The 72,089-nt window shown below is 31.8% G+C and overlaps 3 protein-coding genes across 3 annotated transcripts in view; 1 reads left to right on the forward strand and 2 right to left on the reverse strand.

The window, feature by feature from the left end:
- Positions 1 to 299: 299 nt before the first annotated feature.
- LOC134725849 (uncharacterized) lies at positions 300 to 9,588 on the reverse strand. The gene is made up of 5 exons (XM_063590080.1): positions 9,024 to 9,588; positions 7,178 to 7,339; positions 6,178 to 6,316; positions 4,567 to 4,818; positions 300 to 749 (listed from the first exon to the last, which is right to left on the reverse strand). The coding sequence occupies exons 1-5, from the start codon at positions 9,479 to 9,481 to the stop codon at positions 558 to 560; spliced, it is 1,203 nt and encodes a 400-aa protein (XP_063446150.1). The 5' UTR covers positions 9,482 to 9,588; the 3' UTR covers positions 300 to 557.
- Positions 9,589 to 23,434: 13,846 nt separating this feature from the next.
- On the reverse strand, positions 23,435 to 36,943 carry LOC134725867 (uncharacterized). Its single transcript, XM_063590104.1, has 4 exons — positions 36,382 to 36,943; positions 30,867 to 31,055; positions 29,484 to 29,606; positions 23,435 to 29,004 (listed from the first exon to the last, which is right to left on the reverse strand). Exons 1-4 carry the CDS (start codon positions 36,677 to 36,679, stop codon positions 28,832 to 28,834), a joined length of 783 nt encoding a protein of 260 aa, XP_063446174.1. The 5' UTR covers positions 36,680 to 36,943; the 3' UTR covers positions 23,435 to 28,831.
- Positions 36,944 to 43,833: 6,890 nt separating this feature from the next.
- Positions 43,834 to 72,089, forward strand: part of LOC134725858 (uncharacterized) — a 35,253-nt gene continuing 6,997 nt past the window's right edge. The window contains exons 1-3 of the mRNA XM_063590092.1: positions 43,834 to 43,951; positions 50,676 to 50,819; positions 59,378 to 59,484. Of these exons, the coding sequence (XP_063446162.1) occupies positions 43,940 to 43,951; positions 50,676 to 50,819; positions 59,378 to 59,484 (263 nt within the window). The 5' untranslated portion in view covers positions 43,834 to 43,939. The remainder of the gene's footprint in view (positions 43,952 to 50,675; positions 50,820 to 59,377; positions 59,485 to 72,089) is intronic.

The following is a 72,089-nucleotide window of genomic DNA, read 5'->3' on the forward strand; positions in this document are numbered from 1 at the left end:
CATTTTGGTAAATTCTCAATTCAATTCAGCATATATGCTCTATTTATTTGAACATATACCGAATTTTAAGCATAAACATAAATATAAATGTTTTCACAGAATCAACTTGAAGGTTATAAATATCTACATAATATTTCAATTTTCCCTAGTCAAGGCACACATGTACTGAGTGTAAGTCCAAATGTCAAACCTTATGATACAAATGTATGAAATGTCTTTCCTTGATTTTAAGGGGCATAACTATTGAATGGTATATTAGACAACTTCGGGTCATGTTTTTGCAAATTTCAAATATAAAATCAAGTTTCTTTTGTATTTTATACAGGTTATTCTGTTACAGAATAAACAAGTATGGTGTAAAAACAGTATGAACATTGCACTATGTGTAGTTTCTTTCTACACTGTCATAAACTAAAAAGTCAATCCTGGAATCACTTACAACAAAGTATGTGTATATAATCTAAAGCCAGAAATAAAGAATATAATAGACATCCTCATAAACAGGTCACTTAAAATATCTAGACCTTTAAAAATCATATGTCATCTTCTTAGACCACTTATTTGTTGATTTGACAAATATTATTTAAGCGTATAAATGCTTTTATCAGTATGTCTCTGTCCACTTTCCGTAAGAAATCTTTGGGTTCTGAATAATATATTGTAGCTTCTGTTTGTTGTCTGAAAGTTTTGGACTTTGTCTTTAATTCACTTAAATGGCTGCTAGTTATTTTCAACAGTGTAAATATAACCTAAAAATAGACATAAGTTTATTACAAAGAATTTAAAAGTTGGTTTGAGTAACTTATGTGTGTTAAACATAACAACACTACATTTATACATGTGCATAATTTAGTGTATGTTGTATAGAAGTATAATGGTTATCTAATCATCTGCAATCGTCATTAAAAATAAATAAAATTCCATTTCATCAGAATATAAAATCAAAGAGCTGAAAGCTCTGAAGAAAAATGACGCCACTGTCTCTAATATTGGGATAGTTTTTATGCAAGTCTTGATTTTCACATACATGTACCGTAATTAGTTTAACAATGCAACATGTATCGTGAGCATATAATTGATATTCGTATATGTGTGTATGTGTGAAGTGAAGGTGACAACTGGCTGGTTTTTTAAGACAAATGAATAGGTCAAGATAAGCTGAATTGTACAAATAAATACCGTAGAAAGGCTTGTATATTTCTCACTAGTACATAGTCTGAATCTGGGTCCCTTCGCTTCCATTCACGTTTGCGCCCACTCATTTTCACCCCTTTCACTTTCACACCCTACATGTTCGCACCCAATCTTAATTGGTTTTGTGTTTAATAACTCTGTAAGCAAGTGTTTTCTTATAAGTATAATTGTTGTCATTGTCTCAAAATAAAGTGAGACAGCAATAATTTTTTTTGTGTTGAATAAATCTTAATCATGTTTTGGATAAGGTATTGCTTAAAATAATAATAATCCTTTCTAAATAAAGTGGTATTTTGTCAACGTTTTATTTTGTGTTGAATAACTCTTAATCATGTTTTGGTTAGTGTATTGCTATAACTTGTTTCATTGACTTGTTTTCAAAATGAAGTGAGATTCTGACTATGTTTGTTTCTGCGTGTTGAATAAATTTTATCATGTTTTGGTTATATTAGTGGATTGCTATATTTTGGTTTCTATGTTTTATTGTTTCGTTGTTTCAGATCAATGGGACCAAGCTGTTAAAAACAATTATCTTTTGTGATTTTTCCTTTAAAATCTTCAATGTTTTACTCATAGCAAGCTATAAATACATTCAGTATTTACACCAAAGCAATTTAAAACAACAACCATGATTTTCCAATTATTCAACTTGAATTTGAATTAAAATTGGGCGCGAATGAGTAGAGTGTGAATGTGCGAACGTGTAGGGTGCGAAAATGTATTGGGCACAAACAGACCTGATACCACACAGTCTGAACTCCCTTCTCCCACAAAATATTAAGTAAATAATCTTTTTTTTACTGCTATCAAAGGTCTAATGAAACTCAGATAGTTTCAAACATTTGTCAAAGAATTCTAGTCAAACTGGCACCTAGTTAAATTGGCACCTGGACAAATCAGCACCTGGTTAAAATCGACACCTGATATAGTCAATTCGTCACCCATGTTAAATATATATTTTTAACAGTATTTTAAGCAATATGGTAAAAAATAAGAAAGGGGTTGCCAGAATTTTTTTCAGTATTTAAGCAAAAAGAGTTAAATACTAACTTTCACATTTTTGGGTGTTCATGTACATTTTGTATATATTTATTTTTCTCAACTAATGACTTTTTTGGTGTATTTTTAATGATATATATATATATATATATATATATATGAGTAGTCCAAATAATTATTACGTCTGGCAAGGCTTTTTAAATTTTATTCTGGAACACCTTCCTATGACCGAAAAGGCTATGTTAATTTTTTTTCTGGGACGCCTTCCTACGAACGTCGTAGGAAGGCGTCCCAGAAAAATAATAAAATAGCCTTGCCAGACGTCATAATTATTTGGACTTATACATGAGATATTGTGTATTTTTCTGCATTATTTTAACCAGTTGAACATTTTACAGGATTGTTGGTTTAATGCTGTTTAAACTTTACTGAAAAACAAACACCTTAAATTTGCTAATTATTTGGCATGCAAGTTTGATTTATTGAAAGGGACTCATAGTTTTCCATTTTATTTTAATAATTGACTTGTTTTTACAATTACACAAATTGTCTAATTGTTAAAACAACAGCTTTGGTAAGGGCTTCGTTGTTTACCTTTACACACTACATATTCACTTTCGTTTCGTGGTTTACCAAAATACACAACAACATATTCACTATGTACTTGGTAACAGTAATTAATTAATTGAATAGAAAATATTATAACAAATATTATTGGATGCCGAATTGACGTCGAATAGGTGCTGATTTGACTAGATGCCAATTTAACCAGGTGCCGACTTGACTTGCACGTTTCAATTCCTCTGCGATCGTTTGCAGTATTTTCTTGAGAAAACCTATTTTCCATCATCAAAGAGAACAAGGATTTGTATAGAAATACAAATCCTTGAAGAGAAGAAGAAACTGCTTTAAAATGATTCTGGAACGCTTCATGATTGTTAAAATAAGTTTAATTCACTCAAAAACAATTTTAAAACTTGCGATTAAACAGGAAGTTTCCAAAGCACGTGTAAAAGAAGAAATTAACCGGTGAGAGTGGAAATCCGTATATGACAGATATCCCTATAGTACGACTTTGAAAGTAAAACAGTTCAATCCTTTTCTAAAACAATCTTTAATATACCTATCACATTAATGTTTGAAGGGTCTTAAGCTTATTCAAACCATATATTAAGTCGGTATGAAACACCAAAACGGAATGAACAATAACCGATTACGTTTTGTAGTTTACAAATTCTAAAACTGGTTCCCGTCAAACTACAACACTTTGTTCGAGTGTAGTGTAATACAAGCAAAAACCAGTGTAAACTGGGTCCTGGCTGATTTAATACTACACAATGATGCATAATGATAACACAAGCAGATTCCAGTTTGTATGGAAAATAGGAAATACGAAACCAAGCGCGGTAGGCAGAGAAATGTAATGAAGTTCAGGTCGGCAGTTATGGAACAATGACTGCGTCATTTTCCAAAAAAACAATTGATAATTTCCTTTTTTAAATATCAAAATGAAAAATTTGCATTTAAACACACTGTCAGCTGTTTAGGGTAACTGAAGTGAAATAGCTCGAGAGAATTTTTTTTACGTAACTGGAAGCAGTTAAAGGTTTCAATGAACAAGTAAAACTTTAATACTGTAATATATATATTACTGTTAACCAACTTATTTTCGCGGATACATTTTGTACTTTATTTCGCGTTTTGTTCTTTCTGATCCATTTCGTGGCAATTTAATTTCCCAATTCTAAAATTGTCTCAATGAATATAGATAAGGAAAAAACAAAGTTTTACATACTCGGGCCGATTTATATTTGCTTTATTTTTCTACTCGCAAAAGTTAGTTGGTTTACAGTATTAAATTTTTTCTTTCTTCTAAAATTCAAATATAATCTAAGTATAGCATAAAAACTAATTTATACTCTTTAAATGTACTAAAAATTACCGTAAGAAAACCAAATAGCAAATACATGTATGTATTTTGATTGATTGACATAATAATATCTAGCAGAAGAAATATAATATATTTGGTAATTAACCTGTTAATAGATACCATAATCTGCAGTGACCTCATTGGCAAGCATACCGCATCTTATTGACATGCTGTGTCATACGGTTATTTAGGATATTTGGCTGAAGTTATGATTTACAGATTATTAATAGCTATTAAATTTGAGAGGAAGTTCCTGAGCTACAATCTTATGGAAGTGCAATAGCCCTTAGATGAGATGTAGCTTAGTAACTTACACCGATTATTAATGGTTTTTCAAACTAAGAGTATCACTATTTCGTCTATGCAATTTCAAAGACAAGGCTCATAGACTTATGCTGTCATATATTCTCTTTAAAAATAAAAAAATAAAAAACTAGCCATACCTCTGTTCCAATGCATATAATCCCTGGTAGGTACTTCAATATTCTCCCTTTGCTTAAAATACTGCCATAACTGTGTTCATTAATTAGCAGTTCACCACCATGTCGTCCCAGGATATTTCCATGAACTTTTTCAAATATAGTTGATTCATGACTAACTTCAGATTGACTGTCATTTGAATGTTGTACATCTTTTGTTGGTGCTGTATTTGTCCATTTCTCTTGACTTAACTTTATCTGCTTCTCCTTTTGCACCTATGAAAGAAAGTGCATGCACATAGCTTTACCTTCAGACATGATAAAATTTTGACATGATAAAATTTTGAATATAGTTTCAAAGGGAATTCTTTGTCATTTTTGACAAATACTGTAAATTCAGAAATTATTGTGTGCATTTATTATTGTTATTTTGTCAAATTAGACTAAAATGAAATTTTTATTTTTGTGATATTGAGAAAATCCTGTTTAATTCCATAATGTGTGTTGGAATTATTGCGATATAACCCTGTCGCATTTATCGCAATAATAATAACATCACAATAATAATAACATCGCAATAATTATGGAATTTGCAGTACTCAAAATGTGTCAAAAGTATTTAATCATTTTTAATGTAGCAATTTTGTGTCACCTTTGGGTATTTATAATAAGTTAACATGTTAATGAATGCACGCTATTACTGATTGTTACGACCTTGAAAGTATTGCGAGATGAAACCTTGGTACTGTGAACATGGTGAAGATTTAAAGACTTTTAGAAAAATGGCACTGGTATTAAAAGATGTCAGGGGATACTTATGACAACCGTTTTATGTATAGCATAAACTACATGTGGAATTAACAGGCAATTTATAGTCAATGGTTTCTTAATAATTTTCCAAATAAACATGCAGATACTACTATCTGGATATCTTTCACAGCCAGTAAATCTTACTCTTATAAATACAGAATACAAAGATTTTTTTCTGGAGGAAAATATAATTACAGACAACACGGTCCCAGGATTAGGTGCCTACTTAATACAGATCTAGATTAATCCTGTCCCGAGTCAGGAATCTGAGGTTCAGTAGTTGTTGTTTGTTGATCAGTGTGGTTCATAAGTGTTTCTGGTTTCTTGTTTTTATATAGATTAGACTGTTGGTTTTCCCTTTTGAATGGTTTCACACTAGTCATTTTTAGGGCCCTTTATAGCCAAGGCTTCATGTTGAAGACCATACTTTGATCTATAATGGTTTACTTTTACAAATTGTGACTTGGATAGAGAGTTGTCTCATTGGCACTCATACAACATCTTCTTATATCTAACCCAGACACATCATGTATGTATGTGTCTGTCCCAAGTCAAGAGCCTGTAATTCAGTGGTTGTTGTTCGATGCTATGTTACTTATTTGTTTTCCATTCATTCATTTTTACATAAATAAGCTTGTTAGTTTTCTTGTATGAACTTTTTTACATTTGTCATTTTGGGGCCTTTCATAGCTGACTAGAGGGTATAGGCTTTGCTCATTTCTTCTTTTCATTTGGTCTCTTGTGAAGGCCTGTCTCATTGGCTATCATACCACATCTTCTTTTCATATTAAACTGTAACTATTTGGTATGGAATAAGGCATTAACCTGTGCAACTGACACTAAACATGCTGCTTCTTCTGCAAATGGAATAAGTCTATTCTTCCATGGAATAAGAACCACATGTGGTGATGAAGTCACTGGTACATTTCGAATTATCTTTTTACTTTTAAAAGCTGATCCTGGTCTATAAAAAAAAGAAATATTCTGATATAGAAATAATTGACATAGACGGATCCAGAGGGGGGGGGGGGGGGGGGGGGGGAATTTGGTTGATTATATAGGGAATCACTGGAAAGCATAAATGGAGCGGGCTGCCCCCCCTCCCCACCTTTTAAGTCAGTCAGCGGGTCCCCCCGCCCCCCTTAAGAAAAGTTCTTGATCCGCAACAATAAAGTATAGCTTGCATCAATTATTTTGATTCGTATAAGTGTAGTGCATTTGTGTAGGCTCTTCCATGAAACTCCCTTTTTAGATCACCAGGCCAAATAGGAAAAGAGCATATAAAAATAGAACAAGCAAAGCTTTAATAAAAGAATTTAAACAAAATTTGAATGGAGTCTGAATTAACGCCATGCTTTATTATGTTATAAGCAAAGCTTAAATGTAGCCCCTTTCATCCTTTGGTAATATATTATATACATTGTATATATTTTCATGTATCTATATCTATATATACTACATATAAGGATTGAATAAATTGTAAATGAATGTGAAAAAAAAGAAAATACAATTGCTTTTAGCACATTCATGGTAAAAAAAAATATAGATCTGTTTCCCGCCTCAATACCTAGTACATGTACCATAAATTTTTATGCCTTCATGTATTTAAACACTTTTTATGAATATTTTTTGTTTAAATACCATTTAACATGTAAGAATTCAGACTTTTTTTTTATGAAGCACTGGTAATGACCAAACAAAATGCCAAAAAAGCCATCTCTCCACCACAGAACAAATGATGCAGAAGATTTGCAACTTTTATATGTTGTTTTAGTTTAGGGTGTTATTGATCATGTTGATCATGAGGTCTCTATGCATTACTTACACAGGCAAAATATGACACATGTTTGAAAATGCTTCCAAAATATTCACAAACATATCTACAGGAACTTCATTTTCTGCCAAACCATTGAGAAATGCAACCTGGCAAGATATCATCAGCTGTACTTTAACAAGGAAGTCCTCAGCTCTTTGTACGGAAGTACTGCTGCAAAATAAACAAAAGGTTTCAATCACTTTGTGAAATTTTAAAGTTTTCCTAGAAAAAAATTGTTGTCATTTGTTAAGTTTCTTTTATTACCTATTCTGACATACATGTAGGACTCCGACTTCTTTTAAACCAATGTTACTATGCATATTACTGTGTGTTTGTTTTTCTACATTTGCTAGAGGTATAGGGGAGCGTTGAGATATCAAAATACATGTTCAACCCAGCCGCATTTTTGAGCCTGTCCCGACTCCCAAGTCAGGAGCTTCTGGCTTTTCTTAGTTTTGTATGATTTTTAATTATAGTTCATTTATCTATTTCTGAGATTAGAATGACATCCATTATCGTTGAACTAGAACACATTTTTGTTTAGGAGCCAGCTGAAGCACGTGTCTGGGTGTGGCAGGGGCGGATCCAGCCATTTTAAAAAGGGGGGTTCCCAACCCAGGATGAGGGGGTTCCAACCATATGTCCCCATTCAAATGCATTGATATGCCAAAAAATGGGGGGCTCCAACCCCCTTGACCCCCCCCCCTGGATCCGCCAATGTGTGGGATTTTCTCACTGTATTAAAGACCCATTGGTGGCCATGGGCTGTTTTCTGCTCTTTGGTCAGGTTATTGACTCTTTGACACAATCCCCATTTCCTTTCTCAATTTTATCAAAAACATCACTGATGTATTATTGGCTTGCAAGGTCAATCATTTAACTCATTTGAATCTGTATAACAGGAACTTCAATTTCACCCTTAACTCCTTAACTATGTTAACTGGGATAGGTTGCACATGAGCAAAATAACTTTAGGTATTACATTTTACATGCACATAAACAGGAAAAAAATGTCAATATTGAAAATTAAAACAACGCAGCCAATTAGTGGGAAGAACCCTTTCATTGACTCATTCTGCTAGTAAAAAATATTTTAATACAGATAAAACAATCATTTACATATTTTTTAAATCTATAATGACTTGAAATCAATGATGTAGAAAAATTGTCATAAATTTGTATGTACAGTTATATGTATTTGATTGCATGTGTTTTTACATATAAAAATATGTGCAAGATCATTTGTCTTGTTTGTATTTTTGTAAAAACACAAAAAAGACAAAAACAAGTTTGATTCTTTCTATCAATAGCAAATTCAGGAAAAGGATTAGCACAGGCCCAGTATAGCCAATGCTCATAAATTTTGGTTGGGCCCCTCAAACTTATATGAAAATGCCCATAGAGCTTATCTTAATTTTCATATTGTGGCAGGTTGGTCCCCTAGTCAGAAAAGGTTAGTCTTATTCCCTGCAAAAAGACTGCAAATGATAGCAGACAAGTTTTATTGTTTTGAAAGGCATCTACATGTATCTATATCTTTCTTTACATGTATATGATTAATATTCATTGGCGGATCCAGAGGGGGATTCTGTAGGGTTGGAACCACTGTTAGGCACTTGTTTCTATCAATAGGAAGGTTGATTATCCATATAAATAGAAATGGATAGGTGACCTTCCTATGGATAGAAACAAGTGCCTGTGGTTGGAACCCCCTTTATTTTTGGACGATCAATGCATTTGAATGGGGACATATGGTTGGACCCCCCCCCCTTTTCTATCCTGGGTTGGCAACCCCCTTTTTAAAAATGGCTGGATCCGCCCCTGTAATTGTAAAAGTATGTGAATAATAATAAACCTTAAATTTTCAATATCATTCTCCAGATCTGGAAAAAATATGTCTCCATCAGCATTTTGAACAATATCTGCTTCATCTTCCATAACTTCAGCTATAGAAGAATTAAATGTTATATGTTCCTGCAATCTTTCCATATCAAACTTTTGATCGTCGGTCAATGGTCCAAAAATATCAATGTCTTCATAAATCATGTTCAATATGTCCATAGGTGATGGATGGTAGACTTCATTATAAGATATGCCCAACGATTTCAAAAAATCAACATCCCAATCAGAGGTGGAGGGTGACAGTGAATGCATTGTTTTGTTCGAAGAGTCTGATTCACTCGATCTTGCTGAACGTACACGTCTTTTAGTCCTACGTTTACGTTTTGATGCGCTCTCTAGTTGTGTTAGGAAGTAAGACGAGTCTGACTCACTTATTGAAACTGATATGTCTGAGCTAGCTTCAGCTTGCATGTTGAGCAGAAAATGTAAGTAGAGAAAAAGACAAATTTACAATAAAATGACAAACGATCTAGCGAACATCGTGTATAAAAAAAAATAGTATAAAGAAAGAAGGGGAAATTAGGGAAGGGGAAAGGAACAATGAAAACGTTGACATATTTATCGTTCAATTTAGTGCTCCTACTAAAGGAGGGAGATACGGAACATACATACAATACCAAAGATAAAAATCCTTGCTGTAACCATGGCTGTAACTAACCGTCCTATACATTTCTAGGAATATGATTGCATGGTTAAAAGCGACCTCGTGGCCTGAGACCGTGTATATATTGTATATTAGGTTAGTAGGGAAGCACAATTAACGGACTCGTGTTCACGGGTTGTGGAAGTGCTCATTCGTGCCTGAAAATTATTATTACATGTATATGTTTTTTAAAGAGGGGGTACGATCGCACCCGACGCACCCAGTCCCCCCCCCCCCCCCCCCCCCCCCCGCACCCCTTTTCCGACGGCCTTGGACTGACAGTCACTGACTCAAGTTGTCTCCAAAAAAAACCTATATATGCCTTTACCTGTCATACCAAGGATTTTTATAGTAGCTTACTATACAAATCATTGGTCATACCTAAAATATAACGCAAGTACCTTTAAGTTGAAGTTTAACTCGCATTTTGAAAAAAAAATCACTCTGTAGCGATAATTCCTTCATATCATTTCGATTTCTCGGTTGTCAACCCCTTTAAAACTTGTTATGCCATAAATCTAAAAAAAAAAAAATCTACACAATGATGTATAACACGCCTACCTTGTTGTCGGAATCATTCGTAGCAGTCCTACCCAAGTATATCCGCTTGGACCGTAATTATTTTGTCTACCTTAAAAAAAAATGTATGCTAATACAATTAGATTGTATCAGTATATATCTTTATTCTGACAAACCTTCGTAAATACAATGGTATAAAGAAGTTACATGTAATAAATAACACAGTTATAAATTAGAGAAAACATAATATGTACACATTTACAAATACATGTATAAGTTGAGTTTAGCCAGGAGAACACACACATGAATCAATATGCCTTATAAATGTACATAGCTTTTTTAAATATGATTGTTTTTTTCATATTCATTATTTCCTTAAATTTAATTATATTTGGATAATCAATATACTTTTTAGCGATATACTTTTGTCTTTCTATAGCCATAAATTTACACTTCATTACATAGTGGAATTCATCTCCAAGATCTTTTAAGTCACATAGTTCGCATATTCTTTTATCTCTCTGAATTTTTTTCCATCTTCCACTTTCTATAGGTAATCTGTGGTTAATGAGTCTAAATTGACACAAAGTATAAATATCACGGGGTTCCAAAATGTCTAAATACTTTTCGAATCCGAAAAGTTCCTTAAAAAGGCGATAATTTAATGTTTTTGAGCTCGTTTGAATATCTGAGTACCATGTTTGTTTAAATTGATCTTGGAGAGATGTTCTTACAACAGTCTTTAACCAAATTTCATTTACACAAGTTTGAGATTACCATACATTAGATAAACCAGTTTCATTAAGGATAAATTCTATACATTTCATCCATGCAATAAAATTTAACATTATTTCCATGATATAAACTAAACATTAATTCAGCCATTAATACAGTATCGTCTGCGTAAAGAATTTCAAACAGTTTAACATATATATCTAGTTCGTCTTCTAGGGCATCTGATATAGTTTTTAAGCCTATCAAATTCCCTTTACAAAAGAAATCTTCCAAATCGTTCAAAAAAAGCGAAAAAAGAAAAGGGGATAAATTCTCCCCTTGGCGTAGACCAATGTTACTTGGAAAATAATCAGATTTTTCACCATTGTATGACAGGCATGATTTTATATCAGCGTACATGTTATGAATAATCTTATACATATAACCATTAATATTATTTACTAACATCTTATACCATAAAGCATCTCTAGTCACTGTGTCAAATGCTTTCTCAAAATCGACAAAAGCACAGAACATTTTTTTCTTTTTTAATTTCAAAATTTCAAAAAAGAGTGTAATGTAAAGATACAATCACAAGTTGAGTAACCATTTCGAAATCCACACTGATTTTCATTGAGTAGTAAAACTTCATCAGAGAATTTTGCAAGTCTATTACTTAAAATAGCTGTAAATAATTTACCCATACAACTTACAATAGTAATGGGTCTATAGTTTTTAGGATCAAACTTATTGCCTTTGTTTTTATAAAATGGCTTGATCGTTCCAATCACCCAAGATACTGGTACTATTCCAGTTCTAAAAATCAGGTTAAACAATGCAGCATAAACATCAATAAAAAAATCACCAGAAGTCTTAATATATTCGTTAATAATCATATCATCACCACAAGCTTTGTTATTTTTTAAATTCTTAATACATTTTAATATTTCTTCTTTCGTAATTGGACTATTCAAATTATCATTCAGTTCACTCATCAAATTTGTATCATTTGTTGGCAAGTCAATTGGATCTGAGTTACCTGAGTTTAGCTCTTTGAAAAAGTTGAGTAAATCCTCAAAATCAATATTCGGTTGTTTTGAATGTTCGCGTTGGTTCAAAATTTTCCAATACTCTTTGGTGTTTTGAGATCTAAGATTTTTTAATTTTCGAGCCATATCTTTTTTATGTTTTTTAATAGCCTTGTCCATGACCTTTTTATATCTTTTCTCAGATTCTTTGACTTTATTAGATAATAAAGGCGAAGGCCTCGCCTTAAGCTTGCGCTTAAATTTCCTATAATTCTGTCTCTCAAATTTACACTCAATGTTAAACCAAGGTTTATCTCCCTTGATTTTGTATGCTCGTTTTTTCGGCTTGTCTGATCTTGTTCCTAAAGTTTCCCTTGCGGATTCTATAAGAATTAATCCGATCTCATCCACAAAAGAGTTTATCATGTCATCATTAATACTTTCCAAATTAACATTTACTTAATCATGTAATAAACTGTCTAGTTTTTCAAAATTTAAATTCTCTCTAAATTCAGGTTTTCTTTTCGTGATCCAATTTATTAACTTTTTTATTTGGTTGGCTAGTAAAATTATTCTGTTCAATGCTTTCTTTTACAGATTGATTACAATTCAAACATATAAACAATGGACAATGTACATCTGAATACAAATGCGAAAATTCTAAAACGTCCAAACTAATAATGTTTTTAATAAAATTAACATTACATAAGCAGTAGTCTACTACACTTGCATTTCTACAGGTAAATTTTCCAGCTATATCAGTAGCTAGTCTTCCATTCATAATAAATAAACTGTTACATTTACATAACTCAAGTAATTGATTACCGTAACGGTTTTTTCCTTTGTCCATACTATTACGATCTATAGGTATATTAAAAAGGTTAAGGTTACATACATCATTAACAGATACACATTCTAACTCATCACTTTTGTCATTTTCGTCAATAAAAATATAATCTTTCTCACTGGCCGTGCGGGCGTTAAAATCCCCGACCATAAATATATTGTCATATTTGGATGAGAGTTCTAGGTACTTGCTTTCAATTTCACCGAAAGCATCAGGTGACGAATAATCAGTGTATTCTGGTGGTATGTACACAACACCGAGAATAACAACCCCATCTTTGAATAATCTTGAAATCTTACACCACAGAACAAATTTACTATTTGTCTCAATTACTTGAATACAGTCAGAAATATTTTCCCTAAACCCGAGTACAATACCACCGGATTTCACTCTAGATATCTTACGTCTATTTTTTGCTTTTATCTTATATCCCGGTATACAAATTTCATCCATATCGTCAGTTTTGGACTCAACAAAGCATAAAATTTCATGTTTTTGTAATAAAGTTTCGAATTCTGGGTATTGTAACTTATGTTTTAATCCACAACAATTAATGTAAATGAGATTTATGTTTTGAATATTTGTAGCTTTTGCCTGAGACTGATATAAAGATTCACTGCTAGGAGCATTTTGATTCTCATCATCTAAAATATTTGCATTTTCAATCTCAACATTTACATCAAATATCATATTAATCTGATCATATATTTCATCAGTACATGTATTACCCCCTACAGGTATATTACTAGGTGTTATATCTATTGTATTATAATCATTAGTACATAAGTTTATAACATTATATTGTTGCCCACTAAATATATTACAATCAGTCACACCATTTATTAGATTACTGTTTTCAATATGAACATCATTGGCACTTATATTTACATTGTCAATTTCTCTACATTTAACACCAGATTCATGACTTGAGTTCAGAGTGTTTAGGTGGTGCACTCCTTGGCGCTCCTACCATCTTGAAGGGGTTGAGCTCGTGCGAGGCCGTTTTGTGGATCTGCGATCTCCTTGTGAGTTTGGCGTCGAGTGTTCGTTTCCAGGTGTGGCATCGTTACGTTCTTCTGGGTGTACTTGGCGATCAAATGTGTCGATGTCATCATGTATCTCGTACAGTTCATTGTCGATATAGAGTCGGTCGCGAACAAGTTTCACATTTCTTCTATTGTACTTTGCTTCCTTCATGATTGGATACAATTTTTTCCTTCTGTCTTCTATTTCTTTCGGAAACTGCTGTTTGATACCATACCTAGTATTGTGTAACCTGTAAGCATTTTCTAGTACATACTGCAAATCGGCTTGATATAGAAATCGTGTGACGATTGGGTTCATACCACGCTGACTTCGTCCAAAACGATGGACATTACCAAATTCAATTTGGTAATCAATACCAATTTCAGTATGGAGGAAACCTCGGAGAAGTTCTTCAGTGTTTTCATCTCTTATCCCATAAAGACCAGTAAAGATGAGATTGTTCTTCATAGACCGACAAGATAAGTCAAGCACTCTTTCCTTGAGATTCTCTAGTTCATCTTGGCAGTTACATTCAGTGGAAGTTCTACCTTGTGACTTTATTTCAGAAATGTCTTTGGAAACCTTATTTATGCTTGATTTGGTTTTGTCAATTTCACTGGAATTCTTGTCATTGAGGCTCTTGTTTTTATCACATTGAGATTTTAGATTATCGAATAAATTTCCTACTCCTTGTATGTTGTTTTCAAGTTCGGTTATTTTGCCTTGGCATGTTTGTAAGCCTTTTTCGTTTGTAATAACTCTACTTGTCAGAGATGTAATAATATTTTTTATTTCTCCAAATTTGTCAATGCCTTTTTCGACCGACTGTAATCTTTTATCAATGCTTGATACTAGGTTTATAAAAGTGTTTAAAAGTAGGGGTACGCTTTGGTTCTCCCCATTTTCTTCTACAATCTTTCTACTCTCCTCCAAGAGCTGACGTGTTTCACTAAGTGACATTATGTATATGGGTTTTAGAATTATAGATGAACGTATGGTCAAGTGGTCAACAAGGTCCAAAGTCCAAAGTCCAATTTCGATGACCGATTGTAACACCTCCATTACGTTAAGGGGACATCACTCCTTCAGTCTTCAGAAATATGTTATTTTTATTTCAATTCTGTGTAGTTTAAAATCTGTTTAGTTCCAGACTGACTTTCTTTAAGTTCTTATAAGCTTGTGGATTCTAATAACATTCGCCATCGTCTTTTTCTCAGAATTACTTCCATAACCTAGAATTAAGAGTCGCTTTTATAAAATTCAAAGAAAGAATAGACTGTGTAAACTGTGTCTCTTGAAAGAAAATAAAACACTCTCGGTTTGAACCGTTACTAAAAGAGATGCGATAGAAACCAAAATGACTCTCAAACTCATTCAATCGAAAACAACCCGACGCCGGCAAAGGAATGGCAAACAACACTAAACAAAAACGATTGAAGGACAAACAACGGTTTACAAATCACGATAGAGGAAAGACTGAGCAGTTCGAATCCTAATTCTAAATAGTGTCCGTAAAGTATTCGGAGAGATGATTTGAACTTCACCACTTGAAACTTCTGGTTTAATAGCTTCCTAATAAACAGCAACCCTCTAAAAAGGTTATATGGATTCGAAATGCAAGATCTAGAATATCATAGCAACTGCGAAATATATACTCCACATGCAGGTGCTGTTGGAAAGTTGCTAAAAAGAAATGGAAAGTTCACGATTTGGAAGCTGACAATCTTTGTCAATTTCTATAGATGCAAGTCTAAAATATGAAACACATTTAACTGTATCTGTTGTATACTTTATTTCAATTTCGATGTAAAATCAACAAAAATCTTCTTTAAAATCTGTTGGAAAATGTTTAATCTACCGAACATGTCTCAGAAAAGGAGAAGAAGTGCTAAAATCTACTACCATTGAACATGTAAAAATCATTTACTCCTTTTTTAACTGTGATTAGAACTCGATATATTCTCAATAATTGAAATGCTATTTCTTTGTTATATTTTGATTGTATTCTTTGTCACTAATAACCGTTTGTGTATACTAGCAAAAATAAAGTATCATTATCATCTTGCTTTGAGTTGGAATGTTCCTCGTATTAGATCTAACTTTTTGTTGAGATGTCTTTGTCTGTTGTTGTTTTTTTTGTTTTTTTTCTTATCATTACAAGTGTTTGGTGTACATGAAATTTGTAAATCAGGCCGTTGCTTTATAGATCCTAAACTTCGATTTTTCCTTTTTCTTTGCAGACGTTTGTCAAAACGTTGTTTTGGTTGTCTCTGCTTGGTCGTATTTTCACCCAAAAATGTATTGCGCGAATATTTTGCATGACTATAGTTTGTGTTAAATTTAGTAATTCACTGTTTTGGTGTTGCTTTGTATAATCTGTCGACCCTTTCACATGCACTTAATGAAACATGTAGTGGATTGTAGGATTTTCTCCTCTAACAAATCCAACATACTCCAAACAAGAAGTTGTAAGTCTTGATAACTATAATTTCATCTCGATTCATATTAGTCGACACATTAGTCAGCGTTTCGTGGTCAGACTCATTTGGTCAGACTGCAAGTTGTAGAAAGTTCTTGAAAGCTTATCATAGCGTATATAATAACTTATCATTAAACCCCAACGTATGCACCATCTCTATATGTATTCGGTCAAACCCTAAAACTTATAATCTTTGATTTGTAGTAAATATGGGAAACTTTTACCACAAATTTTCAGCTCGGTTCAGAAATGAAACTCGACTTGCTAAATTTTTTTCCAGATGGGAGTGACACTACTACATATTATTTTCAAAACTTCAAAATAAAAGGATTTCCTACCTCAGAAATAGAATAACCTTTATTGTACATTTGCGTCCTTCGACATCATAACAATTGTTTCGCTATTTTGCCTTTTGATCTTTTTTTTATTCGATCGTCATTGATTAGTCTTTTGTTGACGAAACGCTCTTTTTACGGGGCGCCGAATGGGACTCGTGTGGTTTTGTACAAAATTCAATTCTGTCATAACAAAATCATTTTTGTCTTACAAAACTTTGTGCTACAGACTTGTTTTGTGAGAACTTCAATTTTGTGATGACAAAATTCATTTGTGTAGACAAAATTCATTTTTGTAGACAAAATTCATATTTGTCATGACAAAAGTCAATTTTGTCTAAAAGGTATGCAAATTGCATACAAAATTGACTTTTGTTACCTGATATGGAAATTAAATCACAAAAGTCAATTGTGTGAGGTAAGATTCAATTTTGTGAGACAAAATTAACTTTTGTGAGACAAAATTGACTTTTGTGAGACAAAATTCAATTTTGCGAGACAAAATTCAATTTTGTCAATTTTGTTGAGACAAAAGTCAATTTGTTAATTTTGTTGAGACAAAAGTCAATTTTGTCAATTTTGTTGAGACAAAAGTCAATTTTGTTAATTTTGTTGAGACAAAAGTCAATTTTGTAAATTTTGTTGAGACAAAAATCAATTTTGTCAATTTTGTTGAGACAAAAATCAATTTTGTCAATTTTGTTGAGACAAAAGTCAATTTTGTTAATTTTGTTGAGACAAAAGTCAATTTTGTCAATTTTGTTGAGACAAAAGTCAATTTTGTCAATTTTGTTGAGACAAAAGTCAATTTTGTCAATTTTGTTGAGACAAAAGTCAATTTTGTGACGACAAAATTCATTTTTGTGACGACAAAATTCAATTTTGTAACAACAAAATTGACTTTTGTGAGACAAAATTGACAAAATTGACTTTTGTGAGACAAAATTGACTTTTGTTGAGACAAAAATCAATTTTGTCTCACAAAAGTCAATTTTGTCAATTTTGTTGAGACAAAAGTCAATTTTGTCAATTTTGTCTCACAAAAGTCGATTTTGTCTCACAAAAGTCGATTTTGTCTCACAAAAGTGGATTTTGTGTAACAAAAGTCGATTTTGTATGCAAATTAGTTCACAGAAACCAAACTAAACTAATTTGAATACAAAATTGACTTTTGTCTCCCAATTTTCAAATTAGGTAACAAAAGTCAAGTCTGTGTAACAAAAATGAATTTTGTCATGACAAAAGTGACTTTTGTCCGCTGATAGATAATTTTGTATGACAAAATTTTAAATTTGTAGTATGATACAAATTTTGTTAAACTGAACTCATTTTTGTTAAACAAAAGTCACTTTTGTCCGTACAAAATTGAATTTTGAGTACAAAACCACAAGAGTCCCATTCGGCGCCCCGTACTTTTGGCGTATACGATTCTAATCCTGGTATCTTCATGACGAATTTATAGTTCTTTAAACTAAGAAAATTCACACATCTTATCTTATAAACTTAACGAATACAGAACGAATAAATAAGCAACAAGTCGAGCACGGAGACGGGAAAGTACGCGATAAAAGGGTAATTTCACCTCGCTGATCCCATAACTAACAACAGAGACAGTAAAATAAAATATAAGAAACTAAGCATGAAAAAAGTTCAACGTATATAAAAAACGAATAAGGAATTAATAAATAATAGAGTATCAGTCGAGTGCGGAAACGGGAACGCATGCGTCAACAGGATATGTTAGCCTCCTTGAACCAATAACTAATGTTCAGCAGTCAAGAAAACAGAAGAAAGCATTTAAACGGATCGATAGCAAACAAGTAATAGCGAATTATAACGGATAAGTAGCGAATAAGTAACAGGGTACATTTATGAGTCAAGTTCAGCACAGAGACTGATATATAGGTGCATGGCACCAACGTAAACAAACATCGAAGAACTTAATTAACATTACCAAAATCGTTATTGTATTGTTGAATGTTCGATGTGCGTTTACGTTTACATGAACAAAATCATCGTTGAATGTTCGATGAGCGTTTTCGTTTACATGACTGAAATCATTGTTGAATGTTTGATGTGCGTTTACGTTTACATGATCAAAATCATCGTTGAATGTTCGAATAATCTGAAATATTTAACCAAAATTGATTTTTCGGATCGTAAAAAATCACGTACCGCTTTTTGAAGATCGTGAAAAGGATCGTGAAAGATCAGATGCTACGAAGACGTTCAAATTATTCTTCAATTGAGAAAAATGAGAAGTTGGCCAAGATCCTCAATAAATTTAAGCATTTCAAAGTATTAATATTACAAAGAAATAGCTACGACAATAAGAAAAAACAGTGGTAAAAAAAAACGCCGAAAAAAGCAATCCTGTGAAGGTGAGCCAATGACACAGATTGAAGATGCAGATAACATTGCAGAAACAACACACAAATCTTGTGAAGATGATGCGGAAATGAATTAGATTGTGAAGTTATTGCCAATTGCAATTAAAGAATAACAAAGTTTGGATTTCTACAGTATCTTTTGATGTTGTTCATTCTAATAGCAAATAAGAAATTTGACTTTTCAAATATTTGCTTTTTATTGTTTTGTGACATTTTGAAGTTTTAGAGTACACCACAACAATATCAATGCGATATTCCCAAGTAGTTCTGGTACATTCGCAAAATTCTTTTTCGTGGACGTTTCCAAAGGTTTATGTCAGGATATAAAAGCACTGGCCAATCATGTCATACAATCAAAGGAATTTATGATCCCGACAACGCTCTTATCAGTTTTGCCGTTTCCAGGCATATTCATATCTAGACTTTTTAAACACTGATCTGAATCTACCCGATATTAAAGGACCCGGTAAATTTGATTTCAACGAATCGATCCAATTCTTTTGAACTCACATTTGATGGAAAGAAATTGGCACCAGGTTTGCCAACTGATTCTGGTGACGTCGATTTTCTTGGATACGAAGAAATACCACTGAAAATTAAACAGGAGCAATTTCAAACCATGTATAAACTGATAATGGATTTATATGATCGTCTAAAACATTTCGAAGACTCAGTTCTAAGCCAACTAGATAAGAATGAAATTATTACAAGCTTAAGATATGTATCTTTCAATCTCAATCTTGCGACTAAAGGCATGGAGGTATGTCCAAGACACAATGTACTTACGATATCAATCAACGATATCGTATCGATATCAATTTTAATTTAATCACTATACCCTATTCATCTACATCTTCAGTTACCATGGGTTGAGTTCAATATCGTAGCAGCTATGTAGTGATGCGTAGATTTTGACAATTGAACGTGTAGCTATATGCTACATAGATATTGATATCAGCTTCGTAGCTGCTACACTATTGAACTCAACCAGGTTCTTCTCTATGTGTGGATATCGACGATATAGACGATATAGACTAGATATCGACATTCCAATTCCCCTCGTCATTTGTTGCTTTGAATCATGTTTGTTAAATGTCTTTAACTAATGTCGATATCGATGATGTCGATCGATATCGACATTTAAATATTCCCTCGTAATGTGAGAAATTACTTTTGTACTTTCAGTACGTTTCAAACAACCCTTTGATTATGTTGTCGATGTCGTCCATATCCACGATATCGATTCGATATCAACATTTAAATTTCCCTTGTAATGTGCAGCATCCTTTATTTACTTTGCATAGATTTAAGTTGTTTTCATCGTAAAGTAGAGTATCAACGATATTGACATCTGGATATGTCTTATTTTGTCATGGATGTTTAAAATAAACATCTATATCGATTCGATATCGTGTCGGCATTGGTGTACGAGATGTTTGTAGAGATCTGTATGGCATGAACCATTGACAATCTTAAGCGTATTTGAGACTTCTAATAAAACCCTTAAAGGCCTTAATATTACAGACGTTCAAAAAATATACTATCATAAGTAAAGCAGACGAGACATTTCAGCTTTTGCGCTCTGGTATTCTCTGGTGCGTAGTATATAGTTATCTCATTGGAAATCAATCCACATCTGCTACGTTGTATATAAAGTTACATAGAACTTAAGAAAGTACTGTTGCACAAAATGTTGGTTACCGTTCAATCTCAAATTGTTCATGAAAGATGCTGTTTTTGTTATAAGTTTTTGGTTGATGGTTAACATTTTGGTTTAGGTAGCACTCCACAGTTAGGTGTGTAGTTTCGCATTTTGGCCCCTGTGGATTTTTCAAATATGAGAGCTAGTGTGCAATAAAATTCATTTTTGGATAGCTGAGTATTAAAATAGCCTTTGTATTAGGTTTATATGAACATCAAGGTTATGTAATGTATGTAATATAGGCTGTTTTCTGTATGACAGTCCGTATTTGCATGTCCATACCATACATTGGTCCGGCAATTATTGCAATGTTTTTTTCCAACTTTTTATCGCACGAACTTTGTGATTGGATTTTACGAAAAATGAGGCGAAAGACACCCAATTTTTATTTGATCATAAGGAAGATTTAAGAAAACAGTTTCTAAAAAAGTATCACTCAAAGGCATTGAAATTCTAGTTTGATCCAAATTTTGGGGGGATATATGACATGTTCACCCCCCTTTTTGCAATATTCTATGGTAAATAAATGCAGAATGTTGCCATGGATACACATGAAAGGAATTAACTTTCATCCTTTTAACTTTTGAAAATTGAATCTATGGAAGATACTGATTACATACATATGCACATGTACAACACAACTGTGGAGTGCTACCTTAAAGTTGCATACCCATTATGGGCTAAACAGTGGCGGTAATTTACTAGAGCGATTCTCAGGGCTGATTTTTCACACTGATTTACACACGTTTCTAGTTGGGTTTTTTTTAACCTTCGAGGTAAAGTGTTGAATTTTAAAAAAAATAGCTTTAATGTTAATTCTTATCAAAATAGTATCAAAATAGTAACAGGATTCAACTAGTTGCAGGTATATCAAATGGTTAAAGAAATATGGATTTCTGATTAGTATTAAGTCTGGTCACGCATTATCTTTCACGATCAAAATAATGCGTTGCCTGATCTTTGACGATCAAGTTTGATGAAAATTCAACAAAATTCAAAGTTTTCATAAACTAATTAACGCTTTTTAAGAGAAGAGCATACTTTTATTTTACTGTACTATCAGATACACCAAAGATTGAATTTCAAATATATCATGATTTATTTAAATATGACCATTATAGGTACAAATAGTGTGTTTTATTAAATTAATTCCATAGCCATGCATTGCGCCTAACCCTTATGTGTTTTTTCATAAAGAATTTTCTTTATCTTATTGCACAGTAATGTTGAGGAAGTTGAACCATTTTGACAGACATATTTTTTGTTTGGATTTTTTCCGCGTTTTGAAAATTAAGCGATTTTTTCACAGATTCTGAACTAGAATTTACATTAAATGTCTTTCACGATCCGGTACCAGAGCTGTCACGATCGTCTCGCAATACTTGACCACCGTTAGATATTCTTTCACGATCATTTCTCTCGTTAAGCCGAATGACACCCGTGCAATACAAACGGTGACCAGCTAATTTCATGTAGACAGTACCGGTTGAATTTAAACGATTTATTGTAATATGTGATGAGCGTTTTCGTTTACATGACCAAAATAATTGTTGAATGATTTAATCATTCAACAATTATTTTGGTCATGCCCTTTCAGACAAGTAGCACCCTTCTGCCCTGGGATTCAAGCTGGAACACTGACATTGATTGATGAGCGTTTTCGTTAACATGACCAAAATAATTGTAGTGCCAAATCTTTTTACTCTTTTATATAAAATACAAACGGTGACCAGATTATTTCATGTAACGGTTGTATTTTAAACAATCTATGGAATATGTGATTGTCATCAAGTATTTCGTAAATCATAATATTGCCTCAATAGTCTTTAAAAATCGTAAATACTTTTGTTTCATTGGACTCCTCAAAAATATTATCAGCTCAGTAGTCTGTACTTCAGTGCTTATGTGATTTATAACAAACCATTCTCAAATTAATGGTCTGTTTATGAATTTAAAAATCATCAAGAAACTAAGGTTATAACTTCGGATCTTATAACTGCCCGACAAAGTTGACCTTAGATTTGTGTACTTATATTTTCGGTCCTTTTTGACAAATTTCTCTTCTTCTGTCTTCTATAGAAGGCTTTAAAATATTAGGCTTTGAATGTACTGATCATCGATGGGGGTAAATCCAGAAAATCGGTTCGGATTCATGAAATTTATATTTTTTTAAATTACAAAACTGGGTTGATAACGTCCACTCCGCTGCTGGTGAACTATGATCATGCAGTCCCCGACATGATTTAGGAAGCAACCATCTTAATTCAAGGGGGATATGTTTGGGCTTTTTTTTTTTTTTTTTTATCTTAGTCAAATTGGGGATCAGAATGATACCCCCTTTGAAGTTAAATTGTCGTTCCTTTACAAAATTTCTTAAAGTGCACATTTCCTTTTTTCAAGAGGAGATTCCATCAAAGACAAAAATCACAATAACTTGACTGAACAAAATGGGGCTCTATATCCAGGAGGGTCCACCAAGACCATTCTATGTCTAATGTACATTTAGACAGGAGGACTAATCAAGATGATAAATGAAGACACAGAGTAACTCGATCAAAGCATAAGCGTGGCCAATCATTTGCCATATTGTTGAGAGAAAGTGATGTTTTTTCAGTTAGAGGTCGATATTAGATCTCAGAATTAGAATGTGTTACTAATTTTCAAAAAAAACATCAAAACCATTAAGCTTACAACTTCAATCATTTTATTAATATTTGTATATTAAATTCAAAAAATACAAATTGAGCTGAACATAACATAAATCAATTATACACATATATATATAAGATACACAGTTGCACACTAATTATCAATGGTTTAATGATGATAATCTTATTGCACAGTTGCTTGCTATATTACGTAACAGCTATGATTTCTATTTATAAAGTTGTTTAAACATAATAATTTTAGAATATTAGATTTCAATATGTTACTGGTCTATTTAAAAAATTAGACAGACAGCAACAGATGTTTGACAAAAAAAACCCAGCTGTTATTCAATTGACTTTTTATAAATTAAAATCTAATCTAAGCAACCTGTACAATTGGCAGTTTCAAATTAGGTACTAATTCAATGTTCTTATAAGTTCAGGATCACAATAGGGGGTTGAATAATTGGTGTCAAAATTTTATAGATAATAAATAATTCTAAAACTACCCCTTTTGTACTGTCTTTGATATTTTTTGTACAATGGTGCAACAGACTCTGGATGATTAAAATGTTACCCTGTTTTAATATATATGCAAAAATTGAAAAATTTACCCTATTTCACTATTTGTTTAAATCTTACAAAAATAGCCCCATGTTTAATTCGTTTAACCAAAAATACAATATAAAACAAGCCAGGAGATATAATATACCCTTTCTTGTTTCACCGTTGAGAAATCACAAAAAGTAAAACGCCTCTGATATATTTACATTCTTGTGATTCTCCATGTTTTAAAACATACATCAATCAAATATAAATCTTGCTTTTTAATTACATATCAAAAGAAACCATGGTAATAAAATATTTGTATTTTTATTGCATACCTGCCAACTGTCACTATTTGCGGGGGATTTCCCCCATGGAGGCTCCCAAATTGAAATTTTGAAAGAGCAATTTTGTCCACAATTTTAAACAAAACAGTTAATTTTACAATGACTCTAGGCTTATAAAAGCGTGAAGAAGCCAAAAAAATAACATTAAAATGTATTTGAAGGCATCCTTGAAGGGTTTTTTTAGGACTATGACAGCCATCTTGCACGCAAAACCCACATGGGCATTTTGAAAAGTTTGCAGGTATGTTATTGCTTGATGACACATTTCTCCTATCCTAAATATCAGATTCCTACATGGAGCACCACTTACTTTATTATTAACAATGTCATCATTGTAAAAATCGCATATCAAGAATTTCAATTTCATGGTAAGAATTTTTAAGTGAAACATTACAAATGTATCGCTGGTATGATAACAAAAACAAGATATGAAAAAATTTCCATTAATATGATTATTGCTGGATAAAAATTTCATTCTTCTAAATTCTTTCTGAAATGTATGAATAAAAATGAATCAGCTACACAAAAAGTGCATTTAAATTTTTAAAAAAATAGTTTGGAAATTGTGAGATAATAGATCTGATTGATCATGCATTTTAGCCTTCTAAAGATGCTGACTTAATCTTGGTAAAACTGTTTTAAATTCTATTTACAATAATTTTTTTTGTTTTTCATATTCAAACAATGTTTTCATCTCTTGAAAAATGGCATTAAAATGAAACTTCATTATAATAACTTGAACTTTCATTTTAATATCAAGTCCGGGAAATCTTGTTTTGCCACGAAAAAGTTAAAAAAAAAAAAAATTCCACACACATTCAAAGCAGAGCACTATGATGCATCTCATAAACAGATGATTGGCAGTGTACACAAATATTTGACAATTTTTTTACAAGTGTACCCTGGATTTATATCATTTAATAAATATTACAACAACACTACAACACAGAAGGCACCATATCTAAATATTCTCCTAACGTTATTGTCAAAGGATATCACTGTCGTCCAACATTATTACATGTTTCTCTATTTACAGATAATGTAGACGCATCCATATATTTTCATGAAATTTATTTTAACAACTGCAATATAAGATTTTGTTCTAATTTGTTTTCTTTTTAATTAAGTCCAAATACACACTAAAAGTTTAAAATATCCCTAGCTATATATGCATGGCCACAAGAAGGGCTGTAATTGCTGTCAGAATATACTAGGTTAAGGAGATATATGACTAAACTAATACACAAACATTCAAATACTTAATATGGGATTAAGTTCCCCTAGGTTACTGATAAGATGAATGATAAGTTATAATGTTAATAAAATTAATATGAATTAGGATTTGAACTTCAAATTTTGAAGACAATGAAAAAATTTAATCATAAATACATTCCAGCAAAGAAAACTATAAATAAAAACTGGGCATTCAGAAAAAGAGAAATTGAAAGTTACAATAGCAAGTATTGCGACTTTTGTTTTAATTAAGCTAATAAATAAATACTGCAACACAAATTGTAAAACAATATAAAAAATCACTATTTTTATTTTGGGTTGTCTCTCTTGGATCACGCTAATAAAGAATAATAACGAAAAATGCATGTACCATACACTCATTCATTTACAGAAAATTAAATTTTACATACGTACATAAGACCATATGCATTAAAAACAACCATGGAAAAATTTCCAATCAGTTTTGGGTTGCTTTATAGGCACTGCAGTTTAAAATATCTATTTATTCTAAAATAATACTAAAAATTTACATTATTGATTATTGGGCACTATTCACAATTCAATTAAAAGAATTCCTTGCTTTCAGTGTAAAACTTATGAATTATATGTCTCAGTGCCAAATTTTCTATACTTCAATCTAAAAATTTGATGCAAAGCATGCATGCCTGAAGTAAAACAGAAATTACTTTTTTGAACAAGACTTAGATATTGGAGCTTGTACTGTGACCACATTTATCTCAGACATTTATAAGCATCTTATACGTAGATTCAGTTGGAATTATGTTCATTTGCATTGTAAAGATTTTTGTCTGTGTCAAAATCAGTATCTGAAAAATTATCATGGAACAGGTTGTTTTTTCTCTTCCACTTATCTTTCAAATTAATATGTGGTTGTAAATGCATAAAAAATCGGCAGTATTTTCTACTTGATTGTAACCAATTCCAGTGTTTAATTTGGATTCATGGTGGACCAATAAACTAATAAATTTTACTGAAAGCAAAGCAATTTGTCTAGTCCTGAGTGTGCCATATATAAACTAGTTATTTACAAACTAAAATCATCATGGAATGCAAATGAAAAAGGGAATCATAAATGATAAAAATGAAAAACATTCAAATAAATTATCAGCATGCAAGAACTAACTGAATAAAATTAATTCCTTCAGATTCAAATCTATGGGGCATACCTACCAACCCCGATAGTCATTCTCACAAAAAAATTTAAGCATTAGATTTTTGCAGAAAAGGGGGAGGGTTATAATTTTGTATTCAACTTTCACTGTTGACAATATTGTTAGTCTAGCATTTTACTTTTTCTCACTTGAAATCCTGAATCCACCCCTGCATTTATATATTTTTCTATCTATAAACAGACGGGATGGAAGACTAATCAATCTAAAAACATCTTTTAATTACCGGTATTCATCTACTCATGATCATGTAGGATGGGGAAATCTAATTACCAGTAACCAAAATAAAATCGTCTGGAACACATACATAATAATACTTACATACTTTAAGTATACATAAATACACTTATTACCACAGAAGTTGGTTATGTATCATACTATTAAAATGAGCCAATTGATGCAAAAATACTAAGTACCTGAAGGTCATAAATAAACAAAATAGATGTTTTACATCAAGAAACAATCTTTGCTGCAAATATTAGTAAATAAGAGTATTAATAAATGTAATTAAATATTGCATACTCTTGTACAACAGAGTCATTTAGCTGCGTATATATAAGATGTACTTGTATATCAGAAGTATGTTAGACAACGAATATTGGCACATTGTCACTGTCAAGTCTTGACTATTAACATAAATATTAGGAGTATATTATATCAAGGATACTAATAAAGTTAATTAGATTTCATAGGTTTATTAAGATACAGTCTGTATCAATTTTCACGGCTTAATCTTTCTCCAAAACAACTGAGGTAGGATTTTTTTAAATAATGCAATTGATACCAAAACGAAGAGAACACTATATATCAGTCTACAAAATATTTTCTAAAAATTCAAATATAATAAATTGGTTATTAATTTCAATACTAAATGTGATTAAGAATAATGTTGACTCAATGTTCAGTCATAAAAACTTGTTTAAAATAACATTAAAATGATTAAAACATTTTTTGACAATAAATATCAATGTCAAAATCTAACACTTGTAATAAGCACTTTCTAATATTGTCTAACTTATGTTTCTAATATAACATTCATTTCATACAACAGTTTGCTGTTTAAAAGTTTATGCTTAATAATGATTTTTTAATTAAAGAGAACTGAAAATAAATTAATCCCCGGTCATAGAATGCTTCATACAGACAAAATTTTCACTTCAACTTTCAGTGAGTAATTGCAGATTTTTATGCAATGGGAAAATTTCAAAAAGGAGAATACTTTAATTTGTTCCTTATCTCTAGAGTAATTTTTATACTATAGTATCTATAAACTACAGGTTTCGATTTTTCGTACAAATTGTATAATTCCAAAAACAAACTTTCTTATAAGGGAATTGATATAAGTAATAATTCAGATAAAATATATAATAAATTTACATCTTTTCCTACAGAACTACCTATAATGGAAGCTCTACGGAATGCATCAACTCATACTTTTAAGCCACATCAATTGCATTTTTAAGTTCTTTGTATTTTTCTAATGGAGGGAGATTGCACTGTTTTACTTTAAATTTACAAAAACGATTCAAAAATTAAAAATAAAATGGTATTGCTTCACAAAATATTAGAAAAATCAAAAGACTTTTGCAGGTGACATGTGAAATTTTCTGAAAAATTTAAAACTATGTCACAATCCATGGGCTCTAGACAATAAGGCTATCATTACACAGGCACTTGTCTCAAAAAAAAAATTCCTTTATACCTTAATGGTATATAGGAATTTTTTTTTGAGACAAGTGCCTGTGTATCATTACTTATAGATACCTATATAGTAAGTAAATAGATATGAACATTTCTGATCCCAGTTTCCTCACTTGCTAGCTTTTCCATGACCTGTACTTTTGTTTTGCAATATTTACATAGTATATCATATAAATATTTATTCAACAGGTTGCATAAAACTAATCCCATATACATGTATAAGAATCAATATTTTTTAGTAAAATTACTTTGCAGAAATAAACCTGGCATCTGCATTCTTTTACATATTAGGTCATACACTATCTAGAGAGTTTCAGAATAATTACAGTTGGCACAACCAGCCCTTACAAAAAAATAAATAAATTATTTGATTATTATTTGATTAAGCCTTCAGACCATATGGAATGTTCAGTTTAAGACACACATAAAGCACTTAGTAAACCAAGAAATATACTAAACACTGTAAGTTTAGGGATAGTAGCTGTGCCATTTCGCCCTCCATCATTTGTCTCTTGACTTTTTGTGTCCCCTTTAACAGGCTCCTTTGGCTCTGGTTCTGGTTTCGGTTTGGGTTCTGGTTTTGGTGCTGAAAAGTTCAGAATATCCTTATTCAATTCCACAGCACAATGATAGATAAAAGTATCCTGTGTAGTTAATATCAAAAGAAAATGGTTTACTTCAAATTTCCTGTGTAATAACAGGGACTTTCTGTTAGCATGGTTAGTATAGAAATAAAAGTCCTTGGTAATAAACAATACAAATGGTAGCGTAGTATTCAGTTTATAATAGCAAAAGAAAATAGTTTAACTTCAAATTTCTTGTGTAATGAAAATCTCAATTGAAATTCCACGGAGTTAATATCAACCTTTTAGTAAACGTGTACTCGAATTAATATGAAATTCATATATTGATATCCCGAAACCATCCCGAAGCACATGCAAAGGTAAATGGCGAGTTGTACATATAATATGCAAAGGCATCGCATCGGAATTGAAACTCTGATATATCCTTTTCTTACATTTTTTTTTTTTTGTATTTTAAATTTCTATATTAAAAGTTCGATACCTGGTGTGGTTAGAAGCTGTGGTTTTCCCACTTCAACTGTAACAGGCTTAGGGCTTGTTGGAAATTCGTATTTTATGCAATCACTCGGAAGACTGCTAGGACAATCTTCTTTTGGTGCTCCACCTATATATAGAATCAAATAAACAAGTATTATAAAAGAACACATATTTTATCTATCCAAGATACAAGGGAAATTTGCATATTTTTTCTTAAAATTGTTCATAAATATCTAGAGAAATGAATTCTTCAGGGTAAATTCCATGTAATTTCGGATATGATAAATATGTCCAAGGGCACAACTAGTTAAAAATATTTGATCAGCACTTATTTTCGAAATTGTCAAGTTTCAATTTATAAGTTTCATAAAATTGTGGCAAGAACTGTTTTCATGAGAGCGCTAATGATGCAATTTTCTTAAATTATTATTTCCACGGGTCATTACTCTTTCAAAAAATAGTTAATCTTCACAGATTTTCGAACTCATCTAAGACATTGATCTCGTCAAAATCTGGCAAGAATTGTACCCATACTCACAAAGCAATGTTTCATATACTTAATATTTCCAAGAGGCATAACTCTAATCATCACAGATTTTCAAGCACATTCAAGACATCTCTGATATAAACATGCATACAATAAAAGTTTCATAAAAATCTGGCAAGAATTGTTTTCATGAGAGCGCTTATGTGCAATTTTGCACTTCATAAATGTTTCCAAGGTGCATAACTCTTTTTAAAATAATTGATCGGCACTGATTTTCGAACTCGTTCCAGACATAATGATGACAAAAACCTGATATATAAGTTTTATAAAAACCTGCCAAGAATTGTACATGTGAGAGCGATAACAAGACCGGGTGGACAGACGGACGGGCGCCCAGTACTTATATGTCTTTTCGCATTTGCGTTGCGCAGCCAGGGGATAACCATACAGAAAGCTTATCATTAGAATTGAGAATGGAAATGGGAATGTGTCAAAGAGACAATAACCTGAACAAAGAGAAGAAAGTTGACACAAGAAGGGATATGAGAAATGATAACACTCAGATAACTATGCACACAAGTTCAAAGGACAAAAATGTAAATAATTGTAAATGTCACTTAACAGTCTTCAACAATGAGCAAAGATACAGTACAACTTGCTGAACTATAGATCCAGGGATGAGAATTGTAAAAAAATATATTGATAAAAGAAAACCAAAGGCAAAAATTCAGAGACAAGAGCCTTTGGGTTATCATTTATCATCTCCATTCGCAAAAATTTCAGAGGGACAACCCTCACTCCGTGACCAAATGACCTGTGTGCTATCAACTATTGGTCATCATACGAACTTTAACAGTGAGCAAAAAAAGTCATGAGCTAATATAAGACAAATATACTAACCACTTGGTCCAATAGGATTCATACCACAAACAAGTGTCAATTCATATATATCTTGGTATGAGACACCTTCAGGTGCACCATAAGATGGTACTAAATGGTTTCCATCTTCTTGCAGAAAAACAACATAATCGGTGACACCTTCTTCTGCCGGTTTTACTTCAAATGAATAACAGTTTGGTCTCACGATACCTGAAAATATAGTTTTCTATCGTGTTAAATAAATGCTTCGCTGGGCGCAGCTGGATACGACCGCAGAGGTCGGCAGCTCTCAGCAGTTGGGACAAAAATTAACACAATATTCGCGCTTGATAAAGGTCTGAATTTGGATTGAAATTAAATATGTGACACATAATAGGTTTCTGACACAGAATAACTGTAGTCAAAGAACTTAGATTTGGTTATATGATTTGAATTTATATTATTTTTTTTGCTTTTGTGCAATACACTTTCCTATTGCGAATTGACCTTTTGCAAAAAAAAAAAAATTTGAAGAAATTTTCTTTTTAATTTCTGAAATCTGAAATGAGAAAAAATGCCCATCCGCCAATGTTTTTTTCACTTCCCCCTGTTTCACCGAAAAAAATGTTTTCGCACAAGATATGGTCATAATCTCAATTCAAATTTCCACTGACTGGAGTTTGCAACCATAATTACTAATTTAAATATATCATTCAAGTCTTAAAAGAGAAAATGACATATATAATATAGCTAAAATTAATATTCCTTTAATAGTAACTTCTAAAAATAAATTGACAGCTAATCACCTCAAGACAATACAACATTTCTTAATACATAATTTAAAAGCAGTGTAAGGGAGGTACTCAAAACATACACAGCATTGTACTTTAAACGTGTTTGGATTAACTCCCTCACCCTTAAAATTGTCCATTAACCAGGAAACCCTTGTTTTTCCCCTTTTATGCTTCTAATTCCTAAACAGTTTGAGCAATACTCCTCCCCCTTTTCAACACCACTACCCCCCAAAGTCAATCCTTACCATCTTTTTTTGGTATGGAAACTTGTGGTATTATTTCAGAGAGGTTCATACACCGTTCCACACGTTATTGTCTGGAAACTAGAAAAAAATGCTTATTTGGGCCCCTTTTTGGTCCCCAATTCCTACACTGGTAGGACCATAACCCCCAAAATCAATCCCAACCTTCCTTTTGTGGTTATTTATGTATAAATTTCATAGATTTCTATTTACTTATACTAAAGTTATTGTCTGGAAACCAAATATCTTCGGACGACGACTAAGACGTGATACCAATATACGACCGCAAATTTTTTTCCCGGTCGTATAAAAAGGAGATTTGGTATCATGTGATTGACAAGGATGAATATTTCAACAATTATGTCATCATACAACAACAACAACAACAACAACAAATCATATGATGACGACAACAATAAGCAAACCCAAAGTGAACAGAAGGCTAAAAAGGCCCCGTTATGACAAAATTTATGTAAGTCAAGTAAGCATCTATAAAAAACCAACAACAAAAACTGGGCAACTAGTTGCCAGCTCAGTGACCTGGTAACCCATATATGTAAATGTTTCATTCATGCTCAATTTAAGTCGATTGTCCATTAAATAATCTTCTTCTGATTTTTTATTTAAATTTGATACATCATCGGAAAATTTGGTTTCTAAGATTTATGTGCCGGAGCGCTTTTAATTTGTAATGGTGCTGTTTGAACTTGAGACAAACAGCGTTTCACATTATTAAAATTTATTTTACAGTATATATGCACAGGCACTTGTCTCAGAAAAAAATTTCCTATATACCTTATTATGTTTACTAATGTAACGTGCAGGTCTGTATACCAGACACAGGCACTTGTCTCAGAAAAAAATTTCCTATATACCTTATTAAAAAGGAATTTTTTTTCTGAGACAAGTGCCTGTGTATAACATGTATTAATCGACTTTTGACGTGTGAACTACAATACCGTAATGTAATCAATAATCAACTAGAGCAGAGTAATAGAATGTTGGTATTAATTAATCAATAATTGAATCATCACTGAATGACTTTGCATGCCATCATCAACAATATGGCGTTCATGTTTCTTTATGACAACCTATTGATTTACTATAAATAGTCTCTGATGAAAATAGGATGTTACAGGTGAGAAAGATCCAGACTGAGTAACTAAATTAAAAAAATCTTCACATTTTTAGTCGATATCGACACCTTCTGATGAGGTCACCTTATACGACTGCCATAGGCCAAGGAGATGGTGTAGCACTAGTTAGGCCTTCTACAGTTCAGTCAACCCAAAGTTCATCCCCATACCGAATAACAAGCCACAATCACGGGATATCAACAACTCTGTCTCAAAAGATAATCCTCGTGATCGGATTTAAGCTTTTATTTATCATTTTACAAAAACAACTACGACAGATGATAACGAACGACAACCAAGCACTGGAAAACGAGACTCTCGCTCGGTACAGGCATGCCATCTTCTAAAGTTATTTGATGAATATTTTCTCGTTTATCAATCATACCATATCTCATTTATAACGTTTATCATTTTGATAAATCACTTTGGATCACTTTGGAAAACCTCAGAAGTCTTATACAAAATCTCCAATTAATATGATGCTATTGCAATTGACAATGGAACCTACATATAAATTGTCTTAGTTGGAACAGTGAGTGACGAATCCCCTAGTTAAGTTCTTGTTCAAGTTTTTATATTTTACTTAAAAAAGATAGGGCCGTATAATGGGAGATAAATCTTGAAATCAGTTAAGCGTTCGAAATAGACAGTTTCGCCATTGCTGTTCAAACATTCTTGTGTTACTAAGATGCTTAGAAGAAAGGTGGAAGGACCTTTTTCGAGACGACGGGATTAGGCAAATATGATTCCTATATTCTTGCGGAAATTCTGGATTGGCGCGGCCTTGTCAAGTGTGGGAATCGAGTATTTGCCTCTATCGGACTTGCATGGGAATTGAAGATTTACTTTTCGGGATCCTGGAAAGAATGCCTTAATATTTGCCGAAATTAAGGATGACACCACCTACTACTTCGTGTTTGAATTCAACAATTTGAAAATAGGTTGTTATAAAGAAACATGAACGCCATATTGTATTCAAAACACAACATTGATTTTGACGGTTGTGTTCACCTTGATCTACCTTTTCAAGAACCGCTGGGTTCTAATGATCTTCTTTTCGAATGTTACTGTTGAAAAAAAATACAAAGATTGTGATCTTTCTAAACATATTAAACAAATACCAATGGAATCATAGCTAGGTATTCTCCCAACATGTGAAACCTTGATGGGCATATCTGAAAACTGACCAACTGAATGACCCAGTAAAAAGTTCAAGAACACAACAGAATGGTAACCGTTTTTACAATGGTAACCGTTTTTACTTTTCCCAGAGAGGTGTCTACCGAAAAAGCTTATTTGAAAATATCATGTTGGTAGAAACTGATTTTGAGCCCATGCATGTGTTTCGCGAATTATGGCTCATGTACTATTGCAGTTATGTGGAAGAGACGTGTACGTTAATTAAAACCTTAATTTTCTGACAATGCATTCTGCAAATTACAATAATTTTTTGTCAGCTCCAGATGTAAAGATGATTATCTATGTATCACGAACTTCTTTTTTCTTTAAACCTTTATGCAGTTACATGATATTTGTAGAATGGAGAAGATATCATTCATGTCGTGCCTAAAGGCAAAGGAAAAACGCAGTGCACGCCAAAATGCATCTGTTTCTCATTCAACTAATAACTATCTCTTATCATAACACAGAAAACTAGATATTATTCTGTTATCTGTGGACAATACCTGGCAGAACTGCAATACAAACGTGTTAATATTACAACACGGGCGTTGTCCTGTGTCCGTAGCAATCAAATACCACACACATGTCTGTATAGTCATATTTCACGCCTCTATGACTGTATTGTTTGATAGCTTGTCTGACCTTTTACGTTTAAAAATTTGTTTGTAATTGAATAATTTCAACATTCTTTGCATTTATATTTGAAACTTGTTCCCAAGCCTCAGACGTAATTAAGAGAACTGGTTTTTTTTTTTCAAATACTCTTCGGTGCACTTTGTAGGACGAAACGTATTTACTTATTTCGGGTCCATTTAAATGCCGCTGATACAAGTGTATACAGATGCATAAAAATGCATTTATATAAATAGTTTTTAATCTCTGTAGGGAGTCATAAGAGTCAGTCACGAATACTTATGAAACAAGAAGGTTTCCAGTAGTTTCTTATCTAAATCTGGCAATTAAAATACCGCTATTAAATGTCAAATTACATCAATTCTACGGAATGTATATATATATATTCATATATCTAAATTGATCGGCAAACTCGTTTCTTGTTTTGAGAAATTGATGAAGTTATGCTATATCGGTGGCTGAGTGACATCAGTAAATCAATGGACTGATCTTTCTTCTGAAGTAACAAAGATGATAAATAGATGTTAGAAATAATAATGTACAGTTTTGTGAACATTCCAAAAATTAGTTTCATTTTCCATCAAAGTCATTATACAAGAAGATGAATATTTCGTTACTATGGAGACAAAATATTGTAATACAGTGCAATAAGTATGCAACATCGGCATTTATAGGACGTTATTATATACGCCAACATGTTGTGAGATATCATCATGGGACAAATAGTTAACTATTGATCATGGCAAGACAAGTCATAAAGTTTTATTGATCTACAGTGAACATTATAGTTATAATAGTCATAAATGGTCATTCCTATGAAATATTATTAGCTTTATTACACATCCAACTAAATTATATCTATATATATGCTGCATTACTAAACTGACATTTCAATTGTCCTTTGTAATCTTACAGAAATTGACTACATCCGCCATTTAGTCTCCCAAATGTCGTATCTTGTGTAAATGAACTGGGGAGATCGTCCGTTCATTATACTCAGGCGTTAAAGTCATTTTTATGCAACTGTCGATTTAGATGAATACGAATTAAAATTTCTTGCTTGAATGACGAATTTCAAGAGCACATTGCGACTTATTGATTTTCAGGGCCATCTGTCGCCCAAGCTTTATAATAAATTGTCGTTTTCTACACAAAGCAAAGATTGTTTGGTTTTTGTTATTTTCTGATACTTTTAAGTAGAAAGATATAAGATAAGAAAAGAGATAAAAAATTATCAAGTACAGTTTAAAGTTTATCAGCATGATCAGTAACAATTTAAGTAGTGATAAGATATAAGTCAAACTTGCATGTCACAAGGGTATTATTGTCACCATAATTCACAAATGTCATATTTAATGTCTCTTTTACATGTATCTAATTTCATAAACGACTGGTCACAAACAAAATTAATTTCACTTTGAACATGTATAAATGTACATATTTATTTATGTGTTGTATCAGCCCTGAGTTTTATCTCGGTGTTAAACTATTAAATATTGCGTTGAACTGTAAAATCACACGTGCACTAGTACAAACACATTAATTATAATGCATAATTTTAATTTCTTACCTGCGCCGGCAATAATTACTTTTTCTTTATTTCTTAACATCGCATCTGAGTTGCTTCCTTTGTAAATACATTTAATGTTAAATTCCACACCATATGAAGTTGCAATATTTGGTGTCCTTGGGTCCGGTGTTATTTTTTTAACTACTTCTCCATATAAAACATATTTAGACCTAGCCACCATTTCCTCTGGTTTGATAGTAATTGAAGGATCTTTAGTTATACAACTTTCTGATACTTCCACTAAAATTAGTTGAATTATAAAAAGAACGAAAGTATAAAATCCAAAGTCAGCCATCATCGTGTGCGTGTGAAGCGAAACTGATGTGGAGTGTAAATTTAGACAAGTGAATGCGGCAGAGACAAGCTATTATTGTACACGGTCTGTCCCCCGGATCGATTTAACTATTATAAATAATAGTAATATGTGCCTTTTGGCAATTGTTATTGAAAAAAATATAATTTATGACAGTATTCCTTACTGCTCTTCACTGATTGATTATAAATGCCATATTTTCACACGTTACGGTTGATTGGATTCTATGCTTAATTATATTAAGAAACAGCCAGCTGTCAATGACAAAATACTATTATTGATTTACTACTTGGAATGTTACAGAACAATCTGCGCCTACCGGAATTGATAAAAAGCATTAACTTATTTAAATATTTTTAAAAAGGTTTCCCGGATTACAATTTATTATAAGACTTTTTATACACAAAACAACTATTTCTCGTAACCGTATCTCTATCATTTAAGTTTAATTTATTCCTGTTTCACATGTCAGTCTTAACAATTTTTACGGAGAGGTATTTGGTTACTGTAAAAACAAGGACCGTTCAGAATGAAAAATGAATCCGTCTCTCTAATTGTTAATATGACAGAAATATGATCCATATACGTATCAGTTTAAAAATCTGATAAGAACAGGTAAACTGTCCTTTAAGAAACAATTAAACTTTAATCGGTATATATCACATTGACCCTGTGTGATCCTGTGTGTACGTGTGTTGGCAGCGAATATGTTTACTTCATAAGGTGCAAGTGAATTTCAAATAATTTACTATTCTGTTCAACTGAGAACTAGGGTAGAGAAAATAGTCTATGTACTTTAGACTTTAATGAAGGCTTTCCAGCCAAACATTTATAGACCCATCACACGTTAAACGTCAGCGCAGTGCATGATCGGGGAATCTTTCTTTGGATTATATTTGATTCTAGACACTTCTTTACAAAGACTGGCTACCTCTTCTTTGAAGGCGGTAAATTTTGACTGCCACTAGAAAATTCAGATCGGATGAAGCTACGTATTACTCACATCCAACACAGTGAAACAGTCCCCAAATTTTAACAAGGGTCACAATAGCGGAATCAGGTGGGGGGGGGGGGGGGGCAGGGGAGTTTGAACCCTCTTTTTTGGACGATCAATGCATTTGAATAGGGACAGGTAGTTGGAACCCCCCTTTGTCCTGGGTTAGACCCCACTTTTTAAAATGGCTGGATCCGCCCCTGGGACACAGGTTAACTGCCTACTAGTTTGCCATCAGTATCAAAAAGAAGGTCGAAATATATAAAAGGGACATCCAGACTCATAAGTCGAAAAAAACTGACAAGTTCAACGACATGACTTAACTGAAACATAAATCAAAGACCAAGAGACAAACAATAGTACACAAAACACAACAAAGAAAATAAAGTCTATAGGCAACACACAAAATTGGGTATCGCAGGTACTCCGGAAGAGTAAGCAGTTCCTGCTCCACATGTGTAGTACCCGTCTTGTTGATTATGCTGGTACACACCCGGTTATAAGTCTTTTTAGATAGGTCACATTCAGGGAAAAGGGGGCAGGATTGTAGCTAATACACTTGGAATATATCTCCTATCATCTGTAAAAATGGATATTCCATAAAGGTCAACCAACTCGTGATAGCATCCGTAAAATTCCCGACGGCATGATTTTAACTTTCCCATTTTGAACTCTACCTTGTGAAAATTAAAATGTGAATACGAATATTGACCATGAGGGATAGTCTTTCGTTTCTTTCTCTTATCTTTGTAACAACAGTGTACACGTTTACACATGAAAAAGTACGATTCGAGAGAAAAACAATCGAATTTCGTCATTCTTTACGTTTCTTTCTCTTCGTAAACCATTTTATTCCAAACGCGCCTAGTACATTACTTATAGACTTATCAAAGAGCTTCTGGTTTCATTCAAAAGAAGAAAAACACATTTTCATTTGAATAAGAGAAACACTTTAGTTTACGGCTATGTGTAAATCTGGATTATCTATTATACATGCAATCATCTTAGTATTTAAATGCAAAGAATATGAAATGTATATATTTGTATACATACTGAACTTAACACTTTACTTGCCTTGTTGTCAATCTCTCCCTGTCGGAGAAGCAATTACTTGAAGGTTGGTTTTGTCGGATACACTACTACTTCTACTACAAAAAACATTTTACAACAAAAAAGCATCATATCAGTTTTATTAATGTGGTATGCCTTATACAAGTCGACCAGACATCATTTGCATCAAATCTGAAGGAATCAACATTCTGTCAGCCATAGATACATTTTTTACTGGAATGGATTATATGGCAATCCCGGGAGCAATTTGAGTATTGCTTTTATCGTTCATTTTGATCCCATTTACATTACTTTTGCACGAACGAAAAAACAATATCTCAGAGATTGTGAATATTATAAAGTGATTAATTAATTATTAATATCACTAATTTAACTGTCATGTTTTAACCATGTAATATAGTTTCACCCGGAAAATTTTAATTCTCTAAAGAATTCACTCGAAAAGGGGCCACTGGCACAGAACAAATATCGACATTACTATTTTATCAAGGTTCTATATACAGTCTCTGTTGTAAATACTTCAACTTTTGAACTTTAAAATTTTAGATTATGCAGATTAAAATCTTAGTCACGCGATGCTCTTATTTGGAGTGGCAGAATCTACACTTATAACCTTCGTCATTTTTATTAAATTTTAGAATCTTACAAGTTCAAATCGATCATGTCTATAGACCTCTCATTTTGAATATATATCTACGAAGTCTCTGTTGTAAATACTTAGTTGCTTGAACTTTGAAATTTTCAATTATGCAAGGCGTTGTTCAAAGCGTGGTTCGTTTTTATACGCCCGTCTTTTAGACGGGACGTATTATGGTATACCGTTGTCCGTCCGTCCGTCCGTCCGTTCGTCTGTCCGTCCGTTCGTCTGTCTGTCCGTCCGGTCCGTCGTCCACACTTCGGACAATAACTCAAAAACACTATCACCAATTTCCATGAAACTTAAGTGATTTGTTTATATCTATTGACGTAAGCTCCCTTTCGTGTTTTTTTTCAGATGTTAAGTTTTGGATTTATGGGGCTTTATTCATAAAAAGGGGGAATTTTCAACACTTCGGACAATAACTCAAAAAGACTTTCACCAATGTCCATGAAACTTTGGTGAATTGTTTATATCTATTGATGTAAGCTCCCGTTCTATTTTTATAAATTTCAGATTTTAAGTTTTGGATTTATGGGGCTTTATTCATAAAAAAGGGGGATTTTTAACACTTCGGACAATAACTCAAAAAGGCTTTCACCAATGTCCATGAAACTTTGGTGAAGTGTTTATATCTATTGATGTAAGCTCCCTTTCAATTTTTATAAATTTCAGTTTTTACATTTCCGTGCTTTGAATTTTTATGCTTAAAAAGGGGGGATTTTCCAATTTGTTAAAAGAGCAACGGGCGTATCATGCGCTAAAGCGCAGCCCTTTTTTATTCAGTTGTTCAAGGTTGTTTCAGCATGGATTTGTATATACAAAAATTGGTTTTAGTAAAACCAAAATAGATTGATATAAATTATTTAACAGCACGACAAACTGATTAAGGGTACATTATATATGTTAAGTGTCCGAAATATTTATTGATACGTACAATTACTGTGTTCTTATTTAATATTGAGGTATATGATGTTGTTTGTACAATCACACTAAATGATATACTAAGTATATAATAAATAATAAATTATTTTATTAAAGTGTCTTATATATTTTGATTTTGAAATCATGGCCGCCAAATTAAAATAAGGATTAATTGCTGAGACAACTTTACATCCTGTCATCAGAGACAAAATGGTCTGGATAAAAACAAATGTTTAAATTAATGAAATCTGGTGTGCCTGACAATGAGAAATAATCTACAGAGTTAAGGTGTATTTAAGATAAAGCGGATTGAAGCCTTCAACAATGAACAAAACCAGACCACAACTAAGTATAAGCTATAAAATTCTCCAAAATGATAAAAATCTAAATAAATGCAAACGGAACAACCAAAAGCCGGATTTATGAACAAAACGATAAACGATAACACAGACAACAACCAGAGGCCACCACTGTATATAAGGGGCTCATGACTTTTGTCACATCAGACTGTGCAAGACAATGATGTAATACATACAGCAGATGAACAAACTGTCGACATCAGTTTAAAAAGGCTTGGCTCACCATGCAGTGTGCCTAAAAAAATATACATGTACATGTACATGAAGTTGATATTTTGAGATCATTGGTGCAAATATTGCCATTGTATATGGCACTTCGATCTCGTCCGAAATCCATTAAAATAGAGATAAAATGTAATTGAACTGATATTATTTTATGATCAGCGTGTTCAGGTCATATAGAAAAAAATCTATGGTTTATACATTTATTTTCAAATTTGTAATAACATATTGGATTTTTGATTTAATGCCATCAGTTTCCCATGTCGTATTTCAGGCCATGATTGTCTCAGTAATACAGGCACAGTGATAACTATATTTTCAATTAATTAAAGGTCATTGTGTGACAAGTTGATGATGATAGGATTGGAATGCTGATATTTCAGTTTGTTTATAATTTATTTGTCAACAGTTAATTGTTAAGTTAAGGGCGTGGTTCTGTTATATACATTCATATGTTGTGTGGTTTGTTTTCTTGGTTTTCTTTTGATAGATCCTTTTTAAAGTTGTTTGGTATACATATATATAAATATGAAATCCTGCCAGTTGTGCTATATTGTAGCTTATTACATATTAGTGCGATAAGCATGCAGTGCTAGTGTTTATAGTGATACAGTCTTCAAATGTGAAAGTTCATTTAGTTAAATTAATAACTATTTTGTGTTTAATTGGGAGCATATCAGAACATAAACATGTTAAATGCATGTAACTGCCAAAATTCCGTTGTTTGTTTGCATTTATATTCAGTCGTAAAGTTTCGTCTGTTGACTTGAATTTCGACTCGATCACAACAAGATTGTTAACAATTGCCAATCACGATTGAATGGTATCTTTCAATAATTTAAGCTTCAGAGAGTCTTTCCGCGACTTGACCATAAGTTATAAATAACAAGAATGTGTCCCCAGTACACGGATGCCCCACTTGCACTATCATTTTCCATGTTCAGTGGACCGTGAAATTGGGGTAAAAACTCTAATTTGGCATTAAAATTAGAAAGATCATGCATATCATAGAGAACATGTGTACTAAGTTTCAAGTTGATTGGACTTCAACTTCATCAAAAACTACCGGCTTGACCAAAAACTTTAACCTGAAACGGGACGGACGAACGAACGGACACACAGACCAGAAAACATAATGCCCCTCTACTATCGGAGGTGGGGCATAAAAATGATGAATGTAGGGTATCCAATTTCATTTAATGGCATTTTGGTCAATGTAATTTTTGAAATAGGGAATTATTGCATAAACAGGAAAATCTTTGACACTTTTTTCACAGTTTCAGGAAGATTTTCTGTACTTATTTGTCATCTAAAGAGCGTTCACGTTTGTACGACTGTGTCAATGTCTTACTACCCGACTTAGTTATTAGCTCGAAAATAAGAGTTACAAGTGGTTCAGAGCACAACCAATGACAACCATTTGACATTTTAGGGGGTCGGGGATGGCCTTTCATAGAAAGAAATCCTTTTTCTGTACTTTTCTCAAAGATGTCGACAGAACCACACTACTTAACTTTGATGTTACTTTAAAGACATCTTTGGTATAACAGAAATTAATATATTGCTTGAAAACTAACTAGATATATTAAATAATGGATGTCAAAAAGAAAGGAAATTCACATCATAAAATGGAGAATTCAACTTATAACACAAACCACAATTCGTCTTTAAATACGGTCAATCTTAGTTGTCTGAATATACGTTGTATGCATAAAAAAAAATTATGAAGTTCCACTTTCAAAGCATAGGGAAAACAGTAAACATTATTTTAAAATGATAAATTTTATACCATTTGATAGGAAAACTTTTTGCCAATGTTGTATAATTTATTAATTTAATTTACAATAATAAATGAATTAAATATGATTTTTTTTTAGTAGACATGTATACCTCGTATTTGCTATATATTCAACCAGAAGATGACCCAACCAACGTTCAACACGACGAGGACACCAGTAAATTTCAAGATAAAGTGAATTTTATTACACCATTTGAAAGCTATCAAAATGGTGCAATCTTTATAATTTGTTAATTTTATATGATATCTTTAGTATAGGCTAAGTATTCGTTTATCTAACTAGTGGTCATAATTCCCCGTAGACAATAACGTTAAAAAAAATCAATGATAACTGCTCTCTTTTGCCGGGATAGTTGATAAGGCCATCCAGTTGAGCTGTCCGCAATTCTTGTGTATCATTACTGCGGATTGACTCAGTTTCATTTTCATCTGCTGCTATGCCAGCTTTATTTTTCAGCTCATCATTGTACACAACTGTTTCGAATCCTGTCGTGATATTGAGTCAGAGACAATATTTGTGTATAGCGTCCTATTGTTGTTTGCCTCTAATGTTTGGTTTGGTTTACACAGAGACATATTATTTATATACATGTATATATGTCTCTGGTTTACATAACTAATTTCTATAACCACAATGGTTGTCACATTTATATATTATTTGTTAAGTTAAACAAGTCTAAATCGAAAACTACGTTCAAACCTATTATTGCGTTAAGTTAGATATAATTGATATGTTAATCAGGTCAGACCTTTTTTCCGGCAGTAGTGATTTTTCGGTTCTTTTCATGTCCAAATCTTTTAATTGAAGACAAAAGTTGTTATTTTTTGAAATATTTTTAAGATCTTTAATAGTTTCTGTTTCTTTATTTTTTTGCTGAGACTCAGAACCATTAAAAGGGGGGTCTTACTTGTTGTCTCATTGTTATTTTGTACTGCCTATTTTTAATCTCCCTTCAAGGAATAAAAGACCGCTAAACAGTTACACCAATGATTTGTATAGTAAGATCTAACTATACAAATCCAGGATTTGTATAGTTAGATCTTACTATAAAAATCATTTGTCTAACTGTTTAGCGGCCTTTTTAAATTCCTTTTATAGATTCCGGAAATAAATTTTAGTTCGCATTTGAGTTGTAATTATAAGATCAGAGCCATTTCCGATTTGAAGCTATTTTGAAGAAAAATATTTTTTTTATGTTTATGTTGATTTATAAGGATTCTGGAACACTAAAAAATATATATGGATGCAACTGTAGGTATTTCATTATATATTGACCTCATTTCGAGTATTGTCAATTTCGGAGGCCCAAACAAGCAATGACAAGTGAAAATCTAAGACGAATTTAAATTTGTAAAGAGACTATGAACCAATAAATCATAAATAATTCTGATCCTGATTTTAAGGTCAAATCATTGGCATGACTTGTAGCATTGTACTTTTTCGTTGCATCCTTGTCTAGAACTAAGTTATTCTATGTCTCTAAGTAGTTAGATATAGGAAGATGTGGTATGAGTCAGTGCCATGTACATTGTATTTAATCATGGGCTTGTCTAGCTGCGAAAACGTAGCTCTATTGTCCTTTGAATTTTTTTTTTGCCTGCAAATATCAAAATCCTCAAAAGGACCTTAAGAGCTACGTTTACAATCTAGTGCATGTCATGGTACTTTGGTATACTGCTTTGCACACAATAGAATTTCTAGCTTTTTAGATCAGAAAACTGCTCTGTTGTCTCTAAATATTCACCTGCAGTAAATGAGGGTTTCCACTGATAGTCCTCGTCAATGTTTGGACAAAAAGAATCAATTATCATACTACATTTTGTACATGTACATGACATGTAGCTAACAAATTTTGTGAAAGTATACCATAACCATGATAACACAAACCTTGGTTTTTTTTAGCATTTTTGATGTTTTTGTTTTTTTCGGTCAACAATAGTTTTGACAAATGAACAAGTCAAATATTCAATTTTGACAGAAAATCAGTAATTAGTTTGATTGTAAAAAGATACATCCATTTGATAGCTATTCATATAAACTATACACCAAAAGGTCATGAAGGTACATTTGTACATATTACTGTGAATTCAGAAATTATTGCAAGGTTTTTATTAATGCTAAAATGTGACTGAATGCATATGAGCATTGCAATAAATAAGAACTTGCATTATTATATCTGGTATATATAATTCTATACAGATATTTCTGAAATCATAATGATTAATCTTTCATTTTCATGATTTTCCTGAGTTTAGTACTCCATTCTTCAAAATAAGCAATAATTAAAACGCACAATAATTTCTTAATTTACAGTGCTTTTATTCTTAGAGGCAGTATATTATGAAGTTTCCATCTTTCATATGACCTTGACCTTATTTTCATGGTTCAGTGGTAAGTTTTGGTCTATTACTTTCTGATACTGTATTTAATATATTTGTATGTCAACTTTATTTTTATGTATAGGTTTTATTTGACCTTTAAGGATTCATTCTCCATCCAAGTCACAATTATAAAAGTAAACCATTATAGGTCTAGGTATAGTCCTCAACACAGAGACTAGGTTCACACCAAACAGTAAGCTATAAAGGGCCCCAACATCTACAAAATGTTTTAGTGTTAACTAAAAGCATTCAAATGGGAAAACCAACCGTCTTATGATTATAATCTAAATAACAAACAAGAAACGAGTAATACTTAGGAACCAAATAAACAGACGACAACCACTGAACATCAGAAGTCTGTTTCTTAGATACAGCATACTGGTACTACATGTACAAATATGCAATATTCAAAAATGTACTTGTAGTTTATGATGTGTGTGAAATAATTGCTAAAATGATAAGTGCAGGTGCATAATTGGCTTATTTGGTTTCTTAGAACTTTTGGATGTTTCTCTTTACTAGTGGAAGTTAATAATGGAAACATATTGTACTCAGGTTCACAAAGAAAGCTGTAATTTACATTGTTTATTGTTTATTCATTTGTTAAGTACTATATAACTGAAGAAGGAAGTAAAGGAGAAGGACAAAGATAGAAATTGTTTTCGTACATGTACACTTAATCCTTACTTGGTAAGAAAACTTTGGAATATAATATCTTGGTAACTACTTCGAGTTAAACATTACAGATTACATCATAAATGTAAGTTTAGGAAATGTGTAGTGGTATGCATATTGCGGTCAGTGATTAAGTTCCACCCTTTGATTCAAAATATGAACAAGCACAAAAATTAGACTTCAAGCTTAACTGACTATGATTGTCAGTGGTTCTCTCTAGGTACTCTGATTTCCTCCACCAATTAAAAATGGCTGCCATGAAATAGTGAGCAGTTTGAACCAAAAACTTTCCCACTTCTAACATGTCTAATCCAAAGCCCAATATTCCTATATGGTTATGCCCCCTTGTCCATAAGTTGATTTCCATTCTCTACCAAATTTAATGAACTTACACACAATGTTTATATTACCACAAAACACAAATCATTTCAAAATTTTGGTGGGTCACCTTAACCTTTCTAGAGTTATGCCCCTTTACAAATTTAAATTCAAAAGGAAAAATTGCTGATTTTTTTGTTTCCATTCTCTTACTTAAGTTTGCCTCAACCAAATGTCAATGAATGTTACGAATAGGAAACAATACCAATTAGTACAAAACTCAGATCAGTAACAAATTTGGGTATTGTCAATCTAACTGTTCATCTGTTATGCTCCTTTGTCACTTTATATGATATATATATGCCCGCAGAGACATCATCTGTAGCCCATGGAAACATTCCCCATTTATTTTTAGCTCACCTGGCCCGAAGGGCCAAGTGAGCTTATGCCATCACTTGGCGTCCGTCGTCTGTCGTCGTAAACTATTTCAAGAATCTTCTCCTCTGAAACAACTGGGCCAAATACTTCCAAACTTCAACTGAATGTTCCTTAGGGTATCTAGTTTATAAATTGTATCCAAGGTTTTGATTTATCAACAAACATGGTCGCCATTGCTAAAAATAGAACAAAGGGGTCAAATGCAGTTTTTGGCTTATAACTCAAAAACCAAAGCAATTAGAGCAAATCTGACATGGGGTAATATTGTTTATCAGGTCAAGATCTATCTGCCCTGAAATTTTCAGATGAATCAGACAACCTGTTGTTGGGTTGCTGCCCCTGAATTGATAATTTTAAGGAAATTTTGCTGTTTTTGGATATTATCTTGAATATTATTATAGATAGAGATAAACTGTAAACAGCAATAATGTTCAGCAAAGTAAGATTTACAAATAAGTCAACATGACCGAAATGGTCAGTTGACCCCTTTAGGAGTTATTGCCCTTTATAGTCAATTTTTAACCATTTTTCGTAAATCTTAGTTATCTTTTACAAAAATCTTCTCTTCTGAAACTACTGGGCCAAATACATGTACTTCCAAACTTTAACTGAATGTTCCTTAGGGTATCTAGTTTATAAATTGTATCTGAAATTTTGATCTATCAACAAACATGGTCGCCATTACTAAAAATAGAACATAGGGGTCAAATGCAGTTTTTGGCTTATAACTCAAAAACCAAAGCATTTAGAGCAAATCTGACACGGGGGTTATATTGTTAATCAGGTCAAGATCTATCTGCCCTGTAATTTTCAGATGAATCAGACAACCTGTTGTTGGGTTGCTGCCCCTGAATTGATAATTTTAAGGAAATTTTGCTGTTTTTGGATATTATCTTGAATATTATTATAGATAGAGATAAACTGTAAATAGCAATAATGTTCAGCAAAGTAAGATTTACAAATAAGTCAACATGACCGAAATGGTCAGTTGACCCCTTTAGGAGTTATTGCCCTTTATAGTCAATTTTTAACCATTTTTCGTAAATCTTAGTAATCTTTTACAAAAATCTTCTCCTCTGAAACTACTGGGCCAAATACTTCCAAACTTTAACTGAATGTTCCTTAGGGTTTCTAGTTTATAAATTGTATCCGAAGTTTTGATCTATCAACAAACATGGTCACCATTGCTAAAAATAGAACATAGGGGTCAAATGCAGTTTTTGGCTTATAACTCAAAAACCAAAGCATTTAGAGCAAATCTGACATTGGGTAATATTGTTTATCAGGTGAAGATTTATCTGTCCTGAAATTTTCAGATGAATCAGACAACCTGTTGTTGGGTTACTGCCCCTGAATTGATAATCTTAAGGAAATTTTGCTGTTTTTGGTTATTATCTTGAATATTATTATAGATAGAGATAAACTGTAAAGTGAGCAATAATGTTCAGCAAAGTAAGATCTACAAATAAGTCTATCTGACCAAAGTTGTCAATTGACCCCTTAAGGAGTTATTGCCCTTTAAAGACTTTTTTCACAATTTGTTCATCATGTTGACTTACTTTAAAAAATCTTCTCCTTTGAAACTGCTGTATCAATTTCAGCCAAACTTAGGCTAAATGAGTTTCATAGTATCTTGTATAAATTTTATATTTTATTTCCTTGTATGTCAAGAAACATAGCTTCTATGGCTAAAATAGAACATAGGAGAAAATGATTTTTTTTTTGCTTTTGAAGAAAATAGGTTGATCCAAAAACATTTAAATAAATTGAAAAGCCAAAATAATCATTGATGAGAGATTTAACCAAAAGAATTAAGGCGAGCGATTCAGGCTCTTGAGAGCCTCTTGTTTAACATAGGTATCCCGGTAGAAAATGAAAAATCAGTATATTGTTGTAAGCTGATGATATTGCTTTAGTGACTGAAAACAAACGTGTTATGCAAGTTGTTCATGACGTACTTAATAAATGGTGTGTGAAATGAAGATTAAACGTAAATAGTGCAAAATCAAGTGTTATGCACTTCCGGAAAGGTTGAATTCCATGGACCAGGTCAACATTCAAAATTGGAAATGAACAACTACAAATTGTTGAGCAATACAAGTACCTGGGCATTATTTTTAGCGAGAAACTTAAGTATACTGCTGCAGTGGATGCATTTGCTAAAGCTGGTGGTACAGCATTTGGTGCTTCTATTTCAAAAGTTCATTCATACAAAGAAATTGGATTTAAAACCTTTGAAACTGTGTTTAACTTCTGTATCAGCCCTGTTTTAGATGATTGCTCTGGTGTTTGGGGCTACAATACTTATCATTGCATTGGTATGATACAAAACAGAGCAGTACAATATTTCTGTGGTTTACATCGGTTTGCACCCACTAAAACATTAAACAGTGAACTTGGCTGGTTACCACCAATGCAAAGACATTGGTTAAATATGGTACGCCCGTCTCATTCTTATGGACGACGAGAGAATCATGAAAAAAGTTTTCGAGTGGGAGTATAAAAATAATGGATTATGGCGCACGCAAGTTATGGACATCTTTAAAAAACTTGGTTTAAGTAACCTCTATGAAAAAAACCAAATAGTGGACATACAAGAAGCTAAAGAAAAACTTTTTTGTTATACTGAAAGTGAATGGATTTACAAATCTGTTTTATCACTGAAATTACGAACATTTGTGATCTTCAAAGAAAATTACGAACTAGAACAGTATATCACAACAAATCTGTCTAGACAAGAACAATCAGCTTTTTCCCAATTAAGATGTGGGATTCTTCCTATACACATTGAGACTGAAAGGTTCAAATTCTGTAACCAGACTGAATATGTGTACTGTGTGAAAAGCAAGAGGTCGAAGATGAAAAACATTTTATGTTAAACTGTCCATATGTTATGACAAACTTAAACAAAGGTTTCTACCTAAGGCCGCATAATCATTAGACAATTTTAGTGACAATACATGTACTAAGCGAAAAACTTATCCATTTATTGAAATACTATCAAATTCAAACCGCAAAATTTGTAAATTCAGCTTTCATTCATAAAAAAAAAAAACTTTACATCTGAATTTTATTTTGTAAACTTGGCTTAAAGTGCAGCATGTGCAGAGTGAGCCAACAGTGCGTAAATTGGTGTGAAAATCACAAATCAATCAATTAGTTAATTTTTTTTTTGTGCTATAATATATAGTTATGTTTTCATACTACAATGTATATGACAATTATTTGTTAATACTGAGGTTGTGAGTTTGAGTCCCACTCTGCATATCATGACAAGATGATTTGACTCCAAGCTCAATTGACTCTGGTTGTCAGTTTTCCTATTGAAGGTTGGTAATTCAGTTTTCTTCCCAGGGCCTTTTAGCATCAAGGTAATGTGATGCTATCTGAATTGATTTTTGTGTAGATTGTGTTATAGATGTGATGCTATAATTTTTAGAAATAAGTGGTAGTTCAAATTTCCTTTAATATTTACCAGGATGCCATTTTAATTATATTGGGAGAAAGCTACATACTGTATTTAATTTTTTTATATATATATATAAAATGGAACACACCTTGGTGGTAAAAATGTGCTCATGAAATTTTCTGCACTTCTTCTACCATTTTTTCAAAGGTTTATATTTACATTTTTCAAAAGGAATAGGGACATAACTTGTATCAACCATGGATGCCAACTATAATAAGGTACAAGATATTGATGTATAGGAAAATCTGAAATGAAATTTAATTACACCTCTGAGGTCTCATCTAATGTAAGATCAAATTTGTATATTTGGTAAAATCTCATTTTTCTTTTTCTTGAAAATATTAAATTAGATTTAAGCGTGCATTAGTTGGGAAAATTGTCATAAATACATGGTATTTTAGTAACTTGAAAGATTTCTATATATATCTTTCTTTTTTGTTCTAGAAATGTCCACTGTAGTGTTAACAAAAATATACATACATGTACTCAGACTTGATATCTTTTACATTCATGAGTGGCATTATTGTACATGTTATAAGTTTTAGAAAATGCAGAGAATACTTGCATGACTATACTTTAGATTCAAATGCTTTGTTTATGAAGAAAAGCCATTAATATGCAAAACATGATTTCAGAAAGCTCTGTGAGTTGTACTTTTTTTATACATTTGTTCATCATTTATTTGTATTTTTAGAGTCAAGAGGCACACTTAAAGAAAAAACTACAATGTTTTCTACAAGAGCTGTTGAGGATGGGTACAGTGAAGGGTTTCAAACACTTAGCCACATACTTGAGAGGGAAAGAAGAAATGGTTATAAGCATTGTAAATGAACCTCAGGTACATAAAAAAATATATACTTATATCAAAAACTAAATTTGTCACATATATTTTATTTTAAAGGAATATGGTGTTGATGTTAGAACATCTATGTGTTTTCTTTTACAATTTGATCATAGTCTTGCCAAATTGTAAAAACAATAGAGTAAAAAACATGGAAAATATATAAAAGTACAACCTGGGACATACTTTGATAAATGATAGCCATAAAATATATGTCCACCATGATTGTCCTCTATATATTCATCATAAAACAACCTGTAGCTCGATTAGATATTTTCCATCTAAGATAATGTCTAGAATTTTATATAATTTTTTTTCTTTTTATTTTGATCCTTTATAATAAAATTTTTGCTCTATTTTGATGAAATAACAGTTCATTTCGATAAATCACTTTTTTCAGTTTTATTAATTTTGCACATATAACCGAAGCAGGATTAAGTCACAGAAAGTAATGTCACAGGAAAATTAAGTTGCAATAATAATAAAAAAAGGTTTTTTGTTAAATTAGTATACATTTATCAAACTATCTTTAAACCTGCTACCTTGACAAATTGTTTTTATTTATGAATTATTTGATAAAAAAAGACCTTTTGGTTACAAGTTATTTGATATATATACATGGAACATGTTTTTTTTTTCAGTAGTACTTTTTCCAGATCAAGTGTATTAGGAAAAATTTACTAGAATAGAATTAATTTCAGACATATTAGATATTGTATACTATTTTTGGGGATACTTTATTTCGTGTTTTTCACTTTGTAAACTATTTCACTGCTATTTAATTTCGCGATTTCTAATTTTTGGATATAGTTTAATAAGGAAAGATCTAAGTTTTACATATTCACGACGATTTATATTCGCGTTTCATTTTCTACTCGTGAAAGTCGCGAAAATAAGTTGGTTTACAGTACTCATGATAATTAATTATTTATCTTTTTTTTGCAGTTTATCATGTTTATTTTTAACCTTTTTATCAATGTTTATCTATCTAAACATATCTTTGTCTACCATCATAGTGAGATATCTTTCAATTGTGTTTATCTAAATCAAATACATGTTAAAAGTATAAGCATAGATATGAGGTAAGAGTTCCATTCTCCTTAGAGCATGTAGTCAGACTTTCCCATAAAAAGCTCTGATAAGCTTCTGATAGTCCTAAAGGTGAATGGAAAAATATATATGGTTACATGGTCTTCTTCCAACCAGCAGTGGAGAGTCAATTTCGCTGTGCTGGATGTTCAAGTACACAGCCACATACAGTCAGAATGAGGACATTATATCAGATGCCTCATGTAAAGAGTACCATACTATCTGCATGTTAAAAAACCCCTCTAACAACTCATTTAGTGGTTTGTAGCTGGCCTAACAATGCAAAACTACTCTCCAATTTACGATATTTTAGTGACACTAGGCAGTCAAATTAATCTGACCTTCATTCTAGACAGCCTCTATTTCAGGACCTACATTTTGTATTCATTGTAAATTTGTTCTTGTCTTGATGAACATGCATCAAATACTTGTCACTTGACTTTAATCAACCAACAATCAATTTATCAATCTTATTTGGATAATATGCCTGAAAATCAGTTAAACAGTTTCAGTAAATTCTGGACCAAATCACTACTTTACATTAAGATTCAGCCCATGTTTTGAGTTTAATAGAATAGGAAGATTTTTCTCTCATAAATTACTAAATGGATTTCAGTCATTTTTAAATTGTTATTTGGATGGAGAGTTTGTCTCATTGGCACTCACACCACATCTTCCTATATCTATTCAGTGTCAAAAAAAATCACAGTAGATTCCTTACATAACATTTATTCCACTGTGTAGTTTCTATTTTAGTTTTGAATTTGAAAAGTTTTTGTTAAGGTTTCACATAGCATTAAACCATGTAAACGAACTTTGACCAAACAATTTCAACAAAAAACTGGGAGGCATCATGTGATTTAACTTCCCCTCAATTCAATCATTAAATATCTTTTTTAAAAGATAATTCAATTATGTACCTCCTGCCATTTGCCTGGTGGCCAATCCAGAAATTTTCATAAGTGGAGGCACACTGACTATCTAAGAGGGGCCGCTCCTGTCATGCTTCAGTGATTCCCTATATAATAAAACAAATTTTCCCCAGAAATGGGGGGGGGGGATGGAGGGGGGGCTCTTAATCCCCCTCTGGTGCCTACTGTCAATTGGTATATTTGAATATAGTTAAGCAGTTTTAAACTTAAAATTGGTTGGCAAATTTATGTGTTTTAAAATTTGTTTTTTTTCATCAATCTTATATTCAATTTATTTGGTATCAGGGGGTTTTGTCATTCCAAACCACAAAGATCATATGTAATCTGTGTAAATAGTGATTCACACAACACCAGCTTGCAGCAGGACAGATTTTTATACGACCGCAAATTTTGAAAAAATTTCGTCGTATATTGCTATCACGTTGGCGTCGTCGTCGTCGTCGTCGTCGTCGTCCGAATACTTTTAGTTTTCGCACTCTAACTTTAGTAAAATTGAATAGAAATCTATGAAATTTTAACACAAGGTTTATGACCATAAAAGGAAGGCTGGTATTGATTTTGGGAGTTTTGGTCCCAACATTTTAGGAATTAGGGGCCAAAAAGGGCCCAAATAAGCATTTTCTTGGTTTTCGCACTATAACTTTAGTTTAAGTTAATAGAAATCTATGAAATTTTGACACAAGGTTTATGACCACAAAAGAAAGGTTGGGATTGATTTTGGGAGTTTTGGTTTCAACAGTTTAGGAATTAGGGGCCAAAAAAGGGCCCAAATAAGCATTATTCTTGGTTTTAGCACAATAACTTTAGTTAAAGTAAATAGAAATCAATGAAATTTAAACACAATGTTTATGACCACAAAAGGAAGGTTGGTATTGATTTTGGGAGTTTCGGTCCCAACAGTTTAGGAATTAGGGGCCAAAAAGGGACCCAAATAAGCATTTTTCTTGGTTTTCGCACCATAGCATTAGTATAAGTAAATAGAAAAGCTATGAAATTTAAACACAAGGTTTATGACTATTAAAGGAAGGTTGGTATTGATTTTGGGAGTTTTGGTCACAACAGTTAAGGAAAAAGGGGCCCAAAGGGTCCAAAATTAAATTTTGTTTGATTTCATCAAAATTGAATAATTGGGGTTCTTTAATATGCCGAATCTAACTGTGTATGTAGATTCTTAATTTTTGGTCCCGTTTTCAAATTGGTCTACATTAAGGTCCAAAGGGTCCAAAATTAAACTTAGTTTGATTTTAACAAAAATTGAAACCTTTGGGTTCTTTGATATGCTGAATCTAAAAATGTACTTAGATTTTTGATTATTGGCCCAGTTTTCAAGTTGGCCCAAATCGAGGTCCAAAATTAAACATTGTTTGATTTCATCAAAAATTGAATAATTGGGGTTCTTTGATATGCCAAATCTAACTGTGTATGTAGATTCTTAATTTTTGGTCCAGTTTTAAAATTGGTCTAAATTAAAGTGCAAAGGGTCCAAAATTAAACTAAGTTTGATTTTAACAAAAATTAAATTCTTGGGCCTCTTTGATATGCTGAATCTAAACATGTACTTAGATTTTTGATTATGGGCCCAGTTTTCAAGTTGGTCCAAATCAGGATCTAAAATTATTATATTAAGTATTGTGCAATAGCAAGTCTTTTCAATTGCACAGTATTGTGCAATGGCAAGAAATATCTAATTTCACAACATTGTGAAATAGCAAATTTTTTTTTAATTAAGAGTTATCTTTCTTTGTCCAGTATAGTAAACAAGAAATATCTGCAAGAATTTTTTTTAATTGGAGTTATCTTTCTTTGTCCAGAATCAACTTAAATCTTTGTTATATACAATATACAATGTATATTCACTTTTTACTACCAACTGATAAATTTAAATAATCTTTACCATTCAGTGATAACAAGCAGTTTTTTTACATCTTAATATTTTATGATGTATTTAAATGAGTAGTAATTGTTGCAAACTCCATTAGAATATTTGAATTGAAATTAGTTTTGGAATAAGGGAAAGGGGGATGTGATTAAAAAATTGGGTTCAATTTTTCTCATTTGAAATTTCATAAATAAAAAGAAAATTTCTTCAAACATTTTTTTGAGAGGATTAATATTCAACAGCATAGTGAATTGCTCTAAGAGAAAACAAAAATTTTAAGTTCATTTGAATACATTCATTCTGTGTCAGAAACCTATGCTGTGTCAACTATTTAATCACAATCCAAATTTAGAGCGGAATCCAGCTTGAATGTTGTGTCCATACTTGCCCCAACCGTTCAGGGTTCAACCTCTGCGGTCGTATAAAGATACGCCCTGCGGAGCATCTGGTTATCAATTATACCGTATTTGTTTGTTTCATGTACAATGTATTATACAAATCAGGCATAGGTATCATTGATCCCTGACAAGTTAAACCTATGATTCAATTATAATTACACAATCCTGTAGACCACTTTATTGTTACATTGGAATCCTGTTTAAGGAGGCTCGAGGGAATAAAAAATTCAAAAAAAAATTAAACATTTGTTTTTCATTACAAATTGTTTTTGTTACCTTTTGAAGTTGTTACTTTATCATATGGTACAAAAATCATTCAAAACAATCAATTTGTGTTGGCCCCAGATGACTTTTAAAATGTATACATCACTGAAAAAGTTCCAAAGTATCTCCCTTTGGTGGAAAAATGCCATTTTTTGGCTTTAAATTTAAAATATCTTTTTCAACTCATCGGTGACCTATATTTTTCTATATAATTCTATATAAGCTGTGCTTAAACTAAATTATTGTAAAATTTGAGCGATTTCTGTAATAAATTTCTTTTTTTATTTCGATGTTAACTTTATTTCTCTTATTACTTCAACAGAAAAAAACACTTTTACAAAAATGTATGCTCCTTTCGAAGGCAGATTGTGAGCGCAAATGAACGGTGACCCCACTTTTTATACGACCGCAAATTTTGAAAAAATTTTCGTCGTATATTGCTATCACGTTGTTTATTTTATTTTTCTATTAACTTTAAGATAAAATTCATTTAAAGAAAAATATAGAGAAATCCTTTATAAATGATTTAGACCCGCGAACCCTCTTAAGGGGAAAATGTGGGTTTAATATAATACAATATACACCTTCTGGTCCAAGGACATAGTTTTAACTGTCCTTTGGTTTGATGTTGTCTTTGTATATAGTTCCTAGCTATATATAGTGTAAATAGTGTATAACTAACTTGCAAATATTTTTCACACTCTATACCTAATATATTTCTTGATATTTCATGCATGAAATATTAGGAAATGAATGAATTATGACATAATAAAAAAAAAAATTGGGTGCTGAATTGTCAGTTAACTATTTAAAGTAGTTTAAGTCCAGTTAAAAAAGGTCAAATTGAATTTTAGACACCCTTAACTTAGAATTGTCTATATTTTAAGTTAGAATAGGTAGACTTTTCTAAAAAAAATTATATTATTTGTCCGAATAGTAGTACACCACACTGTAAAAATCTGTTTGAGATAGAGCAGATGTGATTTTTTTAAATTTGGATTTATTGTACGTCTTAAAAGAAATCTGCACTACAAGATAACTAGGGTTTTCTAGGCAGGGGATATAAGATTTTGAAATTTTTTCATTTTATACTTATTTGTTGCAGATGTACAATATATTCTTATGTCTTGTTGCATTCACATCTGTAACAGTTTTGCACTGAACAATAGTATGTCAGAATTTCTGCTATAACTGTCAGATTTCTGACCCAGTAAATGAGCACTCTCTTGAGGCTTGAAAAATGACATTTTCACTGTTCGTTATCAGACATATCAAGTTTTCCAATTTAGTAAATGCAAATGAAAAGAGATTACACAAATGGCTTTTTGTATTATATACTATTTTATACAATTGGAAAAAAAAATGACAGATAAAATATTTTTAATTGACATATGTCATGTGTTTTTGTTTATATATTATGCTAGATGGATATACAAAAGTCATCTAAATAACAGATGAATGATTATGAAGTAAATGTATTGACCAAATGCAAACTGCAGATCATAGGTATATATTTCCTCAGTTAGATTTTTTTTATACCTTACCTAAGTTCAGTTATCTCCCCTTAAATGTCCAAGTTTAAAAAATTATTCTAAAATTCCAATTATTTGGTAGTTATTTAAACATTTTGAAAAATGCAATTAAACACCAAGTTTTGTTTTTATAAATTAACAGTCTAACCTATAAATTGCAAATCTGTCTTTAAATTTATAGATTTTGGCAAATTCGTGAATGCAATTTGTTGTACAATCCAAGAATTTGGTATACCGGTACCATGAATCTTCCTTAAGATTTGTTTGTATAATTGTATAATCAGTACAATAAGTTGTGTATTAGTATTTCAATTGCTCTGACATTGTACCACAATGTTAAATACCATAAGTAGGTGGTTTGGATTTTTTGAAGGGTTATGGGGCAACAAGTCTAATAATAAAGGGCCATAAAAGGGGCCAAATACAAGCTTTTTTCTAGTTTGCGGACAATAACTTGTTTACAATTGTATGCATCTTTCTGACATTGTAATTCAAGGTTCAATATATCACAGGGAAGGCTTGGATACAGTTTAGGGTTGATTTCCCCGAAATTGTAGGAATAAGGGACCCACTAAAAGGGCTGTAAAAAGCATTTTTCTAGTTTACAGACAATAACTTGTGTTTAAGTGTATGGATCTCTCTGAAATTATACTACAAGGTTTCTTACTACAAATGAAAGGCTAGAATTGAGTTTTGGGGTTCTTGCTCCAAGGGAGATTTCATTTAGTTTGGGGCCAGAAAAAGCATTTTTGTAGTTTGCAGTCAAAAACTTGTGTTTAAGTGTATAAATCTCTTTGACATTATACCAAATTAGTTTCCATACTAACCAAGGGATGGCTATGGGGGGTTATGTCTCAAATCATATAGCAAATAGGGGCAAAAAGGGGGGAAAACAAGGATTTTTCTTGTTAAAGGCAATTTAGACAATTTAAAGGCAGTGCAAGGGAGGTAATCCCAATTCCATTTAAAGAATACTGTTATATATGTTTGATTACCTCCCTTACACTGCTCAATTAATTATGTATTAAGAAATGGTGATTGTCTTGAGCGGTGCATTACGTTTGTGCACATTTCCATTACATTTGCTTGCAAAAATCATTATGTTTGCGATATTCATCATATACTTATGACCCCCCTGCCACCCATCCATCCAACCACCCCAACCCAACCAGATTTGCTATATAAAAAAAAACCTTCAACTGTTCGTGCCTTGACAAAACTTTACAAACTAACTTAAATTATTCACAAATTTAGAATAGATCACTATTCGGGGTACTTTTGTTCACCCTGACAAATTTGCAATGTAGTTACATGTATTCTCTAAGTTATAACGGAATTTATCATGAACACTTTTATATTTTGTCTGAAATAGAATTCAATATAAACAATAAACAATTAAAATATATTTTCAAAGTTAATGATTTTAGTCATAATATGAAAATTATAGTCATTTATATTTTGATATTATTGATAATTTATTAAATATATTCAAAATATTCAAAAAGATTTTTTTTTTAAAGTTACTATTGATTATTAGATTAATATTAATTTTAACCATGACTGTATGTCATTTGATGTTTTATGACATTTAAATGAGTAGTTATTAATGTTGCAAACTTGATTAGAAATTTAAATTGAGATTATTTTTTTAATAATGGAAACGAAATCAGAGGTGAAAACAAAGGTGAAAACAAATTAGAAAGGTTGGGTTACAACACAGATTTCAGATATCAGAAATTAAAAAGAAATTTCTTCACAATATTTTTTTTTAAGGGATTAATATTCAACAGCATAGTTAATTGCTCAAAAGCACAAACAAAAATAAGTTCATTAGACCACATTCGTTCTGGGTCAGAAACCTATGCTGTGTCAACTATTTAATCACAATCCAAATTCAGAGCTGTTTATAATCCAGCTTGAATGTTGTGCCCATATTTTCCCAAACTGTCAGGGTTTGACCTCTGCAGTCGTATAAAGTTGTGCCCTGCAGAGCATCTGATTCTATAGATATTATAAATATTTTACTGAGCCAGTACTTGAGTATCAATCAGTAAATCCAACGAGTATAATTAGTAAATCTTCACCGCGGTTGACATCCCTATTTTAAACAGTAGGTCAACTATGTTTGCCAGGTGTATGAAATGGTTGTACACTGATTGATTGTACTATTTTGTTACAGTCAGTTTTTATGTGTGGAGGAAGCCAGGTTGCCCCTAGTGAGAGAGAACAACATACATTTGATAGGAAAACTAGCAATCCTAGTCAAATGAGATTGGAGTTGAGCTCACATATGCCATGCAAGTATTCAGACTCACATCCTTAGACAGGCTTGTGATACAGCAGTTTGACTTGTTAGACCACTCAGCCAAACAGGCCCCCATTTTTCAATTTCAGTTCATAATGTAATAGGAAATGTTAAAACCCTCTCATTGCTCACAAGTAATTTGATTTTACCTTTCAGACTCAACACCGTGTATATAACACAGATTCTAGAAGAAATAGTGTGATGGAGGAACAAGTTCCAGATCCAAGTAAAAGTTTTACATCTCAACAACTACCTTACGACAAGTAAGATTTTAATGTTACAATTAGTTTCAGATTCTAAAGGACGAAGGGTAAACTCATCATTCGTACAAATGAAATAAAATGAAATAATAAATGTTACCTCAATGGTTAGTTTACAGCACATTTCAGTGAGTGTGTAGCTAATGGTAATATCTTTGGTTAGCTTGCCTGTTAGCTGAACCGTGAAGTCATTGTTAGGTAAGGTAAACTTCCCTCCTGTAATAGTAGACTAGCCCAACAGATAAAAAATCTATCTCTCTGTAGGACTAAGCTACTTTAAAAGGAGGGAAGTTTACCTTACCTAACAATGACTTCACGGTTCAGCTAACAAGCAAGCTAACCAAAGATATTACCATAAGCTACATACTGACTGAAATGTGCTGTAAATATATTTATTTATAGAGTATTAGGAAACAAGTTATGGTAACTTGTAATGTATTACTCACTTTCCACTTTACGGATGCAAGTGCTGCCTTAATTGTAACGACATAAGCCTACTCTTTTTCGAAATCTACAAGGGTGTCATTTAAGTGCAAGAGATGGGGCTCTCTCTGGACATGGATCAGCCATTTTTAGTCCCTTCGGACTGACTATAATCGTTTCTCAAGACCATACTCGTAAATGGTGTCAAGGGAGAGCAAAAGTCCCTGAAATTTTCCCGCGGAGCGTGAATCAATCCAGTAACCTTTGTGTTAGTAGTCTAATGCGCTCCCAGGTTGAATTTCTGTTGTTTACAGTGTTTTCAACCAGACTGGTTTGGTGTAAGTGTTTGAAAATATTCCCTAGATATTTTTTTCACGCTTGTCCCTGAAACAGCAAAAATACATACATAAATCACACCTGAGTATAACACGCAGGGTCAATGATAGAAAAAAAACCTGCAGCTTATTTACCGGTTTACACGGTATTAGATTCTGAAATGGCAAATTGTAACCCTTCATTTTGTGACCTATGTGTGTATGTCTTGAGTTGCTGTTTACTAGAAGTATATCAAATTAGCAACCCATCATACATGATTTCTATTTTTAATTTTTCATCACAAAATTGAAAAGTTTTCTAAACAACTTGATTTTGACTTTTAAACTTCGAAATAAAATACAAAATTAAGTACAGTAACAGTTAGGAAAGGACAGTAGAAAAAAAAGAATACTGAACATTGGAATATGATAGTTTGAGCAGGGCTTTGCTTCTTACTGGCACATTTTTTATGCTCAATTTATGGGCATTATGTTTTCTGGTCTGTGTGTCTGTTTGTTAGTTCATCAGTTCTTTCATTTTATTATATCATGTTGTTTGTCCGTCTGTCCAGCTTCAGGTTACAGTTTTTGGTCAAGATAGTTTTTGATGAAGTTGAAGTCCAATCAATTTTAAACTTAGTACACATGCTCCCTATGATATGATCTTTCTAATTTTATTGATGCCAAACTAGAGGTTTTACCCCATTTTCAAGGTCCACTGAACATAAAATGATAGTAAGAATAGGGCATCTGTGTCCTAGGGATGCATTATTGCTGTCATTTAAAACTTTATGAAAAACATTGTGTTCTACAATTGTTTTGCATGATTTTGCAGAAAAAAATCAAAGTATTATTACAATTTTTGTATAAGAGTAATGTTCATTAAGAATTTAGAATGCCATTGAGACAATAATCCATCAAAGCTCTAAGATATGAACAGCTGCATGACACAGTATAACCTTCAACAGTGAGCAACATTCATGCCAGAGAGATTGTGGAAAAACAAAATTTAAAAAAAACATGTCATATGCATGGCACCTACAACCAGTGTCAATTTTGGAAACATTTTGGGCACACATTTATTGTTTAGACAATATATAGTGTAGGACTATTTCACCTCTTGTCTATGATATTTAGCATCAATTTTTGATTCACATCTCTGTTGGGTTTGTCTTTTGTATTATTTCATCATATTCTGACAAGGTCAAATAACTGTCTAAAGACAATAGTAACTTTTGATACACTTGATGTATATCAATGATACTTGGCATGAGTGTTACTCATTATGAGATGTTAAGAAAACCTCTATCATTAAAATCTCGTGAGGTATTCATGTAACAACAAGTAAATAACTTGATGGAAGATTTTGTTCTCAGTCATGTCAGTAATACTTGTGTTAAGAATCTGCGGTATTTTGAACATTGTCAAAGCTGTGTGTGTGTGTGGAATAAATTTGTGAACTCTAAAATGACTATTATACTGATTTAAATGAAATAAGAGCTGTTGAAATCTGTGTACTGACTACTACAGATACAATGTTTTTTCTCAGTTGAGTACTTTATAAAGAAATCCAAATTTTAAGTAACACAGGTTCCCATCAGAATAAGCTGATCAGCTCCAATAGGTTGAGCAATTTTCAACAGCTTTTTTTTTCATAAAAAATTAGTTCCTTAATTCAATAGTTTATTAGTTTTGTTTGTATATTTTACATTGTACATGTAGATTGTTCCTTCATCCAAGCATATCTTGGATGTGCAGGATGAAGGTCATTCTTAGAATATGAGCCTGAGGCTCGAAAGTAATGAATTAGCTTAACTTCTCTATGAGGGGTGAAGCTTACATATAATATCTCTGTTTAAAGAAACGAACTATACCCAACTGACCATACCTGGCCAGTGACCTTGACCCTAGTATATAAGCACCTGTTCCATAATAACTTGTCATAATTTAAAGCAAGTTTGTGTCGACCAAAAATAAAACCCAGTGGAAAAGGGTGGGTCTGACTGATAATCCCTAGGGTGGGAATTAATTACTTTCGAGCCTCAGGCTCATATTCTAAGAATGACCTTCATCCTGCACATCCAAGATATGCTTGGATGAAGGAACATTCTTATTCATATTTCGCCTTCGGTCTCAAGTAATGAATTAGCTTGTTTAAAGTGTAGACACAAACTAAAAACAATTTTTATATAAATGCCAACATTTAATAAAGGATAAAAATCACAAGATCATCCAGTAACTACAACTGAAGAAAAGTGTTTTAGTACTGATATTATTTACTTTCCTGTTATAGAACTTGTAAAAAGTTTTACCATATGTCCAGACAAAACTGTTGCCATAATGTCCTTAATAGAACATCCTGAAGCTAAATGCACTTATGAAAAGGTTCCTCTGAATGAGTTAACCTTAAAACCTCGGATAAAATAAGAACTCTCTCTAACTATCTAAACTTTACGAAAAGACTTAGATGAATTCTCTCACCAATTTTGTACACAAAACATGATAAATCATTGTCTTAACACAAAGATTTGGTTTATCAAAACCTTTGTTCACCTCATTAGGTAAACTAACTAACAGATCTAGTATTTTTCAAAAACTCATGTATATGAAAAAATAAAGTGCCATGTCTCAGAATGAAAGACATAGAATGTAAATCTACAGCTGATAAAGATAGCACTTTAAGGCAGATGTAGTCAAGGCAAATAAAGACACAAGTATTAAAGACAGTCTTCAATGTTAAATACTCCAATGAATATTAAGAACTTAAAAAAAAAAAAAAAAAAAAAAAAAAAAAGAAAGCACTAAATTCATCTCCCAAGTGAAAGAGTATCTAACTCTTCAATTGCAGATTCAGGTTTAAGCAACCTTCCACAAATACATGTAGTAAACAAACAAATTAAGTAACATCTATTTCTTAAAGGATAAAGTCTGTTTCAACATAGAACAAGGAAAATACACATTAAACATGCTGAATACGAAAAGCTTGTGTTTTACAAAAAATTTAATAATCAATAACATCCTTTTTAGATGGTGATAAGGAATTGGTTCTCTAATTGAACACACCAAATAATGAAATTTCGCAAAAAATATTGATAATGCTTGATTATAGATGCAAGGTCTCCAAGATGAAGTGTAAATATATTTTACAAATGATTCTGAAATCTCCTGTTTATATTAAAGTGATTTCTGAGAATAATACACACTTTTACCCTACTGCACAATCAACCCTTCAGATGTTGGTTCACTTATATTTTTTACAATATACAGTTAAATTAAGTCTCTTCCTGACGGTAAGACATTATCTTCAGTATGCAACATTGTTGCTAATTTTTATGCTTAGCAGTTTAACTGACAAAAAATTAAAATTGGTCTTAGCAAAGAAAACCAACTCTGAGCAAGCCAAAAAGGATAATCAAAAGAGCCTTCTGAACTTTATCACTAATAATTTCCTTTATAATTATCCCCAACAATGAAAAACTTGAGAAAATATAAGGTCTTCAAAATTCTGATCATGAAAAATACAAACATCTCTGAAAGGAGCTTGTTGGTCAAAAGACAACGAGGTAATTATCTACAGATTTGAAAATGAAAACGTGATAAAAACAAAACAAATATATCTTCTTTCAATTGCCATCCTTTTGAATCTGTAAATTTTTTAGACAAATGATAAGCATCAAAATTTTCTTACCAGGAATATAAAGAGCTGTGATAAAAATGTTCCTTCTTGAACACCAAGCCCAAATAATGAAATATTTGTAGTAAGCATAATGCTGCTGCTGCATGTAAAGTGACAAAGAGGTTATACCTCCTATTGCATAATAAAAGCTACTGAAATTGTATTTTCTGATTGTATAACTCTCTGTGACTAAAACTTTTTCTCCATAAGAAAAATATAGCCAACAATACTATGAAATCTATATGAAATAAGTGCATACTCTTAAAGAAGCTCCATCTACCAACAGAAACATTTTCTTCAAATTTGGATCCCAAATCCTTCTTATGTCAGAGGAATCTGGTCCAATCCAAAAACCTTATTTGGATGGGTCTATAAATCAAATTTATAATTTCTGAATTTAAATTATTAAAACAAAATTTCACCTATTGATGATAATAAACACTGTAACAACTATACAGTGTTTCAACATTATTTCTCGCCATGTTTCTGCAATGTAACATTCCCACAGATACTGCATTAAAAGCATTCGTCACAAGACCAATAAATGATGTAAATCATCTAAAATACAGCTACACAATTCTATTTAAGAAGAATTTCCCAAGGGAGATAATTTTACCATTTCTCATCTGTCAGAAAAAACTAAAATAGCTCAGTATCAATAATGAGACAAAGGAAAACAATGTGCTTCCAAGGAATGAGTACCAACTTCTCAAAATTTATTCCGAAGCACAGCTTATCAAGCATTTGCACCACTTCTTCTGTACTCACAATACAATAATCTAAATTCTGATCCATAATAAAAGAATCATCAATGTATAAACTATAGCATGTATATACTTCAAGTGACATTATTTCATAAATACATAAGACAGGTTTTAAAACCATAGTAAAAACTCTTGATGCAGAAGCCAATCCAAAACAAAAAACATAAATATCATTTCAATGTCTTTTCCACATGAAACAGGAAATTGTGATATAATCATAAATGATACTTAAATATGCATCTGAGATCTATAGATGTTAGCTCTCTCTCTATATATATATAGATAATTATCCTAAAGAATTACCTCTAAACAAAAGATAAATGGTCCTGCTCCAAATGCTGATTAGCCACAAGCTAATTTTGTTTGAATTTTTCAAATAGATACAGGCCTTGAAGACCAATCTTTCTTAGGAACTAAGAAAAAAAAATAGGAAATAAACTGATTTTCCATTGATCGATCAACCTCTTAAATAGCTCCCTTAGCTATCAATTTTTGGACTTCTGAAATAAATTCATCCTTATGAAAGGTGAAATGTATTAATTCAAAAATGATAAACCTTGTGGTACATCATTAAAAATAATTTTATAACCATTTCTTAATATATCTAATATCAATAGATCATTAGTAACATTTTCCAAATCATAATATTTAAGTTATCTACTGTATATATAGCAACTGGTTGAGAAATGTGACCTCTTCGAGATTCTCTGTTCCCTTTTGGAAACCTCTCCCTCTCAATGAAGGGAAATGCCTACTAATATAGTCGCTCTGTTGACCAACAGAGCCTCTGCAGTTAAAAAACTGATATTGACTTTCCCATAACAGCTGGGAGTAAATTAATTGCTAGACCTGGAACCTCTTCCAAGGAATCAATAATTTGCTTCAGAATCTTTGTATATACACTAAGTTTGCTTTTTGCAATCATAACTAGAAATGTGATAAAGCAACTATCACAACAGAATTACAAATAAGTATTATCATCTAAATATTTCTGAGCATCTCCTGTGGGTTTAACCAGACACCCATGGTCAAACAAACAAAAAGAATTTTACAATAAAATCCTTGATTTAATTATCAAGATCCAATGGCTCATTCTTACAACAAGAAATAGCCAACTCAACAATAGGGATGATGATCAACCCCTTAAAAAAGTATCTCTGGGTTTCCTGCATCTATGAATCCACAGAGTGGGCCTGTCTAGGCAGTGCCATATCGATTTTTTATTTATCCTAGACACACTAGGATTGTCACAGTTCTCAGTGTGATAGTATTTCCTCTATGAACTTTATATTTTCCTGATTTTATCAAAATCATGATTAAACTGTTCAACAAACAGGATGAGATAATGGACCATTAATCTCAATAAAAGAAGCCTTAAAGGCTTCTGAAAACCTTAATGCAGGATCAAAAGATGTATCAAATTCAACTCCGGCTGGACCATCATCAGCCATGGCACAAACCCCAAAAGGAGGTACATACACCGTATCATTTCAGTAGATCAGATCAAAAAATTGAACTAAATCTTCATTAAAGTAAGCCTCTAATGGCAAGATTCAAATATAGCAGCAGGTTTCTCTACAAACTCTGCTAGAGTTGAAGGCAGTGAAACTGTCTCAAACCTCATGATTCATACAGGTTCTTTACTACATAGTCATTAATAATAATGAGTAAATGTATCAATATACATGCCTATCTTAAATCTCAACAGCACTTTTGTGAGAAACATTCACAAATCAAGTAGATTTTGAAGTTATACAAGTAGCACTAGATTTAAAAAATTACTAATTTTACAGGTTCTGTTGCTTTGTCAATTATTTCCAATTGCCATGCCATTATGATTTATTATAAAACTACTAGGTTTTATATCTGTTAAAGAAGAGGATTTATTCAAAATACCTCTTGTTTTCCTATTAAATTTATCATCTTTAATTTCTAAAACATTCCAGAGGTGATGAAAATCATAACCATCACCCTTGTAAGTGTAAACAACATTTTAAACATCTTGCAATAACAAAACATTTGCATAAACAAATTCAGCCATTGTAATACAAAAATGTGTACCTGTGCAGGTAAAACACGTGTAAATTGTGAAGAGTACTCACGACCTTCAGGTGAATAGAAATACTTTTAAATATCTACCTGTTTAACAAACAGGGGTATGAAAAAGTAATTGCCGTACATCGTACTAAGGCAAAAACTTAATGAAAATATAAAATTGTCATACATCGTAGACAATAAAATATTTAATTAAATTCCCATGAACACTTGTCATACATCGTAGACAAGAAATTTTTAAATTCATTTCCATCAACACTTGTCATACATCGTAAACAATTGAGGAATTATTATTTGTAAATAACAAAATAACAATAGAACTTGTCGTACATCGTAGACAAGTTAATGTAACTTGAATAACTTTCTCCCAAATTTAAGATAAAAATAAAATAACATAAAAGTACTTACGTGAAGTGTTCACTTCAACCCTCAAGAAAAATAATGACAAGTTATTATGGAACAGGTGCTTATATACTAGGGTCAAGGTCACTGGCCAGGTATGGTCAGTTGGGTATAGTTCGTTTCTTTAAACAGAGATATTATATGTAAGCTTCACCCCTCATAGAGAAGTTAAGCTAATTCATTACTTGAGACCGAAGGCGAAATATGAATAAGAATGATGTCTTTCAAGCAGCATTGATTTGAGGTAAAATAGCAGTTTATAATTTACTCTCTGCTGAACAGTTTTTAACTGTCAGATGCTTTTATTTGTTGGTGTTTTGCTTTGTATCATTTCTAAATAGCTTTCAAAAAGACTGTTGATGCACACATAAGGAGCTTAGAATGGCATTTACTAAAAGGTAACAATCACTTCATTCAAGGTTTTACTACATGCCCTTGAAGATCAGTAGTCTATTGCTATTCAAACAAAAGTGAAATATCATTTTCTGTAAAAAATTTCAACCAAATTAAAAAATGTAGTCTGATCACTTCAGTTCTTTTTTTTTTACAAGTTGTTTTTATGAGGGAGTTTAAAATAGGCTCCTAAAAGATATTATGATTATTTTTTTTACTCCAAATATAGGCCCATTGTATAAGATAGAGATTATAAGTCCCCTATGTATAGCTACTGACAAAGTCAAAGGAGACTTTAGGTTTGCACTCTGTCTGTATTTCTGTATGTCCGTCAGTCCAACAAATCAGTTTTCCAGACTTTTTTCTTCATGCTTGTTTTACTTTTCTTGCTAGTTTTGAAAAAAGAAAAGTAAAAAAAGAAAAAAATACGCTTAGTATTTTCAACTGTGAAAACTACCTATGAGCAACTATGTGAAGATTTCTTATAATGATAACATGATATATGTATAACAAACATAACATGTTCTTTCCAATAACCAATACAAAAAAGTTCTAACTAAGTTACTATATTAATCAATGTAGCACATTAGATGAAATTTGTATGTCCAGAATTAAGCTGTTTCTTCTATCATGTCTATTTTTTCAATCAGAATTTTATTTCTTTAATTATTTTTTTTTGCCTCTTTATGATTTATTTCTCAATCCTACTTTAAATAGACATACATTCTATTGATTGTCATTGGCTACTGAAATCTATGCCTGCTTCTATTAAATGTTGTTTTATTGGTTTCCCCCAACAGGAAACCACATGGAAGGCAAGTTTATTATTTCAGAATCAAATGAATTGTTTTACTATCCAGGGTGTCTAACAATAGGAAGCATACCAAAGGGGGATTAACAAATATCATGTATCATTATATTTGTGTGTATTTTGAATTTCATTTTGATGTTTGACAATGAAAAAAGGCATCATTACAGTAAATACAAATACAAAACTTTTCTGATTTTAGTGTCCTGAGGAGTCTAATCAAAGTTTTAATATTTGATGTAGATGAATTGTTTGTCTTATATGATATTAGAATATAGTTTTGTTTTTTGCCTATTGGGAATACAACAATGTGACAGAAAGCCCAAAACACAAATAAGAAACAGATATATGGAGGTCAACATACAGTTAAAATGCAACTTTGGTTTTCTGTGTTCATCTACAACAAACAATGATTGCAGTTATTTGTGATATAATATTCTACTCATAAAGCTTAATTTTGTATGATACAAATATTTTGACATGTTTGAAATCAATAAAAACACCCTCATCTTCAGCTGTTGCACAACTAACATGAGCATCTGAACTACACCCAAAAAGTTTTGATGTCAAAGAAAACAGAAAAATCAAAGTAAGAAAATAAATGAAGGTGATCAAGCACCTCATTTAAGTACCTTTAATTACATCTATAAAAGTTTGAAGAATATTCATCTTCATAAATGAATCTGCACAGAAAATTCAAATTATTTCATTAATGAAACTGACTCATCAAAATGTTTATGAATGCTTTTTTCCCCAACATATAATCTCTCTCTTAAAAATGAGGTTAAATGCAAAATAATGTCAAAATTATATAAAAAAAACCAAAACACCCAAACAAAACAAAAATAAGTGTGTGTTCACTTAATTAACACAGGTGAAAATGTCTCCTATATTATGCAATTCACTGCAAAAGAAATAGACAACTGCAAACAATGTTACCAAACTGATGAGGCGATAACAATTGCTTCACAGTTGGAGGGAATTGTATAAGTTTGAAATAATAAACATTTTTAAAGGTCTTTTAGAACCTTTTACTTCAATGATTATAATGTGCTAATATTACAAAACATAAAAGACTTAATCTAACTTAATGAATATCATCTGACTGTGTTTATAAGTAAAATCAGTAAGCCATCAAAGAATTGTAATTTTTGACAAGATCAAAATGAAGCTTTTATTCTGAATTGCTTTAGTTTATATATATGTTTTTTAATATGTTCATGAATTTATTAAAAATAATATTTTCTTTTATGAAGAAAGTTATAGTTTGCCTTTCCATGCATCTTATTTTCACAATGAAGGTTAAGTTCTAAAAAAAAAAAAAATCCCCAAATTTATCTCAATAGACATTTAAAACTGACTTTCAGTGGTAGACAAAATGAATGCCAATTATATTCATTAATTTTGACAATTGTAAAAGAAATTAAATATTCTCCCAGTCTAGATGACCAACATGATAATCCAGATCTGAAAGATTGTCACATGATTTCTGACATCAAATTTCAATGATTTCTTTTTGTATAAATTTCGACAATTCAAATTTAGATATAATTTGTTATAATTCTCCTTGAAGTAACCTTGTAATGCATGACTATTTTATTTAAGCCTTTTAAGTACTTTGTTAACCAATTATGCATGGTTATTCATTGCAGTGTGACAGAATATTCCAATAACAAATCTACTAAATATTCAAAAAATCTTGGTCAGTTATAGCATTTTGTCATCTTTGCCAATAGCAAACACTTTATTGATGTACTGTTCATAAGTTGGCCAGTTATCCAATAAATATATCAGCCATAAAGATTATTCATCCATGATTAGCTATCCATACCCTTAACTGTACCCATGAGAATCCTTTCTGACTGTAATTGGTGTCTATGATAACATTGTAAATCCTGTACATGATTACTGAATTCCTCAATGAGAGGCCTCAACAATAGATCATAACAATAGTTGATAAGATCAGTAATTGACTACTGCTGATTCAGTGATTTATTGCAAAAAAACTGAATACCCCACATGAATAGTTCAAATATACACCTAAAGTGTTTGAGTCATTCATTACTCCAGCAGCTGATTCAGGTGGGATAGAGGATGTTCACCCCCTTTTATCAGAACAAATATGATTTTTTTTCATTGTATCCTAAATTAATTCCATTACTGAAATACCCCCCCCCCCAAACCACAACCCCTTTTTCTTCTGGCTCTGCATCTGTACTCTCCTGTGAGATGAGTTAGTCTTTATGAAACAGTATGGTCTTTATTTGTGAGAGATTTCAAAGTGCAACACCCACAAAAAGCAACAATTTGATTCAATGATTGGTTGTAATTGAGAGACAAATATCCATAATGACTAAATGATGTAAATTCCACATTCTTTTATGAAATATGTGCATTCTCTTGGTAAGTAGCATTATTAAAATGACTGTATGAATGTACAGATCCTATATTTTAAATATTTTGTTTTACTCATCATACTAATTGGGCAAGGTAATGTCCGGGGGCAAACATCAGGAAATGGTTAAAACCTAGTGGTATTTGAATATTTTAAAGAGCTCTCCTATAATATATAAGACATTTTTAAGCAGTTGAACAAATGTCCATGAAATCAAAGCACTTCCACATACATTTTGAATCTTTTTGGAACTGGACAGTGGCAGATGTGCCATTGAAATTGATCACAATTATAAAGGTCATCTACGGTCAGTTCTCTTATAGGCTACTGTTTCATTGAGAATGTTTCTTGTTATCTGGGTGTGAATGGTTTGTCTTATTATGAACTACATACTTTATTCTTTGAAGTAAAGTGTGTTTCTCAATTAATATATCAGTAAAATGTCTTGATTAATTAAGGATATAATGATGAAAAGGTTTTTGATCTAAGAGAATGAACTGGTGTTTTGCCACTTTTGCCATATCTTATATTAATACTGAATCAGTCATATTAATGATATGATAAAAGTTAAGAAAGACAATGTTCTAACAGCATTCATACAGGGTTGTTGAACCCTATATAAAAATAACAAAAAAGTAATTAATTCTTTGTAAAAATGCAAATATTTCAATTCTTTGTTTTTCTTTCTGGAAAACAGTTCAAAATCAAAATTCTTTAAAAAAATATACTGTGAATGTGTGGTCTCTTGGTGTATTTACTTAAAATGTTTATAACTGATTCTTTTCTTTAAACTGTTGCATTGTATTACAAACTATCAAACATTTGTGCAAATGTATTATTTTTAAATTGACATCGACTATTCTAGCCATTTGTCTTTGCAGTCAAAGGTTTAAACTATATAATATATACTAGGAAATTGAAGATAAATTCTTCATCCTTCAAAATATAATATATATTTTCTAATTGAATTATTTTACTTCTCCCCTATTTAGAAAACTTGAATCATTATTTTCAAATTAAACATAAAATTATGTAGAAAGGGAAATAACTCTACATTGCAAAAAATCATTTATGTTAAATTTCATTTATTTCATAATGAGTTGTCTAATATCCTTGTACTGAAAGTTTGTTTTTCTCACTATACTTATCACTGGCTAAAAATGACTTAAATATATTTAATAAATTTGAAGCTGAAAGGAATAAGCAACATCTTTATATACCTTATCCTCAGGTATTTAAGTAACAATATATGAATAGTATATATAGCATTAGACCTTTTCAACATCTCTCAAACTTACAGTTGAGTTCAGAGAACCACTACCACATGTAAAATGTGAAGGGTCGTCTCAAAAATTAAAAAAATTAAATAATTATTTAC

Source organism: Mytilus trossulus, chromosome 1 (genome assembly GCF_036588685.1).
Source record: "Mytilus trossulus isolate FHL-02 chromosome 1, PNRI_Mtr1.1.1.hap1, whole genome shotgun sequence".
Classification (NCBI taxonomy): Eukaryota; Metazoa; Mollusca; class Bivalvia; order Mytilida; family Mytilidae; genus Mytilus; species Mytilus trossulus.

Bases quoted from the DNA above. Each gene is read 5' to 3' on its own strand.
- LOC134725867 (XM_063590104.1), bottom strand. From the start codon at position 36,679: ATGATGGCTGACTTTGGATTTTATACTTTCGTTCTTTTTATAATTCAA. The intron at 31,056-36,381 runs GTAAGAAATTAA...CTATATTTTCAG, and splicing joins AGTAATTATTGCCGGCGCAG to GTATCGTGAGACCAAACTGT. The intron at 29,607-30,866 runs GTTAGTATATTT...TTCTATATATAG, and splicing joins GAATCCTATTGGACCAAGTG to GTGGAGCACCAAAAGAAGAT.
- LOC134725849 (XM_063590080.1), bottom strand. From the start codon at position 9,481: ATGCAAGCTGAAGCTAGCTCAGACATATCAGTTTCAATAAGTGAGTCA. The intron at 4,819-6,177 runs GTTAATGCCTTA...TTTCTTTCATAG, and splicing joins GTTTAGTGTCAGTTGCACAG to GTGCAAAAGGAGAAGCAGAT. The intron at 750-4,566 runs GTATGGCTAGTT...GTCTATTTTTAG, and splicing joins TTATATGCATTGGAACAGAG to GTTATATTTACACTGTTGAA.